General features: G+C 37.6%; 3 protein-coding genes across 3 annotated transcripts; 2 read left to right on the top strand and 1 right to left on the bottom strand.

Annotated features, from left to right (window-relative positions):
- The first annotated feature begins 10,326 nt into the window (after window positions 1-10,326).
- Window positions 10,327-17,855, top strand: gpr68 (G protein-coupled receptor 68). Its single transcript, XM_087779804.1, has 6 exons — window positions 10,327-10,728; window positions 12,675-12,824; window positions 15,907-16,040; window positions 16,244-16,466; window positions 16,545-16,725; window positions 17,361-17,855. The coding sequence occupies exons 1-6, from the start codon at window positions 10,642-10,644 to the stop codon at window positions 17,723-17,725; spliced, it is 1,140 nt and encodes a 379-aa protein (XP_087635930.1). The 5' UTR covers window positions 10,327-10,641; the 3' UTR covers window positions 17,726-17,855.
- Window positions 17,856-36,919: 19,064 nt separating this feature from the next.
- itpka (inositol-trisphosphate 3-kinase A) lies at window positions 36,920-45,648 on the top strand. Its single transcript, XM_087780149.1, has 7 exons — window positions 36,920-37,286; window positions 38,928-39,024; window positions 39,110-39,323; window positions 40,401-40,605; window positions 41,377-41,478; window positions 41,584-41,655; window positions 43,877-45,648. Exons 1-7 carry the CDS (start codon window positions 37,086-37,088, stop codon window positions 44,102-44,104), a joined length of 1,119 nt encoding a protein of 372 aa, XP_087636275.1. The 5' UTR covers window positions 36,920-37,085; the 3' UTR covers window positions 44,105-45,648.
- A 747-nt stretch (window positions 45,649-46,395) lies between these two features.
- Window positions 46,396-67,773, bottom strand: ltk (leukocyte receptor tyrosine kinase). Its single transcript, XM_087779406.1, has 29 exons — window positions 67,770-67,773; window positions 67,055-67,144; window positions 66,321-66,470; window positions 65,632-65,857; window positions 64,431-64,573; window positions 63,739-63,876; window positions 62,333-62,482; window positions 61,961-62,058; window positions 61,714-61,874; window positions 61,438-61,532; window positions 60,690-60,761; window positions 59,714-59,888; window positions 59,337-59,487; window positions 59,132-59,260; window positions 58,496-58,652; window positions 57,254-57,439; window positions 56,604-56,702; window positions 55,118-55,279; window positions 54,646-54,756; window positions 52,385-52,571; window positions 52,229-52,319; window positions 51,455-51,519; window positions 50,612-50,741; window positions 50,438-50,535; window positions 50,266-50,358; window positions 49,134-49,235; window positions 48,350-48,484; window positions 47,949-48,039; window positions 46,396-47,877 (listed from the first exon to the last, which is right to left on the bottom strand). Exons 1-29 carry the CDS (start codon window positions 67,771-67,773, stop codon window positions 46,888-46,890), a joined length of 4,479 nt encoding a protein of 1,492 aa, XP_087635532.1. The 3' UTR covers window positions 46,396-46,887.
- Between the last annotated feature and the right edge of the window lie 4,316 nt (window positions 67,774-72,089).

The raw sequence follows: 72,089 nt of genomic DNA, 5'->3' as shown, positions 1-72,089 counted from the left end.
CCGCAATGGCCCCTCTCTTCAAAGTTACAGGTGTGGCACTTACGTTGAAAACGCGAATGAGGACGCTGATGGACTGCTGCTGCTTCACGACGACCCGGGCCACCTGAACATGGTGCTTCTCAATGAAACCCTGGGTGGGACTTAACATCATGTCTCTACCAATAGCATGGCCCAAACGGGAAGCACCGGGGACAACGTACTCCCGTCCTGGTTCCAACACAGTCGTGCGTGCCACCCTGACAAGATGAGACTTGGTTTGTTGACTAAAACCATAGTGGGGAACTGTCTTACCGAAGAGGGTTATCACCTGGCGGCCATAGTCGAGGAGAGCCTGTGCTTGCTGCAAGAAAGGGTGACCCAGGATGACTTCAGTACTTTGAACTGTATCAACCACGATAGAGTTCACCTGGGTAACCGTGCTTCCTGTCTGCACAGGGATGATGACTTCCCCCAGGACGGGTAGCCCAGCAGGTCCGATACCCTGTAAAACATGGAGTGGGGGCCTAAAGTCTAAGGAAATGGAGTTATAATGATGAAGAGTGGTTGTTGGCGAGGGGAGGGGCAGTTCTTTTGAATCTGTCCCACTCCAGAGCAATTGTGACATACTTCTTCTTCCCTGCTTGTCTTTTTGTACCTGCTTCTATTAGCCTGCCATGGTATGGAAGTTTTTGGTGCCCTCTGCAGTGTTTCAGCGAGCATCCTTGGTGCCCTCTCGGGCTCCTCATTCCCGCAGCATCGCAGTTCTGGTCGCTGGTGCCACAGAGCCACGGCCCCCCCTGGCAGCTCTCCTGGTGGCTTCATACTTGTGTGCTATATCATTAGCTCTCACCAGGGAGCGGGGTCGGTCTTCTAAAAGCCTCTGCACTACCTCAGCATCTGCCATGGCGTTCGTGAAGATCTCAACACGGATGCAGTCTTGCTCTGCATCAGTCCGGTCAGCATAAACAATGAAGACCTTCTCGTATATGTCGTCCCTGAGTGCGTGTACTGTAAAATCTCATGAAATAGTTCACACACTAGTTTCACACCAGGGTCAGGCCTAGGTTGTGCACTCTAAAGCACACACAGGGAGTTTCTGTTCTCCATCATCTAGGATGAACAACTATGTTTTTGATGTTTGTTTATTTGAACCATGTAAAGCCAAACACAATGGGGGAAAAATAATGGTTTACAAAAAAAAGTTTTCAAATCTTCATCAGTGCAATGACTTACGATTGCTCTTCATTTCAGCACCATAAGCTTTTAACGACGACTAAAGCGCTTAATATTTTTGACTGGAGCTAAACTTCTTCTTCTTCTGGACAAATGAAAACCTCTTGTGGAGAAAAAAAAATGCTTAAAACTTCGAACATATAAGTTTTTCTTGGATCACCTTCTTTTAGAAACAGTAGTTACAAGGACAGGTGATATTTTGAAAGAAAATCTGTTTTTGACATGAATGGTTTAAAGTAAAGTTAAAACTATATTCCTTTTGCATGGCTTCTGTAAAGTTACCTTAGGTTAACAAATTGATAGTTGTCTTTATTTCTTCAAAATAAAACTGAATCACCGGTAACGTTCACATTTTCTGAGTTTAAACTCATTAATATCTTAAACATTGACATTCGTTTGGCACTTGACACTTATCTTGAAACTATTCTATAAAACCAAACAATAAACCATTTATAAACTATGTGAAAACCTACGATTCCAAAAACGGTTACAATCATAGCCATGATAAACATTTTAAATGTTTCCATCATCGTGTTGAGAAAACCATTAAAAGTTACATAGTTATTGTCGTGTACATCATTTGAATACTGAAACGGGAAGAAAAATAAAATCTCTTTGTAAAAGTTGAGAATGGATTACTTTTCTTAACCCGTTGTTGTTTCTCTTTAGTCGTTTTGTCATTACAATGAAAAAAAAAAACAAGGTTAACTTACCTTTTACTTTAAAGTCTGCAATATTCAAGATTTTTGGTTATAGTTTGTAGAACAAAAAGTATAAGAGCACTTTTGTAGTAAAACAATAGAAAAGTAAAAACAACACAGCACATTGAATTGTTCTAAGGAAATGTTTACAATTGCAAATTCTTAGAAGAACAACTATAAAAACATTAACTTTATCAATTCTTCAACCAATACAGTATCATTATTCCAACACATAAAACATGTATTTCAATTTAAAACTCATCAATGATTATCAAACAATTAATTCTCCTTTAACATGGAATTAACTTCCATAAACTTGGTTAAAAAAAAAGTTGGTTTCCTAAGTTCTTATCTCATGATACAATGTGGGTTGTGTTTTAATATTTTAACATAAGATTTAGAAGAAGTAAAAATTCACAGTATAGAGCGATGGCTGTTGCTGCAAAGTGTTCTTTTGACCTTCCCACCCCCTCTGCTGAGACATGTGTTACACTATGACTCAATTCTGCCCAACAATGAGACTAATGGAACTTGTTTTACTTTAATGTGTTGGAATTAATTTACATTTTTATCTTTACAGTTTAAACGTTTAACCTTAACTGTGTCATTATTACATATCAGGTGTCTAGTTATTGTAGCCTAGAACAAAAACATTTTCCTGCATCAGTTACTTATGCTCACTCAATTCATGTCAGGTACGGACCACTGCACAATTCTAAAATTCTAAACTATGTTCATGATGGCTTTTTTAGTACTTTCAGTCTAAACCTTTGTTTAACTTTTGGTAGCACCTTATACTGACACTACACACACTTTCATTTTACTTTTTCTATTCTTAAGTTTCTTGTCTCATCACTGATGTTGAGGCATCGTAAGTTAGCTTCCAATTCTTGTTACAACTGTTGGATTTCACATTCATACGCTTCTTCTGAGGATGTGGGTGTAACACCACAGATGATATATTTTAAAATATTGGCTTATTTCTCGGTTTTAGTAGTCTCTAACTTCTAGATATCTAAAATAATCCTCTCTCTCTCAAGGAATAGTTTTGTTTTAATACTTGGAACTTTTTTTCCAGTTGAACATAAATATTTGACTAATATTTTGTGTATAGTTATATGTCAAGATTAGTGTTTTTGTTTTGTTTGTACGCTGAATGAGAATCAAATGTCTTTAAGAGATGTGTAAATGATGTTTACTAAAGTTACTAAAGTTTCACTTAAGTTTCAGCTCTGAGATAAGAAAATTAACGACTAAGCCCCCTCAGTCTTACCAGTGTGACAGAAATGATCAGGGGACTATACATTTTCTGTTTTTGTATTTGTAGAAGCTCTGAGGTCTAAAAGGAGTTTTTTCAGCATGAGGGTAACATTCCACTTACAGGAGGCGACAAAGTGGTTGATTTCATGAGAAAGAAAAAACGTTTAACATTAGCTTTGTCATTATTACATATCAGATCTGTAGTTATTGTAGCCTAGGACAAAAACACTTTCCTGTATCAGTCACTTATGCTCGCTCCCTTCATGTCAGGTACTGACCACTGCACAATTCTAAAATTATAAACTATGTACATAGTTGTTTTGTTACTGGATCAGTAGTTTCACTCTAAACCTTTGTTTAACTTTTGTTAGCACCTTATACTGACAATACCGTGGAACAGGTTCAACCATCCCTCTTCTGAACCCTCCACCCCTTTGTGGCTCATCATTGATGTTATGGTACAAAGGAAAACATAAGGTTTTCACTTAAGTTTGATTTCCTTTTATATGATTTTTAATATGTCTGTTTTTATTCAATAAAACTAATATTTTGAGTAGTTGTGTATAGTGAGATGTCAGGATTAGTGTTTTTGTACTGTACTGTACTGTTTGTACCCTGAATGAGAATCAAATGTATTTAAGAGGTGTGAGTAAGATAGTTGGAAAACCTTGTTACAATATTGTAAGAAGTGGATTCAAATGTTAGATACGAGAGAAAACTATTGAATACGTTAGAAAGTTATATTTCCAAAAGACCTCAACTTGTATTTGGTACTCTGTAAGCACAAATCACTTTGGTAAAAATCTAACTCAGTCCTTCAAGGATGCTCTAAACACAAACGGAACCTGTTGGAAGATGTCTGTGGGAGGAGGATACATTGTTACAGATTCTTTACAACAACTCTCTAAAGTTTCAAGTTACACATTTCAGTACCAGGGGCGGGGCATAGGAGGAGGAGGGGTCATCATAAATTGACTGGTACCAGGGGTCAAAAGGTCATCAAATGTACCAGGGGGGTCATAAATCATTTTTATGATGACTAAAGTATGTGTAGTACTTCTCTCTGGGGTGACCTATGAAATAGTAAACAAAGCCAGGATTGAAGTACTCCTCCCTGCTGGATGAGCTCATCTGTGCATTCTATCCCAGCATAAAAATGCTGTGACACTGGATATGTTTCTATGTCCAAGTTGACATTTGATTCAAACACACACTTTTCTAATGTCATTGTCATTCACAGTGGTTACGTTTTCTTGGTAACTGGTCATTTGACTTCAGTTATGTTTTGTTCTGCTGGAAACTTATTGGCAGATTTTTTTTTTTTCAATTCAATTCAATTAAATTCAATTTTATTTAAAGTGTCTTATCATAACAAAGTTATCTCAAGACACTATACAGTTGAAATAAGACTACAGTTGATTAAGGAAAAATAGATCCCAGCAATTCAACAAAGAGCAAGTCATTTGTGTCATTTTGTATAAAGCAGTGCACATTTTTTCATGCATTTTCCCTGTAATACCAGATTTAAGTGTGTTAAGCAAAAACAATTGTATCTTTTTACAAATTACTGGAGAAATAGACTTGGAATTTGTAATATATGAAAAGCTCTTTTTTTTACTGGCAAATTCTATTAAAATACTTTTTTAGACTGTCAAAGGTGTAAAGTGGTAATATGAACTTTCACAAATGACATTATGCAACACAGTAAATTATTGAGGTGTACTTGTCAGACTTCAATAATGATTTGATAACCCTGAATATAAACTACCAAAGTCCAAAGTGAAAATAAATCACAGGAACAGCCGACTTTTATAGGTTTAATACTGTAGTGTGACAAAGTGTTCTCACTGTGTGTGAAAGTGTGTTGTTGTCATCGACTTGCCAATCTGTCCATGACTTCCTGTTTAATTTAATTTAACAAGTTTCTGTTGGGCGTGTTTATCTGCTCGATCCACACTCTCGTGAAACTGTACAAGCACATGTATTTTTAGAGCTTTTTGTCTCTTGCTGCCTGGTGGGTTTGCCTAGCAGGATGTGAAAGTGAATGTAGGTTTGTTTTTTAAATAACTGACATTTCCTTCAGAGACTGAACAACTGTTGACTTTATTTCTGTGGCTGAGGTGGTGTAATTTAGGCTGCTAGTCTCGGTAGAAACAGTCAGGAGTTCATTTAAAAAAAAAGAAGCTAAAAACAAGAAATAAAGCTTGTTGGAAAAAATGTTGCCTTTTTGTTTTGTTCAAATTTTTTGATACATGAATGAAGTATGCACGTAGTGAGTCTAGTTGTGTCTTGTGAGATAACCTCAAAGCTAGTTTTTATCTCATATTATTATTGTTCTTTTTACGTCACATTATTTTTATTTTTTCTTTAATTGACAGGCCAGCACTATATTGTGCAGATGTGCAAATATTGTTGTCCACCTGGTTCCTGAAACAAACGTTTAATGTTGGCAAGATGGTCGAAGAGCATGGGTCACAAACCTTTTTGAAACTATTTGTTACTTTCAAGCACTAGTAGAACATCGGGCAACAAACTTCCTGAATTAAAAATACTACACAGACAACATATAAGTTATAATATTATTCATGATTACTGTTGGGATAAAACATGTTTAATGAGTCTTTGTGTTCCCTGCAAAATGCTGGCTATCTGCCCAGGGTATCCCCAGCGTCTTTCTCAACATAGCCAGGAGAAGCTACCCTGTTCAGTCGTCGAAAATGAATCAATATTAATATTTATGTCTATGAGTTACAACATTTGAAGGTCAGGGACAACATCTGGCACAAATTCTAATATTTTCAAATTAAATAAAAAATCCTTTCTTTTAGACAGAGCTCCATTGTGACCATTATTATTGTGTTGGTGAGTGTCTTCCACATATATATTAAAGATGTCCTCTTTGAGAACTGTTTAGTTTGTTCATCTCAGGCTGTTGAATTAAGTCAGTTGGATTTGTTTGTCAGGTCATAAGGAATGCTTAGAATGGTGGGTAGTAGTAATGGTCTGAAGCTTCATGAAGCAGTGTCATTTTTTCAGAGCCCACTAGATGGCGGTCTCTGCTCTATTTTTATTTCCTATTATTTACAACTCTGCTAATGAACCATCACATCACTTTTGAGCTAATGGCGCCACCTACTGACCTCTAAACAATATGACACTGCTTCATGAAGCTTCATCAGCCCGTCACTAATGAGTAGTTCTGAAAGTAAATGTGTGTGTACATTAGTGATGTGAAGAGAGACTGTGTCTTTGTGTGTTTGGTCTGGTGTGCATCAGAAGGAAGACGAGAGAAAGAGAGAGACGGGGAGAGAGAGTCACTACCACTTTCTTCTTCACACACGAGAGGGTCGGTAAGAAAAAATTCTCCTTGTTTCTGCTTGTATTTTGACAAAATGATTGTGGCTGAAGCTAGATTGTGCATGTTGCTATGCTCCACTCTATTACTTTAGTTGTTTTTGTCATCGGTACTATTCTGCAATAATATATTCCTGATGTATCAACAATTCAAGGTGGAGAATGACAACCTCAATATGCTCAGTTGAAACATCAATTATTGATATAAAGCGTCAGACTTGATGTTATTTAATACTCAGCTGGGGATGCTGCATATCTTGTTTACTATTTGTTTCCATGGCAGCAGATCACCAAAAATATAAATGTCTAAGATATTTATTTGCTCCGATTTAAGCTTCCAATATGTAAATAAATGTGACGAAAGTCGGGCCATAGAATGTAATTATTATCAACTCTCCATCACCTCTGTTACAAAGACCCTCCACAACCTGAAGTGAATATTTGTGAAATGATGAGATGAGAAGAAAAACGAGATGAAAAAAAAGTAAACATTTGCTCACCTTACTTGTCTGTATCTGCTCCATAGTTGTTGTTTTTTTACATTATATGATGCTCATTTTAATCTGCTGGATCAAATATTCTCTGTGGAGTCCTGAATTTCTATCTACAACCTGGAGGTAATCCTCTGTACTTGAGTTCTATTATTCTAACGGTGGTCTTCATGCTGTTGTCACTAATACCACCTTCTGAACCCAGAACTTTCAGCGACAGAATATTTGATACATTGTGACAAAAGGCTTAAAAGTCTCATATTTATTTATATTGTCAATGCCTTCAGCTAGTCCTAGATGGTATCACAAGGCTTTCGATTTCTGGAATCTTTACTGTCAGGAAGTCAGCACTAGTCAACCCTGCTGCAATAATGGCTGCACCAGCCAGTGATGGAGTTCATTATTAGACCTTCTCTGTGGTCGGAGTTTTAATGCCTGAAAATGTATATCCCTCGCTAATAAACTTTAACCATCTCTGACCACCATTGGTAATATTTGGCTTCGAATTGATGGTGCAACAGCAGCAGTTAATGTAACTTACAGTCACCGGATCATTAATTGTCTTAATAGTTTTTCATAGTGATGAAATCGGAGCAGCAGGTCCTGAATTAGAAATGAGTTTATTTGGAAACTTGAGTGTTGCTAATGTGTGGCTGGCACAGGATGATTGGCTGAACTGTGACTGAGTGAGTCAGTCCACATTTTCATTTATTGGTAGAATGTTAGTAATAATAATAATAATAATAATAATAATGTCTATTTGTATAGCGCCTTTCTAGACCAGGGTCACAAAGCGCTTAAACAATCAAAACAATACTCAATAAAATATATACGTTAAAGGTCAAGATAATACTGAGAACAACACAGGCGTTCCAGAAAATCAAGGAAAAGCCTGAACAAATAAAAGGGTCTTATTAAGATGTTTCTTGAAGGAGTCAGCAGATCCATCAAACACAGAGAGAGAGGAAGATCGTTCCAAAGCTTAGGAGCAACAGCCTGGAAGGATTTCTCTCCTCTGGTCCTGAACCGTGTTTGAGGAACCATCAGTAGATTCTGATCCACAGACCTCAGAGCCCGGGCTGGGGTGTAAGGCTGGATCAGATCACTAATGTAAAGAGGAGCCTGACCATGAATAGATCTGAAAGTAAGAACCAGAATTTTAAAGCTGGAAGCGAGTGATGAGTTTTAAGGATCGGAGAAATGTAAGTTCTTCTACTTGAGCGGGTCAGAATTCTTAAAAGGGTTAAAAGCTCCAGCTCATGTTGTGACAACATTTTCCTAAATTTGATTTACTGAAGGTTCCATGATGGCTTGGACAAAAAGGGATGTTGGCAGGATTATTAAGTGTGTTTGCGTCACTTTCATGAACAACATGAATGAGTGCTCAATTTAATGGTAGTCAGATACAATTCTACTTGATATCAGGAAAGGATTGAGAGGTGGGAGAGTTTCCAAGAAAACCTCATCATTGTGTGCATGTTCTTTCTATTTCCAACATCAAACATATTCTTCCAGGAAGGAATTTGTGCAGTTCATGACTTAAGATGACTGTTGACGAGTGTGCGTCATTACAGCTGGGATTGTTAAATAATTTAAAGGTCACTGGTATTACAAGACTCGCATCTTTCCTCAGAGCTCAAACACTCCCCCGCCTTTCACTCTGCCATCAATCTCACCTGTTGTTCAGTAAATTGCTTAGCCGCTGGTTTGTTTAATCTGATTAATCTGAAGAGTCTGATAGATTCGCTCAAAGGAATGCACCAGGAAACACCCACATCTTTCTTCATGGTAATTTATCATTCTCAAAGAGCCTTCTATTTATTCAGCTGACTTTAAAGTGCAAAACACATTAACATTCTAATAATAATCCAAAATTAAAATTTACAAAAGTGGCTGAACACATTTCCCAGAACCAGAGGACAGAACAGAGATTTGTTGGGAAATGGAAGCTGGTGAATGTCTGCTCAGCTGCCAAAACTTGTTCAGACAACCAGTGATTTAACTGTCATTCAAGGATTTTTTATTGCTTTTTCTCTTATTGGTATGCAGACTGGGGAGGTAACCGTAGTAAATATGCGCACATACAAATACATACATAACATCTGATATTAACCAATGTGGAGGTAGGCTTCAGGGGGAACAAGCACTGATTGGAATATGCGATTTTGTTTGTTTTGTCCACTTCCATTTTTGAGCTAATTAGAAAAATAAAATCCTCAAATTTCCACAGGTGTGTTCAGTAAGTATAGATGTCATCAACGAATCTGGAAAATTTTAAACGAAATGAGAGAATTCAGTGATCGAGTTTGCTTTTGACCTCATAAAAGGTCAGCTGGAGATTAGTGGTAGGACCACACAGCTGGCTCACAGCCACAATATGTTGACCTGTGTGCCCATCATACGACATGAGTGACACATCATCAGAGACACGGATGGACGATCTTTATGCAGCTATGAAAGAACCACAGCCTTGACTTTATGCTGCAGAAGGCCACTAAACACCGGTTTTGTTATCCAGCGGTAACAAGATGCTGTTTCTAGAGCAGGCAGGCAAGAGACCTCTGTGCTAACGTGCTCAACATGTTATTATGAGCAATTTCAGACTGAAAGTACAAAAAACAAAGTGCACTCCTGGTCATTATCCGCAGGGACAGAGAAGGTGGGACAGTTATACAGATGTTGACGGTAAATGGCTGAGGTCGTCACTTCTTGAGTAAAACCAGCTTGGGGTGAGGAGATCTGTTACCACGCACGCTTTACTAATGTGCTACTGCTGCCCAAACAGTTAAATTATTAAGCAGTATTTGGCCTGAAGGCACCATCGACTGGGGTCTGACCGGGTCTGGCTCCGACTGCACATCAGTATTCCAGCAGCAGCCAACAATCCGATCACGGCCTGAAGACTTTTATTTCCCTGCAGAAATTCGCAGGAAAGAAATAGTTCCAGAAGGCCTCGCTACCATCAGTAAAAACAACACTGCAGTATCCATGCTTGAATAAATCTTAAGGCAAATGAAGATGTTTCTTAAGTGAAGACAGTACACATGCATCACGTTGGCATACAAAGGGTTAAACCAATTAGTGAAATGTAAACTTTGAATTTAGGCGTGCTGTTGAGGGTGTGCTGTAAGGAGAAAATATTGTTTTCTTTGACTTATTATAATGTATAAAATTAAGGTGCAGACTATTGGTATGGGTGACTTCACATATGGCAGTAGTTTTTGTCAAGGAGACGTCAAGGGATTTTCTTTTCAGCACAAAAACAAACTCTCCATCAACAGTTTTATTGCCATTTTCAAACATGCATATAATGGGCAGTTTTATTCACTAGCCGACTAAAGTGAAACACAATCTCTCCACGATGAAATGGATTTGTGTGACCGCAAGAGTTGACATGTTACCAGGTGGCTTATCTGCTCTTGGTAACAATTTGACTTGAATTTAATTCATCATCCACGACCAGAGAGGCGAGGACAGGTGTTGGATCTGTCTTCACATTGACCATCAACTTTCCTGTGTTACAGAGACGAGATTCATCATTTGAGCCACTGTCTGAATGTCGACTATGAACTTGAGTTACAGCGCTGCCCATTTGTCTGTGCGAGAGATGTTTAATCTCCATCATGACTGAGGAGGACGTGACCAACTGCACGATCAGCCACGAGATACACCAGTACCTCTTCTCCTCTGTGTACATTGTCGTGCTTCTGGTGAGTGTTCTAAAGGAGATACGAAAGCTTCTCATTTGATGTCCGAACTGTTGGTAAGTAAGTAATAGTTATTTGTAAAGCACCTTTCAAGACCAGGGTCACAAAGCACTTGAACAATCAAAAGCAATCCATATTTAAGAATACGTACAAATTTACAAACTCTAAAAGGCCAAGACATAAGACAAACACAGATGTCCCAGAAAATTATGAAAAAGCCTGCACAAAAAAGAATGTCTTAAGCTGTTCCTTGAAGGAGTCAGTAGATTACATCAAATGCAGTGAGAGAGGAAGATCGTTCCAAAGCTTAGGAGCAACAGCCTGGAAGGATTTCTCTCATCCAACATCTTTCCTCTCTAGCGTCCATCTCCACCGAAAGGACACAGGACACTCTTTTGAGGACATTAACTTACAGCTGGAGGAAAGGTCATTTAAAAGATGAGTTAAAACCATCATCTTCACTAGAGTCCACAGTCCAGTTGACTCGCTTTGGAACAACAAGTGAAGAACTGGGGAAACGGGGTCCGGAGACAACCAATGAGAGGAATCTGGGTTTGTTGATACCACCATGTAAAGATTAAGATGCTGTATTCAGCAAAAAAAATAGTATCAAGTTTTAAGAGAGAGGATGCCTGCCTTCCGGACTGAAGCCAGAAGGGCTTGAAAACTTTCAATATAGGAATTACTAAATGAAATTATATTCTTAAGCAAATAATTATTATTAGCAAACACCCAGATTATTTACAGTGGTGCAGGCAGCAGGAGAAATTCCATTATGAAAGGCTAAATCATTAGTTGGGTTTCGTCTGAGTTCAGTAAAAGGATGTTTTGGTTCATCCAGGACTTTATATCTGGACTGTAGTTGTGTTACTTTCATCTGGCTTCATTGACAAATACAATTGAGTTCCATCAGCATAAATTGTAATTATAGAGTATTTCTTTAATTTAATTGCCTATTGGAATAAGTCGGTGAAGGTTCTATTCGTCCAGGTGGAAGCCTGTAGCTTGTGAAAAGCATCAGGCCGAGAACAGAACCTTGACTTTAGTGTTTGTCAATAAAAGGTGGCTGAGATTGACATAATGCTTTCTGTCTGATAGGTAAGATTTAAACCAATTTAAAGTAGTTTCACTTATACCTATTTGGTTGTCTAGTCTCTGTAGAAGAATTTGGTGGTCAACAGTGTCAAATGCAGCACTGAGGTTCAGAAGAAGAAGTACTGAAAAGAAGTACACAGCCTTGATCAGAGGTCTTTTACCAGAGCTGTCTCTGTGCTGTGCTGTTCCCTAAAACCCATTTCATAGACACATTTCATAAAACATTTAAAATTGATTGTTATAATGCCGATAATCACACAGCTGGCTAGCAATGACTTTCCCCATATTTGAAATGAAGACAACATTATAGATGGGCCTAGTGATACTTACAGTAGTATATACCTGGTGGAAAGAAGTTCTTGACTTTCAGTAGAAAATCCATCTTTTTATTATTGTTATGGATGTTATTGTTATCATTATATATGTATTTATTTTTTTCCCCACAAAAATCTCTATTTTCTGAACTTCTATTTGTAAACTTTATTTTTGTACAGCAAAGTAAGTAAATAAACTGAAGCTCTTTATTTATGGCTTTACTTTGAAAGATAAAAGAACAACATCTGCAGCCAACAATTCAATTTGTGAACAACTTTCATTAGCAAAATGGCAGTCTGGCTTCAGTTTTCTGATACCACAGTAGGGGGGGAAACATTTATAACCTTTTTGCAATAGCTGCTGTCTTGCCACTGATGGATGCATACACAACCTCTAATGGCCTTTTAATATGTCCAGTAAAACAACAAGTTTCTCTCTCGTGAACAAAATAAAAGGAGAGATTTTCAGTTTGCGTTTGATATCTGTGACAGGGAAGAGTAGCTTGTCTTTACAGGCTGATGGTCTGTTCTTGGTTTCAGGTGGGCGTCCCATCCAACCTGTACTCTCTGTACCACGCAGCCTTACAGCTGAAGCAGAAGAACGAGCTGGGTGTTTATCTCCTCAACCTCACCCTGTCAGATCTGCTGTACCTGGCGTCTCTACCTCTCTGGCTGCAGTACATCTTTCAGGTGAATATTGTTTCGGACCCATGTTTACTAAATGGACGCCTGTATGGACACACAAAGTCAGTTTTTGCAGCTACACAATGTTTTGTCTCATTAATAGTCATCTAGATTTCTTTACAAACAAAAAGTCTGGTTGTCACTGTCAAGTCGTATTCGTATTTCAGAAGTCAACGCATGTGTTCAGGTATCATCTGATCAGACTGAAGATGCAAATATGAAACGGTTGTTTCTTTCAAATATTCTTTCTTCATTTATAACTAGTACTAATTGAAATCGATTTTTTTTTTTAAATATTAGAATTAATAGTCATAAGAATAGTTTATTCCACCCTTTTCATACTATTCAATTTCACTAAAACTTTCCACTTCCTACAGTACAGTGTCTGTAAACTCTTCAGAAATCTCTTTTATTAGATAATTAGTTTCCCAATCAACTAAAACATTTCAAAACATTTGGTCTAAACCTTTGGTCTTTACTCTAGACTTAATTTGAACAATCCTAGACGTTAAAACAGCTGACAAAGTCTCAGAGCTAACAGACAAGCCACAGAAAACAATCTCAATCAGATTTTATATTGTACTACACGGATGAACTTCAACACACAATTCAACTCACAATTTAAACAAGTAGCATTACTTTTTTACAGCCAGGACAAATACTCCTAGAAAAATAGTCAAAGCATATAGAGTTAAGCAAAATATTTTCCCAGAAATATATCAACTTTAACAACAACTGTATCCCAAAAACAAGTACTACGTGAGTTAGCAATTATTTAACTAAGACAGTATCATAATTCCAATATAAAAGTTCTTCAGCCTATTTATAAATTCATTAACAATTATCAATTGTTAATTTAAACTCAATAAAGTCTATAGATTTTCTGAAAACAATAGTTTTTTTTAGTTTTTTGATTTTTAGAAATCTCCAAAGTTATTTTTCTAATGTTACAAAGTGGGTTGTGTTTTGAGCATTTAACACAAGATTTACAAAAATGTTGAGGTTATGAAGGATACCTGTTGCTACATAATGTCCCTTTGACCTTACTATCCCCCCTGTTTAGACATGTGTTACAACATGGCTTAACTCTGCCCAACAATGAGACTATAAAAGTGACTATGGTTTTGTTACTGGATCAGTAATTTCACTTCAAATCTTGATTTAACTTCTATAGCACCATTTGCTGATACTAAACACACGATGTGCTTTATTTGTATTTCTAAGTTAAATATCTTCTTTTATTGCTGATTTTAAGTGACAAAAATAAACATAAGGATACTCTTCTTTTCCAGCATCTGCATTACTGTTTGTGGTTTACAAGCTCAATTTTATTATGCAGTGATATTTAAATTGAAATCTTTTAGCAAATAAATCAGTTATCATTCTCTAGACAGAACATTAGTGTCTGCTCTCGTACCAGACACTGGATGCAGTGAGTGGATTTGCAATAAAAATTGTGTCCAGGGACTCCTCATACACATACATACATACCAAAATGCAACATGTTCGTGGGCTTCTTTATTTATTTTAGTATTTTCAATTATCCGTTTACTGAGCTTTTCACCCTTTTTCTTGTTTGATTTTTTTCTTCAAATCTTGCAGTAAATTCATATTCTTTTTTTTCTCTTCTTAACAAACTTAACTGTTCCTTGCTTACACAGTTTCAGGAATTTACAATTTCCCTCTAGAAGTGCCCCTTTTACAAATTTTTAATTACATTTTTATTTTTTCTTAAAGCTTTTATCTTAGACGTCACCTTACTGCTAGTATTTATTTGCAAGGATTTTTGAAACACTATATTCGTATTCTGTGTAATCAAATACGTTAGATTACCTTATGTAGTCAAGCACGTTAGCATACCACAAATAGCAAATTACTTTATGCTACTTTATTCTTATTCTCATAACCAATTACGTTAGGTTACCGTACATAGTCAAGCAGGTTAGACTATCTCGAGTAGTAAGGCACGTTATTCTACCATATTCCTATTCTCATAATCTTTTACTTTAGATTACTGTACGTAGCCAAGCATGTTTAGGGTACCTCGAGTAGTAAGGCATGTTATACTAGTAGACCAAAAATGTGTTAAATGTAACAGGAAGAAACACTGATTTTCCGCGGTCTTCATACTTGATTAAATTGGTCTTGAGTGTTTTAATTCAAATAAAAATCAAGCAGTGATTGAAACAAGAGCAAAGGTCAGCATTTGGTTTCCTGCGGTTCAACCAATGTAATTACACTCAACACACTAATTTAATATTTTCCCATCAATAGTGTCAATTCAGCCCCCTTGTGGTTCATCATCGATGTTAAAGGAACAGTTACCAGTCCGCTAGAATCTGAAGATTTCTTAAGAGGGAACAGTCTCTCAGAGCTTCTCCGTGGAGGATCAACCGTAGTTCCATGTTCAGTTCTTGCCTCTTTCCTGGCGTATCACAAATCTTAATCTTGCAACTCCAACAAGACAGAATAGGAATGAACTCTCCTTCACACACGTTCAGCCAGATAGTGAAGTACCGAAGCATCTTCTCATCTTCTACTAATTCTGGCATAAACAAGACATAATGAGCAGAGGGATTATTGCGAGACGATTTCACATGTTTTATAAAACTGAAAAATAAATAAATCGACTTTCGTGGCTTACTAACTGTGTTTCCACACAGCAAAAAAATAAGATTTGATCAGTGGAATGGGAACAGATATAATTAGCATATCTTCATCTTTACTTAAAATGAATACTTAAAATTAAAAATCTTGAAAATTGATGTCAGAACAGTGTAACTACAACGTTAGTGTTGCCACGTACCACATGTACATTTGTTTACAATCAAGATAAAGACCCTTGCTCTGTTTTGTTTCTCAGTTTCACGACATCAAAATGTCAGTCAATCAGTTCTTCATATGAAAGCTATGACCCACTGTTGTAAAATAGTTTGATTACAAACACTCAGACTCTCTAGGAGAGTTTAATACGGCACTAGGGGAACAGATGCACTTTTTTTTATGATACTCTGGATTGGGTCTTAAAGGGAACCTTGAACTAACACACTTTCTGACCCCAATGCGATGTTATTGTCTGCGGTTCCAGGATGACGATTGGCAGCACAAGGAATGGTTGTGCCAGCTCTGTGGCTTCCTGCTCTACGAGAACATCTACATTAGCATCGGCTTCCTCTGCTGCATCAGTCTGGATCGCTACCTGGCCGTGGTCCATCCTTTAAGGTCCATGTTGGGTTACAATAGATTAATGTCTGTGGAAAAACTTGTTTTATTTCAAGATTAAGACATTTTTTCATTTATTTTAGCAGTTATTTTACACTGTTTGTTGGGGGATATTATGATAACAACGTGTCATATGATATTAGTTGTCTTCTGCACTGTGGGAAAATGTCACTAATACAACGATCCCTTGTAAATGTTTCCAGATATACTTCTCTGCGTACGATGAACACAGCCTGGTTTGTTAGTGCCATTGTCTGGCTAAAGGAGATTGCAGTGGGTGTGGTCTTCTTTCGCCATAAAGAGTTGAGCAGGGACCATAAGAACCAGTCTGTGTGTTTCGAGCACTACCCAATGCAGCCATGGGAGTTTCCTATCAACTACTATCGCTTCACCATTGGTTTCATGTTCCCACTGGCTATCCAGCTGGTAAGTGTCTGTTAGGGTCTGAGTAAAATAAAAAGTGTTTTTATTCCCAATGAGCTTGTGAATGTGTTTTCCATATAGATTAGCTACTTGTGTGTTCTTCGCGCCGTGGGTCGGAGTGCAGGGACCCAACCGGACCAGAAGACCCGAATCAGGCAGCTTGTCAGCAGCACCATCCTCATCTTTCTGGTCTGTTTCTCACCGTACCACATCTTCCTCTTAGTGCGGACGGTCCTGGAGAGGGACTGCAACTTCATTACAGGTGTGACCTCTTCCCTTAATGTACAGTTATTTCATCTCTCAATTAGGAATATAAATGGATAGAAGATAGAAGCTCATATATCAATCAACAATCAGTGACGTATATTCTCATGTATCACAAGGGAAAAGAATTGCTCACATCTGCTCTGTCTATTAAAAACATAACCACTAATTCAGCTTTTACCCAGTGTCACCTTTATATGAGGGGCCGTTTGATACAAAATTCAGTTTTTCTCTCACACGTACTATCAAGACCTCTCACACTTACTACCAAGACCTCTCACACTATCAAGTCCTCATGCACTTATGTACAAGATGTCTTACACTCACTATCAAATACTCATACAATCAAGTACTCACACACGTACTATTAAGTGCTAATAAAGAGTTTGAAAGTAGATGTGAGCAAGTTTGATAGAAGGTGTGAGAGGGTTTAATAGTAAGTGCGAGAGTTCTTGATAGTACGTGTGAGAGGTCTTGGTAGTACGTGTGAGAGGTCTTGATAGTACGTGTGAGAGGTCTTGATAGTACGTGTGAGAGAAAAACTGAATTTTGTCTCAAACGGCCCCTCAAACCTTTAGGTGGTGAAGTGAATCACACCTGTATGGCATTCATGTGGATGATCATGTGTCTCAGGAATCTTCAACTACTACCACCTTTCCCTCCTGCTGACCACTCTGAACTGTGTGGCCGATCCTGCTCTCTACTGCTTTGTCAGTGAAAGTGCTCGGCGAGGACTCAACAAGGCGATCTTCCGACCGCTGAGAAGACTGCTTTGCTGCTGCTTCCACAGCGGTAATGCTAGCCCGGGTAAACTAGAAACGGATTCTCATGAGGTAGCCACCGAAGAGAACAGTCACCCCTCCGTGACCCTGCTCACCCACACAAGCAACCAAAGGACAAGTGCTGTCCCGAGTAAAACTGTGCTCGTCACTCATGATGGTCGAACAACCGTTGTTCCTTTGATTATGACTGCTCGTGGAAATCTTGAGCCAAAATAATGAAAAGATACCATCAGAGTAAGTTTGTCTTTTGCTTGTTCACAGTCTGATGAGGTCCCGTTGAATATATCCTCCTGAATGCTTGGTTTCTCATGTAATCATCAAGAAAAGAAATGTCAAGTGTTTGAGTTGAAAAACCTGTGTTTGTGAGTATAGACACTTATTTAATTATATATATATATATATATATATATATATATATATATATATATATACAAAACCGTAGGAAACCCACTCAAACACAGGCAGAATATACATACTCCTTACAGAAAGGCTGCAATTTGCTCGACCTCAAGACAAAGTTTGGACAATAGTTAGTGATAGTTTGTGACCAAACTGCTTTACAACAGTCGGTCATAGTTTTCCTATGAATTACTGATTGTCCTCGACAATACTCAAATCAAAGCGCCAGTGCATCTATTTCTTTACATGATCGGCCATGATGTTCCGAAAGTTTAAGTAGCTCTGTATTCTTTTGGTATTGTCTCAACACTGCTATACCAACATCTTAATTTTCAATTCAAATGGTTTTAAATTTAAAAGGCCATTAAATAAAACGGATTGAATTTGGAACATTTATTTTTTAAATATTAGAAATTGAATATTAAATTACGTTTTAAAAAAATGATTAATTGAATTCAATGATTAAATAAAAACACATTCAACCTTTCCAAATAGAAATTATAAATTCAATTATTCAAAAGGAATTATTTAATGCTGAAAATATAATACTTAAAGATTTCAAAATGTTAAAGTGTACCATAATTTCTAGCATGATGTGATTTAAATATATATCTATATATATATATATATAGATATATATTTATTTATAATTATATGAACACAGTTGTGTTCAAAATAATAGCAGTCCCACAGCATTAACAAGATAAAACTGCTGTTTTTGTTAGAATTTCAACTTCTACATTCTTAGTAAGTTTCTAAGTTTTATGAAGGTAAAGAAAATAAACAGACCCAACAGGCATGACATGCATTATGCTGATCCTGTGAAACTCAATCATTAACTGAAAGAGGGGTGTTCCAAAAAATAGCAGTGCTGAGTTTTTGATGTAAAAAATAATGGTGTTTAACAGGTGGCACTTATTTAAAGATCAAAACAACTGACGCTGCATATGCTGACTGTGTATTCATGCTTGAAAAATGGGTCATTCAAGACACTGTTCAGTAGAAAAGCGTTCTTTGATTAAGACATTAATAAAACATAGAGTAAACCTATACAGAAGTGAAGAAAATGATAGGATGTTCAGATAAAATAATATGGTTAAAGTATCGTGATATGGGGATGTTTTTTGTACGATGGTGTTGGTCCTATGTATCACATACCAGGGATTCTGGATCACCAGAATGCTGGAAGAAGTCATGTTGCCATATGCTGAAAAGGAAATGGGTGTTTCAACCAGACCATCACAACAAACACACCATCAAGAAACATTATGATTACAGACAAACAGAGTTCAAGTAATGGAGTGGCCAGCACAATCCCCAGACCTTAATCCAATAGAAAACTTCTGGCCTGACATAAAAAAAATGCTGAATTGTGGCACGTAGAGGAATTGTCCTTGGTGTTAACATCTGTTGACTGGTGTCAGAATTTGGTCGATTCCATGTACCACAGATATGAAGCAGTTATCATAAACCGTGAGAATGCAACTTCATTTTAGTTTATAAATCCCGGGAAAGTTGAGTATTTTAAACTTCTCTTAGTTTATACAGTACATTTTTGATATTGTAAAGAAAGATACAAACACTGCTATTTTTTTCAACATTGCTATTGCTGCTATTTCTTGACTTTTTTAAAAGTATAATCAAGTTCAACAACTTTATATATATATATATATATATATATATATATATATATATATATATATACAGTATATACACCTGAATACAGTACAAGAGCTAATTAAAGTTTGTGATGGTAAATATGGTTTTGGAGCAGAGACTCTCGCTACGTCTCGTAACGAATGGGTTTAAAAAGTCCTTGAAAGTCTCAAAATTGTTGAAAAACTTTACTGACTCAATTAGGCAGAATGTAAAAGAAAATGAATGAATCTTCTGTCAGACCGACTCCAAAAGAGGATTTTTATGAATCAGTTGACCGAGAGTCTAGAGCACGAGAAAGACAATATTATTTGTGTTTCTTCACTGAAGTTGTCTTGTGTGTGTTGATGTTGGCTGCTTCCGCAACCAGGAAATTACTTTCATTTGGTTCATTCTGGGGTCAAGGTTAACGTCTCAGAGAGAAACGTACTCCAGGGGAACCCGTCTTCCTCTTGCTTGTCAAAACAGAATTTGCACGATACTGTTATTAGGCCAAAACCTGTGGTTAATGGTTCAAGGCTTGGTGTGAGCATGGGAGTGATCTTGTTGTAACCAGAGTTGAGGTCATGAATGAGGCTAAGTGGGGGGTCATCTTCTTTCCTGCTCACTGAGCAAACCAATAAAATCTATTTAAAAATATATACAGTTGAATAATTGCTTCATATTATAATTTACAGTAGTTTCACACACATTTCCTGATCTACAGTTGTCTCTAAATGGGCTATAGTTGAACACTCTGTGACCACAGGACCTTAGTTTGATATTTGACATTCCCTCCGGTGTAAATACATTTTCTGTCCCCCCACTTCTTACACGATGACGTCACACGCTGCATATTCAAACGTGTTTTTAAAATATTATTTGAGTCAAAGAAACGTCATTAGAATGTTTGCATGATACTTTTCACCAAACAAAAAACATTTATATTGACAAATATAACCATACCTTAATCAAAAAATTCCTACAACTGCTGCAAACCGGGACTTTTGCGACGTTTAGCGAGTGCTCATGGGAAATGTGGTCTCCCGTCGAGCTAAACACTACCACTTTAGTCCACTGGCGTCGCTCGACTTAAAATCCCATATAACTGCTTTAAGTTTTATCAACGCTCGTAGTTCATTCATTTTCATTTAAGTTCATTTTTGTATACACATTACTACCATCTAGTGGCCTTTTAGTATAACTACATAGATATTCTAAATAAATTAAATTGTTGTAGATTTAATAATACAGAGTATTCCAAATAGAGTACAATTACTGTATGCAGACATAAAAACAGACATATTCAGTGTGTACAAGAACACAATCACATTTATTTATATTAATATACCATTAGAATAAATAAAACAACTTCTATAAATAGTGTATTGGTTATAATGTTTTGCAACATTGGATCCTCGAATTTTCCATGGGCTGGAAGACGAGTGGTGAGAGGCTTTAGTGCCCAGTGTCGATGCTTAACAGAACAGTGGATAAAATGCTTTTAATTAGACAATGCACAAAAACAAACAAAGTATTGATGCAACTAACACATATACTTTTTAATAGGTGCAAAAGGCATGGCAAAATCCTGGATGTGGATCATCAGAATAAATTCCCCGCAACTCTCCTTGTTCGTTTTCCTTTCCCCACGTATCCTGTACAAACAAATACACATAAATGATGTAATTTTCACAAGAGTCTTCATATATCTAAAATGATTTTGTCTGATACAGACAAGATGCATACCAGGCATTGACATTTTATATTCAAGCCCTCACCCTTGGCAAATTCCAATGGCGTACATTCGGTAAAAATACTTCTGTAAGCAGGAGAGAATCCTGATTGTAATCCTTGGGAAAAAAAGAATGCAAATACTCAGAATGTTTAAGTGGAACATCAAATGCGGGGCACAGATGTACTGTAAGGTTGAAAATACTCATTTTACTTGTCCAACCAATCAAAATGGCCTCTTTTTCGGAAAGATTCAGATGACATTAACTTTTTTCCTCAGGTTGAGGTCCTTTTGCGCTTCTCTCTTTTCTAGGAACTCATGCTTAGCTGAAAAAAGACAATTTGCCGATTATATTGTGAAGTTGGAAACAGATAACTCCACTGCTCACTCAAGTTATCTCAGGTTCCCAAAAAAGGGACAAAGCAAGAGCAGTCAATTCACGAGGGAACAATCTCCTAAACGTCATACTGTAATATGAAATTTGCAATTTACATACATCTACTCATTTAAATAGTAACTGAGTAGTAATGAATAAAAACAATCTTATTTATAAATTGAAGTCAATCATACATTATTTTTTTTTAACTATAAGCTTTCATGTGTATAGCTGCATAACTCTGTGTAAAAGGCCTGATCTCCCCTTTTTCCGGTCCCAGTGCAACCTATAGAAAAAAACCTATAAAAAGCTTACTACTTACTATCAAGCCAGTAAAAAAGTGCCTGTATTCTGAAGAAATCTGCAGAAACGGTGTCTCTGAAAGTGGTGCACACCAGGCTAAATGTTAGGTGTGCACCATCTCCCACCAGTAGGATAACCTCAAGAAGGATTTCTGAGAGGATCTCCTTTGGAAACTGCAAAATAATGATTAGATGCAATCCAGTGATTGAAAATTATTTCAAAATTCACATGAAACAAATACATATGTTTTTGACACGAGTGAAGTGAAGCATCAACTATTTTTTTTCTCTTTGTAATACCGGTTTTTCAGAAGGGTGGGTAAGACAGCAGGGCTCTTGAGGGTCTGGAGCACAAATCAAGCCCCCCCAAGCCCGCCACCTGGTGGAGGACCATGCCGCCTGGCCTGGTTGTATTTTAACACACTTTTCTTATTTTCTTATCCACAAATCACGCCCGCCACCTGGTGGCCGACCATTCCACTTGGCCTGGTTCTATTTTAGGGCACTTTTCAGATTTTTCTACCGACAAATCAAGCCCCCCAAGCCCGCGACCTGGTGAAGGACCATGCCGCCTGGCATTGTTCTTTTTTAGGGCACTTTTGTGACTTTTCTACCCACAAATCAAGCCCACAAAGAACGCCACCTGGTGGCCGACCAGGCCGCCTGGCCTGGTTCTCTCTAATACACTTTATCAAAGGTCAAGACAACACCGAGACCAACACAGGAGTTTGCTTGAAGTTCTATTGCATTTGAGTATATTCTTCTTATTACAGAAGTTCTTATTTGTCAACAACTCTGTGATGGCTTGTTTTCCAGAACACTAATTTCAGCTTCTATGGCCAGGAACTATCCATGGTCTAGCCATAGTTGCTAAATTATTAGAAGGAATAGTTTTATTATTATTAATATTATCCAAGTACCTTGTATCATAGCTACATGTATGACGATTTGAACGGACCAAACCGTATTTTACCGTAAACAATAATTGTATTTTAAGATTGAGAAGTCCGAACTCCGTCAGAAAACCGAAACAATCGATCACTTTTTAGATCGCAATACAGTATACACAAACGGGAAATGACAGATGTGACGTATCACTAAAAAAAACATAACTTTTTCAAAAGAAACTAAAAGTTAAAGTAAACGTTTTAGTGATCAACAATCGTTTTGTGCAACTTTTTTAATTTACAAAACACAACTTTAAAAGCAATTGGAAGAAAACTATTTTCTGAACAAGTAGCTTTATAATAACATTTTAAGTACTTAATGACGTGCAGTGCGGTTCATGAATGAAGTCAACTGGTGGAAAATAGCATATTATACAATTACACTATACAACAGCGTTTTGCTTTAAATTAAAACATCTTCAGTTTGTAAATACTGTAATGAAATCTGCACAGTCTATGTCTTGTTGCTGGGTTAGAGAGGCCAGTGCGCACGTTTAAGGACGCCTGTGCGCATGCTCTTGTGAATACTGTAATTGTCCTGTACTGTCATTCCTGTAGTGACAGGCTCGATCCTGTACTGTGTAGCATGATTTGTAAACAACTGCATTAGCTGCGATGAGGCCTGCCTAGTCCTAGATTTTTACGTGATTGTTTTTAACATCTTGTTGCGATGTATAGAATATTTAGATATTAGTCTCAATAATAGAAATTTTTGTTTAGACATCATTTGTATTATCACATTATTGACACCAGAGAGTTTATTCTAAAGAATGTACTCTCCTAATATGACTACCATTTGTTAGACTAGAAGAGAGATATTACATTGTATTCGGTTAAAAACAACAACATTTATCACACCAAAGTCTCTTATTGAGACTTATAACTTAATATTTAATTCTCTAAACCACTATAAGATTTTAAAAAAACAATCACATAAAAATGACAAGAAGTTGTTAGGATATTGCCGTGAAGTGCAGCGATGCGCTAAACTTGCTGATGACTTAATCAGGGTAAAATGCCATACATTAATTAAAAGATTTGAATTAATTTCTGATACCACAAGATCATTATTTTGTGTCCACAACACTCAGTATTTCCTGGCCACAAATTAAGATTTATTTTTTTAACATCATGTCATGTCTTTCGGATGATGCATTTGTTTACAAATCATGCTACACATTTGCAGATCAATAAACGTGGCTGGACTGTTGCAAAAGTCAAGTGCACAAAAAGAGCTGTTTTTTCTGGGAGTTTTTTTTTTTTTACTATTTTTTTTATTTAAGGCCGACATGTAGTTTTTAAACATTTTATTGTATTTTTTTTATCTCTTTTTTATATGATTGAATTTAAAACCGTTTCTGGTCTTACCTTTATCTGGCGATAAAGTCCATAAGCCTGTCCTTTGCCACACAAACCTCCGTTACTTTGTTGTAAAAGTCCACCTTATTTCCTTTAGTTTTAAAAGTTTACGGCTCAATGGAGATGTGACGTAGATTAGGGAGGCTCATTTTGTGTGTGCCTCAAGCTTTGCCTTTTCACTGCGGTTGTATTTCCAAACAGCGAAACTAAATAAGACCCTTACAAACATTAAACTTTAATAGTTAAAGAAATTAGCAAGACTATGGAAAACCAAGGAAAATAAACGTATCCGCTGCACGTCAATTGCATGTATCAAGGTAGTAGTGCATTGGTTTTAAGGGGAAAAAAATACCAAACAATATGAACAGCACAGTGAAGGTTATCATCTCTTTTTAGTTTTGAGAAAATCTTTTATGGTCCTTTTGTTCAGGGGCTATCGAGTAATTTAATGGCACGACTCTAATAATTACTTTGGTCTGTCAGAATGGAGGGATCAGTCAAGTAAATTCAAAATATTATTGAAAAGATATGTAAGAGTGTGTCTAAAATGTTTGTTTTAAGTTCTTTCTCAAGTGCGGCATCAGTTATTTTCGAGGAAATTGATCAAGAAACACTGGAAATTAACCTTCACACTCACTAGAGATGTTGGTCATTATGCTATTCACTTATTTGGAAATCTATCTAGCTTCAAGGCTAACTAGCATATCCTGACTATTTATACTATTTATATATAGTTTATTTCGTTCCTCCTTCGTCTTCTCAATCAGATATTGTGGGCATTTATACTTAAAATTGTTTGACAAGTCAGACTTGAACGTGGCAGATTTACATCGAAGTGAAGGCTTTGAAGCTACATAATGAATAAAAATGCTGATATTTTAGGCCTTTATTCGCCTTCTCAAAGAACAAAGCCCTGCAATCATCATTGTCACTGATCATTTTGTTCTCTAAGGTGTTGAATTCCAATCGTATCAACCTAAAACCATTGTCCCTCAGACTATTGCAAAGCCCAGCTTCTGACAGTAAAAAGGTTAGCATGAATTCACCAGGGCCGCATTCATATTTTGACATTCCAATGGTTGCGATAAAAAGGACGAGTACCCCAGGTTTAAGCAACTCGGCAATGTTTCCCAAAGGAGGCAGATCCAGAATTGCACTTTCCAGACAGAAGCATGACACAATGCAGTCAGCTCCGCTTGGTGGAATCACATCTGGACCTATTGGCTGAGGAGTGTGGACGTCAACATGGACAACATCCTTGACAACTTGTTGCTTTCTCTTCCCAAGCACTTGGCCTGATGGTGGAGAACATCAAAGTATTTATTTTTTTTGGTTGTAATTGATTACAATTAACATTAAATATATTCACATTCTTACTCTCATTTATTTTTATTTGTTCAGGCTTTTCCTTGATTTTCTGGAACTCCTGTTGTGTTATCAGTTTTATCTTGACCTTTAAAGTATATACTTTATTGATTTTTGTTTTGATTGTTTAAGTGCTTTGTGACCCTGGTTTGGAAAAGCGCTATACAAATAAAACTTACTTACTTACTTACTCTTTTCCCTCCAGCTTGCAGGCATACTTAAAAAATGGGGACCAGTCCATGCTGCTCTTCCCGCTGTTCTGGAGCCAACTCTTCAGCTCATTTCAGTTGAACTCCTGGTAGTCACTCTGGATCTACTTGTTGAATTTCTCACAGCCTGACATTATACCTATTCCACTGTGGGACCTAGACCAGTGTGAAGCAGAAGTTCACCTGTATGGAAGATCAAATAAAAAAAGGCTTGGATATAGAGTTGCATGGGATTTCTAGTTCACAGAGACACTAGTGGTAAAGCAACTTAAGTGTCAACAAACTCAAAGAACAATGTAATAGGATCATTCAGGAAATCATGTACCACATCATGGAGATAACATACTGACTTTATTTCTCTATGCACCTCATCTTAAAATTGATTATGAGTCTAGCATACACGACACTGGAAAAACAGGGTTGGCGTCATTCGTAAAAAATGTATTGAATGGTGAATGAAAATTTCAAAGACTGTCTACACTCAGGCATCTGCACCTTACAGTCAGTGACCAAATGATCCAACGTTGTAAGATAGTGAGCCTTAATTTGGAAGTAGTGGTCCCCTGTTTTCATGAGCTAGTGATCATTTATCAGTTCAAACTAAACTTAATTGTTTACCTTTAAATTGAATTACTTTAATTAAAACAACAAACCATAACTAAATACTAATTAAAAAAGATATGTCGATCAAAAACTAGAATCCCAAAGGTGTTTCTTTGTTCAGCCCGTGGAGCGGTGTAATACAGCTGCAGGTAAGTCGCTGGATAAAACCCATTGTAAGAGATTTCCTTCATTGCTTTGTGTGCATCGTCGGCCATCTTCACAGCTCTTCTATTCTCTCTAAACTTCTTTGTGTGTCGTGGAGTAGTGGAGTGTTTCCTTCCCTTTGTATTCCCACTTGCTTGTTGTGTATGTGAATCACTGTTTACCCTTCTTCCCAGTAAATCTACCAGTAAATGGTCTAGTATCCACTGCATTATGGGGAAGTTTGTGTTTTACCACCTGGTTTCATTATGCAAAGTTTACTATTGTCTTGGCACTGATGAGTGGTTAGTTTCACTAGTAGTAGAACTATGAATTACAATGCATCATATGCACATTTCATGAGCATCATTTCTTGGCAGTGGTGGATAAGGGGAAGGATGATCTCATGCTATCGGTTTAGCATTCCAGGAATTGGATGATCGTGGTATGGTGGTCACTCTGCAAATTTGGTTGTTTAATCTGCAATTTGCAAACACATTTTAACAAAACGCATTGTGGGGTTCATGGCTATGTGTCATGTTTATAATATAGAAACACCTCTATCTATTGGTGAGATAGAGTAACACCATGAACAGGAGTTTGACAGAAAAAAAAAAACAAAGCCACTTTTATATTAATATGAATATATATAAATATGGTAAGTAAGTAAGTAATATATATTTATATAGCGCTTTTCGAGACCAGGGTCACAAAGCGCTTTAACAATCAAAACAATACTCAAAACAGTACATACTTCAAAGATCAAGACAACACCGAGAACAACACAGTAGTTCGAGAAATTCAAGGAAAAGCCTGCACAAATAGAAACGTCTTAAGATGTTTCTTAAAGGAGTCAGTAGACTCCATCAAGCGCAAAGAGAGAGGAAGATTGTTCCAAAGCTTAGGAGCAACAGCCTGAAAAGATTTCTCTCCTCTGGTCCTGAGCCGTGTGCGTGGAACCATAAGTAGATTCTGATCCACAGACCTCAGAGACCGAGCTGGGGTGTAAGGCTGGATCAGATCAGTGATGTAAGGAGGAGCCTGACCATGAATAGCTCTGAAAGTAAGAACCAGAATTTTAAAGTTGATCCTGAAAGAAACTGGAAGCCAGTGAAGAGTTTTAAGGACCGGAGAAATGTGAGTTCTTCTACTAGAGCGGGTCAGAATTCTCGCTGCAGAGTTCTGAATCAACTGCAGGCGAGACAGCTCCTTCTTGTTAAGACATGAAAACAAACTGTTACAATAGTCCAGACGAGAAGAAACAAGCGCATGGATTACAAGCTCCAGATCATGTTGTGACAGCATTTTCCTAAGTTTAGAGATTTTTCTCAGTTGAAGGAAACAGTTTCTGGTCAGTTTTCTACAGTGTTGAACAAGAGACATGTCTTTATCAAATACAACACCCAGGTTTCTCAGGCTCAGTTTGACAGACTGACCTAAGTCACCCAAGTACTGACTCAACCCTGGAATCGTATCATCAGGAGCAATCACCAGAGTTTCAGTTTTGTCCACATTAAGCTGTAAAGTGTTTTCACTCAGCCATTGTTTGATTTCTAGCAAACAATTGACTAAGCTGTTCAGCCTTTGGGGCTCAGTTGGGTCAAAAGAGCAGTAGAGCTGGATGTCATCAGCAAAAATGTGATAAGAAACATCTGGAAATCTCTGAATGATTTTACCAAGGGGAATCAAGTACAGCAAAAACAATAAAGGACCCAGAACAGAACCTTGAGGGACTCCACACAACAGATCTGCCGATTCAGACCTCATTTGATTGGCAGATACACTAAAACTGCGCCCAGAAAGGTAAGATGAGAACCATTCTAACACGGACCCAGACAGTCCCACTTCATCCCTTAGTCTTCTCAGCAGGATCTGGTGATCAACTGTGTCAAAGGCTGACGACAGATCCAAGAGAACCAGAACAGTGAATTTACCAGAGTCAGCCGACATCATGATGTCACTGGACACTTTCAGTAAAGCTGTCTCCGTAGAGTGATGTTTACGGAAGCCAGACTGAAACTTCTCATGGATGTCGCTCTGATCCAAGAACAAAGACAGCTGCTCAGACACCACCTTCTCCAAGATCTTGGACAAGAAAGGGAGCTTAGAAATAGGCCTGAAATTACTGAGGTCAGTTGGGTCTAAGCCTGGTTTTTTGAGCAGAGGCTCCACAATGGCATGTTTAAATGCATTGGGAAAAACCCCTGTGGAAAGGGAGAGGTTCACCATATTGGTAACCCAGGGGCCAATTACATCAAATACTTTGATAAAAAGCCTACAAGGAAGGACGTCATCTGAGCAAGAGGAGGGTTTCATCTTGTTCACTAGTGCTGAAATATCACCCAAAGATACAGCAGTGAAGGATGACCAAGAGGAGGAGATGGGCTCAGAGACAGTAGGGGTTCCCAACAAAGGGGGAGAGATTTTCTCTTTGATCAATTTAATTTTGTCAATGAAAAATCTCAACAATGCATTGCTGTCAGCTTCACAGAAGACCGGCGTGATTTGAGGAGCAGGAGACACGAGAGAATTAATCGTGTCAAACAAAACTTTGGGGTTTTTCCTATTTGCTGCTACCAGTTTTCTGATGTAATCAGATCTAGCAGTTTCTACCATCTCATTGTAAGAAGTCAACAGATCCCTGAGGTGAAGTCTGTGCACCTCAAGTTTAGTAGACTTCCAGAGACGCTCAGTCTTTCGACAAAGTCTCTTCAGACTCAGGAGATCTTCATTTGTCCAAGGGCACCGTTTTTTCTGAATTTTCAAGTTCGATTTAACAGGTGCCACTTGATCCAGTATTTCAACACAATGATCAGTAAAACAGTGAATCAAACTGTCCACATCTGGACAGTCATCAAAGGAAAGACGGTCAAACATAGCAGAAAAACTGTCTGCAGTATCGGCTGAGATGACACGCCTCTGAGACCTAACTTTCAAAGGCTTAGGTTCAGGGATGAAGTCCAGGTTGAACAAGACAAGAGAATGATCACTCAGATGGACATCATGTACAGATACATTAGAAATGTTCAGGCCAAGAGTAAAAACTAAGTCTAAAATGTGGCCTTTTTGATGAGTGGGTTCAGAAACATGTTGCTCAAAATTAAAGGCTTCAGTTAAAGTTAAAAGTTCTTTAGCAGAACAAGATGTGACGTCATCAACATGAAGATTAAAGTCTCCAAGAATAAGAACAGATTCCATCTGAATAATGGAAGATAAGAAGTCACTAAAGTCTTTCAAGAACATTGCCGCAGGACCAGGCGGACGGTAGATTGACACACAATAGAAAGGTCTTGTAGAACCAACCAAGATCATCTGAGACTCAAAAGAAGTGAATTCCTGTGTCTGAATCACTTTGCAAGAACAACTCTCCCTAAAAACAGTAGCAAGACCTCCCCCACGACCAGAGAGGCGAGGCTTCCCCAGGACAGCGCTCCCTACTGGACAGAGTTCGTTCAGATGAATAAACTCTTCCTCTCTCTGCCAAGTCTCAGAAAGACATAATAAATCCAAATTAACTCTTGTGAAAAGATCATTAAGAATAAAGGATTTATTAGTAATGGAGCGAACATTAAGAAGTCCCACATTCAGCACCGATGACGTCACTGACGCCGCCGCGTCACTGACAGGCGCGCAGAGCGGGATCTTTTGAAGCGAACAGCGGTCACGTGGGTACCAGCTGTCACTGAAGTTCAACTCGGTTGTAAAAGTCGAATTAAAGAGAGGAAATGAAAAAATCTTACCACCTTTCGTTGAGGTCTGGACAGACGGCAGCGCTGATGTGTCGTCACACACAGTGAGAGGGATGTCGATCAAACATCGATGACGTTCGATGACGTCAGTTGTTCCGAGCGATCGCAACTGCACGTCTCATCCTGACCTGTACTCCAGCCCGACTCGATCCCTTGTGGAAATCGCCCGGTACTCGAGAGATCAAACGATATTCCACAGAGTCCGAGTCGATGAGAAGCGGAGCCGGAAACACGTTCACCGGACGTTGGTAACAGTCGTGAGTGAAGTCCTCCATCGACTCTCTGATGTTGAAAAGAGCATCACGATCATAGATCCGAGATGCTTGAGACATATCTTAAGTGATATGAGCATAATATCCGGACAAGTAGTCGTTAAAACGACTGTTTTTGGCAATTATTGCAGGAGCTTACGTTTCAAGCAGCCGATCAAAGGCTCACCGGAAGTCATCACTATGGCATATTTACCGGTCATTTTCCAAGTATTTTATTAAGTATTTTATTGAATAATAATATTTTCTAATCTGATGATGCAAACATGATCACATAAGAGTAAAATGACATAAATATAAAAAAGATCATCAATAAAACAATGGCTCACAAACAACAGATGCAAAAAGTGGTGTTCAAATGCAAAAAAGATATATTTATTTACATCTACTATATTATATCTACTAAGGAGAAAGCTAAAGGTATTAAACATTCAATATTTCTCTATGGCACTAGCACAAAGGCAACATTGTCAAATCAGTATATCAATACTGACTGTTTTAAGTAAGTAATGATTATTTTTAAAGCGCCTTTCCTTCATTTTGAATAATGGTCCCATAGTATTCATCCCAACATGACCAATGCAGTTGTAACATCAGAGTTGCCGATAATTGATACCAATGAATGCTTAAAAAACAGCTCATGTACAATATTAATATTGTATGAAGCCTGAGGCATTCTTGAACAGTGAGTCCTGCTAACCCTGTCTTCACTCTATATATTCCAGTGTTTTACTGCAATTAGTGCTGGTAATGCTTTACAAATATATATTTTTGAATCAAACTGACCAAATGCATGTTATGTTTTTTAGGAGGCCATCTTTCCTCAGTGCAGGTAATGTGTTGTGAAAATGACTATTGGATATTTAGAACTTGCAAAAAGGTCTCTTTTTACCCTAGTTTGAGGCATATTCAGGCAAAGCAGACACCATATGTTAATGAATCATGAATGAATGCTTTATTTCGAACATGTTACATAAGAATGTAAACTTAAAAAAAAAACAAAAAAACAATGACATTAGTCAAACAATAATTATAGTCAAAAAAATAATAATATTTACCCAACATGTCCAAAACGTTAGTAGGACGAAGCATAAGCTTGTCTAAACCTAACCCTTCACTACTCAATTATTAACCATCAACACCCAAATTACATCAACAAAATACAAACATAAACAAACAAACAAACATTCAGCAAAACACAGTGGAGATATTTCAGAGATAAGTAGAGATAAATGAAATAACCACACTTGCAAAAGTAGCAGCTAACTCCTACTATTGGTTTGAAAAAATTTGTGTCCATCGTTCTTCTGTCAAGATGGTCGCTGAGTGTAACAGAATAACCAGACTTGATCTTCCAGAACTCAACTTGGGCAACATTTTTTCTACTTGGACCTCAGAGATGACATTTTGATATGTTAGTCTAGACTCCATTTTGTCTGTGGTGGTTTGATGTTGCAATGAACTTCCCCTGCCCCGTAGCACCATGGGAAACATAGAGAAATCTGGACGTTGACGCTCCATAACTCAACCAGTATTGTTTTAAATGATCTGAAACTTTTGGAGGTTCTTTAGATTTCATCCATCCACAACTTTTTATAAGGGCGTTTCTCTAGGTGCTTACTGAAGCTACTTCCGGTTTGGGAGGGACTATCATTATGGTTCCACCAGCATATGATTTGAGAGGTGTCAAAGGTCAAACAGACCTTGTTTCATTGTAATGAGGGTCACAGAGGTCAAATAGGAGCAAAAGAGCAACAGTCATGAAAGTATGGATTTTGGCACGTGTTCATTCCCTGTGGCCCCTGGGGGTCTAAAAATGATCATGATATTTCACACTAGACTCAATGTCAGTTTTTGTTCAAATCTTTGACCTTTCTGTGGTTAACGTGGCCAGTAGGAAATTAAAGGGTTAATTCTATAACTACAAGAGGCTGGCATTTGAGGCCGTGTGAAGCTTGAAGGCTAATATTTGATTTACGCTACTTCCGGTTTGGGAGGGGCTATCATTATGTTCCAACAGCATGTTATTTTAGCAGTGTCAAAGGTCACACTGACCAGGTTTCATTGGTCTGAGAGTTACAGAAGACCAGCAGTCCTGAAGAACTTGCCTTGAGTATAAGTGAGGCGTGTGTTTGGCCTCTTGAACTGGTCTGATAACTGTTCCAGTTCCAATCCCTCCTCATCTATCTTGCTTGCTGATCTATGGGAGGTCTTTCTGGCTGCAGACCAAATAATGATGTTTAGATTATGATCACTTTTAAATATAAATGAAGATTTACATTTCATGTTTAATTTTGCTGTGGATGTAGTTCACAAAACCTGTGACGTCATCATCCTTTGCTATTCCTTTACTGTAATAGACTGTAATTGAAAAACATGAAAGTTATGCTTAACAGGCTGCACGGTAATTGATTTCAGCAGTAATAACTGATTACACTAGCAAGTGTAGTGATGCATTCAGAGACAAGCTTTCCATGTTTCATTCATAGATTGTTTTATGGTGTTTCCCATCTGGTTTACCTCTTTATCTTGGAATTTAAAATACTTTTCATTATTATTATTACTTTTTTTTTTTTTTTTAATTTAACGAAGACAACAACAGATCAAATCCCTCCCATCTGTAGGGTAAAAAAAAAGCTCAAATACAGATAAATGTGCTTTCTTTAATGTGACTGCCTTTTATTGAAGTTGTTCTATCAGAATGTCTTAAAATCAAAGTTCCTTTTATTTTTAAAAAGTATCTCAAGTGTTGTGTCGAGCGCAGCTGTTATGTGGCAATGAAAATGCATTAAGTTAAATAAATTGAACGTTTAACAAAGAACTGGATCATGACTTTGTCAATGTTTGTTTTTACACCCTAAACTCTACACTGTGACAAGACTGTTACCTTGTTTAGCAAGATTCCTCATTGCTAGTACCTACCAGTGAGCCGGAGTTTGCAGCTTCCGCATTTTTTCAGAGTTTTCATTCTTAAGCATCATGTTCAAAGATGTAGACCACAGGTAGAAAGTTCTCATATATATGCATATGCATGTGCAGAAGATTTATATCGATTCACAACGCAAACACGTCTAGTCCATTACACGTAAAAGAGCGGCACCTGCAGTCACCTTTGACCTTAAAATACTCCTCTACTGTAAGTAAATAAGTAAGAAAGTCCCCTACTGGAAAAAGACATATAATGACATATCATTTAGATATATCTTTGTGTGTCATATGTTGCATATTCATGTTTTATTTCCCTCAGTGCAGTATCTTCTGTTGACCAACAGATGACATGTTTCTTCTTGGAAGACTTGTTCTACTGTAACTATTAATTTCTGTCCATTCTAATCTTGTTTGAAAGAAAGAGTATTTTTTCCTATTCATATGTTTCCATCGGCATTGAAATACTTGAAATTAATTTTAAAAATAATACTAGCGATGGCTACTTTTAGTACATCACATTTAAATATCAGAAGAAGAAATGTTATTTAATTAATGTAAAAAAAAAAACAGGATTTATATTGTGTTGCAACATATAAAATAAAATGAATAAAATAAAATACAATAAATTAGTTTAAAACAAGGGACTTAAATAAGAAGCTCCGCTTGTTGATGAGGGAGAAGTCACACTGTAGAGGGGTACAGTTACTCAGCAAAGGACTTCTTTAAAGATAACTTAGTCCTACTTATAAACAAGTCCCTACAGACTATACTTAATAACCAGTAGTTAAACATATTCCCATGCATTTACCAAGTGCACATAACTCACAGGAGGGCAGTAGTAGGGTAACTCTAAAAAAACATACTATTCATGGCTGTTAGATACTGGGCGAGATACTGGACCTGAAGTAGAGCGGAGCACATGTCTTGATCTTATGAAAGCAATTGACTGTGAATTTTTATGCAAAGTAACAATTACTTAAGTTTACTTTAGTGAAAACATAACATAACCCGTTAATAAACTGATTATTCAAAACATCTGCTAAATCTAGTTGATTGAATACAGTAAAATCTCCCTGCATTATTGAAATATATTAAGGAATTATTCAATTTACTTTTCCCTGCTTGGTAGAAGGACCAAAGTTTCTCAGAAACAACAAGATTTTGGTTTCCCCTTTCAGCCACTTGATTCTACCATCAAAAATTAAAATCTTTCCAGTGGTCAATGGTAATACCATGTTGAAAACTTGCATATTTATTTGAATAATTCGACTATTATCGTTTATTTGATTTATTTCATGTTCATTTGCATGGTGTGGTTTTGTACAGTTGTTTGTTTTGTATTTCTATGTTCTCAGTTATTGCCATCCACTATTTAGTTTCTTTATTATTGAAGGGCTAGTTTATCCAAAATTTAAACTCTACTAATTTTCTACTTGCCCTCATAAAAAGGGATTTTTCTGCAAACAGAGACATACTCATGAGTACAATGAGGTCGAAGATTAACTTAAGAAACACTGAAGATAACTCATTAGTTGCCTTTTAAGTTTGGGGGTAATTTGTATCTTGACATATAGAGATTCTGTGTTGCTTGGTTGCTCCATTTTTGTTTTTTTAGAAATATATTTATTGATACTTATTCAGCAATGTATACATTTCCACAGTGACAATACTATATCTCATTTTAACAAAGAAACAACAGCAATGAAATGAAATACAACAATAGACTGGAAAAAAAGATTAAGTGGTAATAACAATGAATGAACAACAACAGCTATGATAATAATTGAAAAAAAAGAGTAGAAAAATAAAATTGAAGAAAATAAATCAAATAAAAAAACAAACAAATAACATGAAATCCAAAGGGTTAATATATTAAGTAAAAAATGTTATACCCTTGTAAGTGTATAGACAATGTATTAGTAGTAGTATGTTCATTTAGATCCAATATAAATACCTGTGAACTCCACTCCCTCCTCAACCCTTCCCCATGCCTAGGTGTCCGAAGAAAGCAGTATATATTGACAAGGTTTTAACCTTAAACCAAGAACTGCGTTCATAATTGAAAAATATCTAGACCACAAAAGCTGACTATTTGGGCACAAGAAAAACATATGTGAGAGGTTACAAGGAGAGCACTAACATCTGTCACACGTCACACATACATCAACATTAGGGTAGATAATAGACAGAGATGTTTTCTGTCGCCAGTTCCAAATCACACTAAAACCTTTTTCATAATGCCACATAATAACAGAGTTTCTGAATATGTGAAATATGTAAACTTGAAAATTCAGTAATGACAGACCACCATCGAATTAACTAGTTTGAAGGATCGTTTTTTGTACCCTTGGCGGATTTCCGCACCATAAAAAAAATACATATTTTGTCAATTGTATTAACTAACTTTATAGCTTGGTAAATGGAGAGGTATATAAAAGACGGATCCAGGAGATGAATGTGTCTCCAAATTTGAATTTTCCAAAACAGAAAAAAGGTACTACCGCTCTACTCTATCAAAGGCCTTTGGCGTCTAAAGATATGGCTACTCCTGGTTGAACTTCAGTTGGCTTAGAGTAAAGTATATTAAATAGAGTGCAGGCGGTGAAGTATAATGAATTCCAGGTGTGCGAGTGGCACTGCAAAGTCTTTAGTACACCAACTGCATCATCCCAGGTAAGTAATATTTGTGTTTTATTTCGTACTTTTCACAAAATGAACATAATGCTAGCCAATTTGAGCTAGCGTTATGTTCATTTTTCAAAGTATTTCAATTAAGAGCCATATGGTTGGTGCCAGTCGAAGCGTGTTCAAAGAGTGGCGTCTAAATCTTCACTTTACAAACGGAGAGCGATTTAGGATTTAGAGTTAAGATTTAGAGTTAGCTATATATTTAACATTTAGATATATAGTTAACATTTAGATATATATTTAACTTTTAGATTTTAATGAAATATTTATATATATATATATATTTATCATTAAGATATATATTTAACATGTGGGTATGTTCAGTTAAGTTTAGTTCCGTTTAGTTTATTTAACATTTAGATTTAGATTTTATATTTCATAAATGTGAGAAATATTGGCTCAATCTGGGAAAAAAAAATGGTGCGAAAATTTTTACTTTAATTTTACATTCGCGCCCCATAAAAACTTGAACAAAATATTTCATTATTTGGTTTCAAATATTATTAAAATACCGTTTTGGTCAAACTAAACTGTACGTTGACCATGTATTGCAGGAATTATATTTCAAATGCTTAACATGTATGTAGTTATTTGAATTAAAAACAACGGAAACAGAAACACGTGTTATCTGGGCGGCTTACACGATCTGTGCGTGTGCACGTGGACGCGCGCGTAGACGAGGGTTCCCTTCTGCATCTGACAGTGGCTTCCTGTCAACAGACTCGCGACAGGAGGAAGCACACTGACACCTAAACTCGTCAAAGTGTCTCAACAAGACCTGCTCGGGTCAAAGGCGACAGTTCCCGCAGAAACAGCTTCGATCGGTTATGAGAATATTTTGGAAGCCGCAGGAATCTCCCCGCGGACTGTGATGGATCGAGCAGCGCCACAGGTGACCGTCCCTCCGGAGGGGGGCTGCTCCTCCAGGGAGACCCGGCAGGAGGATGACGCCCCGGACGGAACCCGACGGAGGACACAGTCCAGCTCCTCCGTGTCTTCCGAGGGGTCGAGCGACGGTGAGAGAGAGAGTAAGGGCATCGTCACTCTGGAGCAAGTGGTGGACACTGGAGAGGTCAGTGGACTGTCATGGAACATGTTATTGTCGACTGTTCCCATGTGTTATAGTCATATAACTGTGGAATACTGACTGCTGAGCTGGCTTCCATCAAGTGTTTGTTTTGGCAAACTAAGTCCTGGTGTTTAGTTTGATAACATATATAAGTCTATCTTGAAGTAAAGGATAAAATAAATAATCATTTTATGAGTCATTCTACAAAACTGATACTTTTGTGTCCTTTCAATGAACAAATGGATTTAAAAGTATGCGTATAAAACTATACCATATGTTTGTTGTTTCGGTTCGGTTCGGTCTATTTTCTTTAAGTGACATCACAGAATTTTAGTCGCACAAAATATTACAGGAGCCAAGGCTTTCCAGGCAATTCCCACACTGTAATGTTGTTATTTTGCTCTCTCTGTGGTAGATAAATATGGTCTTTTATGCTTAGCCTGATCCGTCTGGATTGTAGTTCTGTTTAAAATGTAATTTAAAGTGAAGGAAATCTTATTTTTAATTGTATTGTTGTGAACTTACATCCCAAGCACACAATATATATGTGTAAAATTGGAAGGGAAGAGTTATCTAAATCCAGTTGTTAATTACGTTAAATAACCAACTTTTACATAGAGTGAAAGATTTAAAAAGGCTTCTCCTACACAATTTTTTTTTGGTCACTCACATTGTAAGTGTAACTAGTTTCATAATATGATAAAAACTTACTTAAGATGTTATCAGGATTATGGGGTCATAATAGTTGCAAACATAACACGTCTAAAATAAGTATATCCGCACAAACACACATGATGGAGCTCAACTTTAAATCCATCAACCTTTCTTAGGTGTTTAATTAAAGCATTGATAGGGAAGGCTGTGAGAGTCCCACCCATTTGATTTAGTCAACATGCTTTTCAAACTTTGTACTGGGAGTTTAGAGTTGTTGAAGGTACACGTATGACTTTGTGGTAGTCATGATCGAAAGTAGTGCGACTGCCCCTCTGAGCGTATAGTTTAATAGTTTAATACTTCTTTCTTCTTGACCTGGCAAGACTTAAAGATCCTGACCTTGAGACTGTTCTTAAGAACTACAACTCTATACAATTCCACGAACTTGAGTCAATATGGAAGATGAGACCCAGATTCTGGTGATTGACATTGTTGGTCTTTCTCACAATTGTTTGCAAATAATTATCTTGAATTAAATATCCTGAAGGTAACCTGCCTCGTCATTTGTGTCATTCACCTTTTTTACTGAGTGTGCGGGAGTGTTTTCCCGTCCGCATGAGATATTATCAGTAAACAAGAAGCACTAAGTAAAGAGTCATCTGACATTTAGAAGTCTTGGAGAGGTTATGCTTGTGTTTGTGTGGAGGTTTCGTTTCCTGTTTTTATCTTTGATCACGACTGCTGATATTAATGGTCAACTAAAAGTTTCACAAAGGAAAGTTTACGTTATTAATCAACTGGCTCAACATTGTCAGATGAGTGTACACATAAAAAGTGGCCTCATTGTGTGTGTTTGGAAAGTTTCCATTTTGTTCAGGTCTAGAGAGTGGTTTTCCTGTGGTGAGGAAAGCATTGATGATTCATTAAGTTTCCTTTACATCTTAACAGTTGCAGTTTGCTGTTCTAAATCCCCTCTTTTGTATTCACCAGAACAAACCATGGTGGAAGTTGAAGACCATTGTCCAGTGTCCCATCACTGCTACACAAAGAAAAAAACTCCAATGGGTTCAGCTCGCTGGCCATAAAGGTTACACAACGTTTTATAAATCTTTGTAAATACAAAATAAATGTGATGATGCAGCGACGCCTTCTGATATTTGGTCTCATCTTAGGGAATTTTAAGGCTGCAGAAGAAGGCACTATACTCAAGAAGTTCTCGGAAAATGAGATGCAGTGTTTTGAAAAGCTGAGAAACGATTCACTGTTACCGTTTGTTCCTGGTTACCATGGTGTTATTGAAAGAGAAGGGGAGTCTTTTCTTCGACTTACGGATCTGCTCACGAAATTTGAACAACCCAATGTCATGGACTGCAAGATGGGTTTAAGGTAAGAAACTGTGGTTTGTGTGGGCGTGGGTGGGTGTTTGCTAACCTAGGTATGAACGGATTTATTGGGGGTGCAACAAAATAAAATAACACAATAAAAGCACTTTATTTATTGTGATGATGTTAAAAGACATCAACCATTAGAGAGCATACAGCCATGGTTGAGTTAATAACGCAAACAAGTAAGAGAACAGCCAATACAGTGACGTTCACACAAGGAGAATTTGAAACTGAGTTTTGCTGGCATAGAACTTGAATAAATGGCCCGAGAAAATCCCTCAGAAGGAGATACAGCCACAGTAACCAAACGTTTTTGTTTTAAGCTTAGTATTCCTAGCATTGCTGTTTGTCTAGTTTATTTTATCTAACACGCAGATACTTGTTAAAATGACTAAATAATATTAAATATCTTTTACCCTTCGAGACATAAACAAACTGTCTATGTTCTTGGTAAAAATGAAATATTATTCTAACTATTGTAAAGTTTGGTATTTTTTCTCCTTCAGTCATTTACGTTATTTACTTGCCTAAATGTCAAATCCGATTATCTTCAACAACAGGCAAAGTCAGGGTGTCCCTGGAGACTCCGCGTTGTCATAAACAAGAAACCGCAGTGTTACAAAACCACTGTCTTGCAAAACACTTTCACAGTGTTGAACGTCGATGTGGAGTCTCCTCTTAGTTTTGGCTTCTGGTAGGAGGAAGTTATGTTCACAAAGTGAAACTAAAATTGTCGTTTGTTTTCTTGCTGCACTAACATTGTTTAAAGTTACAATGTTTTTTTCTAAAAGTAAACGTTTAAGAATTGTAAGATTATCATCATGGCCTAACTAACACCACCTTGAGTTAGAAACAAGCAACAATTTGCCTTAAACAGCATTTTTACACTAGAATATTGTATCTGGTTCTCAAGTTGAAAAGCAGGAACATCTTATGTTTGCGTGTTATGAATATGAATACAAGACTAACCCAGAAAGTAAACATAATTTGCTATTTAGATAGATGCACAAAGGCCATTTGTCAGTAAACACTAAGCTCCTGCTCTTGAAAGATGTTTTCATCCTAGTGTTGTTTGAAGGACCTACTTGGAGGAGGAGCTGGTTCGAGCACGCGAACGTCCAAAACTGAGGGAGGACCTCTTCAAGAAGATGATGGCGGTGGACAGCGATGGGCCAACACAACAAGAGCATGTCCAAAATGGCGTCACCAAGCTTCGCTACATGCAGTGGAGGGACACCATTAGCTCCACCAACACGCTGGGTTTCAGGATAGAAGGCACCAAGGTGGCAGATGAACACATGACAAATTTAAAAGTTCAAATCGCTGTAAAGAAACAATTTCTTTGTAATAACCAGTATAGTAAGTTAGTAAGTTTTATTTGCAAAGCTCCTTTCACAGACCACGGTCACAAAGCACTTTAACAACAAAACAATACACATTTAAAAATCCATACACATATATATGTAATTAATGACATTCATTTATACATTTGTTTAAAGAAATGTCATTTTAGTTATTATCCAGATCCTAGAACTCTTCCATATTATTGGTAAAAGTGTAGATTCATATTTACCATTACATTGAACCATATCATTTGTAATTCTCACATTTTGAAATTTTAGAGCTCATTAAATGAACTGGTAGTGTTTCCAAAATTACCTTTACCTCAGGTTTATAGAATTAATGTTTGCTTTATGGTGAGACTATCCGCTGCCTTAATTCTCAACTTGCAGGTGGACAAAAAACTTGTTAAACCGGTCTAATGGCATCTTTTGTCTAACGTTATTTACTTTCACTATTCATGAACATTGCTTAAGGGTAATACTTTTTCATATTAAGCGCAGTCTGTTTGTTCACTAGCTGATGCGGACAGGTTGAAATATCAACAAATGTAGTAGTTACATAGCAGCTTTTCAGAGGGAGGTGGGTGAGTTTTACATTTTTATAAAGTTAAAATAAACACTTGTTGAAACGGTATGGTTCCTTAAGGGATGAGAGGGTAAACACAGGATATAGTGTTTGAGCTGTGTTGTAACATGATGTGTTCTGCTCAGAATTGTGACGGCAAGTGTCGAACTGACTTCAAGAAAACACACTGCAAGCAGGATGTCATCCTGGTGTTCCAAGGCTTTGTTGGAGGAAATGTCAATATCATAGTAAGTGGCAGTGACTCATGAGCAATCCAGGCAACGAAAACTTAAACAACTTTGTGGAAAAAAAACGATCTACTATCTATTCTTCATGATCTGTGTTTACAACAGAAAAGTTATGTGAGAAGACTGACAGAGATCCGACATGCCCTCAAAAGATCAGAGTTCTTCATGCAACATGAGGTAAGATATGTTTGTATTTGACATGCCATCTACTTGACTGAGTTCAAATTAGAAAATAAGCTTAAGCTCTACTGTAGTCACAGCTGATACCAAAAGGTGTGTCTAGTCGCATCTCAGAACTTTCCGCTAAAATACTCTAAATCTTGCATGCAGTTTATCCGTACCTGTTAAAGAAAAGTGGATTCCAATTTTTTAATAAAACAATAATTGCAGACTTTGAATTACATTTCACTCATACAATGCATGAGACAATACCGGGCAACCAGGAAATGTAGCCGTCTTGAAAAAGTGATCTTGGACAATGACGAGCCTTCAAATAAAGGGCAGCTAAGAGACAGGGATCGGACTGTCCATGTCATTCATTGGGAGGCCAGATGGTGGGCAACCTTGCAAGGAGAGATAGACGCATACATACAGTGGTATGAAAAAGTTTGGGCACCCCTGTACATTTTCATGATTTTCCTTTATAAATCATTGGTTGTTAGGATAAAAAAATCCAGTGAAATATATCTTGTAGTAGACAACAACAGTGATATTTGAGAAGTGAAATAAAGTGTATATGATTTACAGACAGTCTGCAAGAATTATTTAAACAAAATTAGGCATGTGCATAAATTTAGGCACCGTTATATCTTATTGATTTTAATAGCTTTAGCACTAATTATTTGAATTCAAAATTGGTTTGGTAACCTCCGTGACCCTTGACCTCCATACACAGGTGAGTCCAATCATGAGAAATATTATTTAAGGAGGCCAATTGTAAGTGTTTCTCCTCTTTGCATCTCCTCTATGAAGAGTGGCAAGACGGGAGCCTCAAAACAACTCTCAAATGACCTGAAAACAATGATTGTTCGACATCATGGTTTAGGGGAAGGATATAGAAAGTTATCTCAGAGATTTGAGCTCTCAGTTTCAACTGTGAGGAACATTGTGAGGAAATGGAAGACCACAGGCACAGTTCTAGTTAAGGCCCGGAGTTGCAGACCAAGGAAAATCTCAGATAAACAGAGGCGCAGGATGCTGAGAACAGTCACAGTCAACCCACAGACCAGCTCCAAAGACCTGCAACATCAACTTGCTACAGATGGTGTCACTGTGCATCGTTCAACTATTCAGCGCACTTTACACAAGGAGATGCTTTATGGAAGAGTAATGCGGAAAAAGCCTTTTCTCTGCACACGCTACAAACGGGGTCGCTTGAGGTATGCTAAAGCACATTTGGACAAGCCAGCTTCATTTTGGAATAAGGTGTTGTGGACTGATGAAACTAAAATAGAGTTATTTGGGCATAACCAGGGGCGTTATGCATGACGGAAAAAGAACACAGCATTCCAAGAAAAGAACTTGCTGCCTACAGTAACATTTGGTGGTGGTTCCATCATGCTGTGGGGCTGTGTGGCCAGTGCAGGGACGGGGAATCTTGTTAAAGTTGAGGGGCGCATGGATTCCTCTCAATATTAGCAGATTCTGGAGAACAATGTCCAGGAATCAGTAACAAAGTTGAAGTTGCGCCGGGGCTGGGTCTTTCAACAAGACAATGATCCTAAACACTGCTCAAAATCTACTAAGGCGTTCATGCAGAGGAACAAGTATAACGTTCTGGAATGGCCATCTCAGTCCCTGGACCTGAATATTATTGAACATTTATGGTGTGATTTAAAGCGGGCGGTCCATGCTCAGAAAGCATCAAACCTGACTGAACTGGAGAGGATCTGTAAAGAAGAATGGTCCAAAATACCATCCACCAGAATCCAGACCCTAATTGGAAGCTATTGGAAGCGTTTAGAGGCTGTTATTTCTGAAGAAGGAGGATGCACGAAATATTGAGTAATTTTTCTTTTGTGTTGCCTAAATTTATGCACATGCCTAATTTTGTTTAATTAATTCTTTCACACTTTCTGTAAATCATATAAACTTTATTTCACTTCTCAAATATCACTATGTTTGTCTCCTATAAGATATATTTAACTGGAATTTTTATCCAAACAACCAATGATTTATAAAGGAATATCATGAAAATGTACAGGGGTGCCCAAACTTTTTCATACCACTGTACTTAACTGTATATCAGATGAAGAATGTCGGGAGGGATAAGTGCTACAGGGCATAACACAAACCCTTTCAGTATAACCAAGGTTTACTTGCTTTTGAGAGAATTGAGGAAAGAATAACTAAAGTTGTTTTCCTGTTAGAAAATAATAGTCTTGATGCTTCCTCTCAGGTCATTGGCAGCTCACTGCTCTTCGTCCATGACCATACAGGGAAGGCTCAGGTCTGGATAATCGACTTTGGGAAGACCACAGCCATGCCAGTTGGTCAGAGTTTAAAGCACAGTGTTCCTTGGAAAGAGGGCAGTCGTGAAGATGGCTACCTGCTGGGTTTGGACAACCTGGTTAACACGCTTGAGTCAATCATCTGTGACGGAAGGGACGAAGTATTAGGTCAATAAGAACCCATCCGAAACATTATAGGTCACATTTCTTGGGCCGTAGTGTCAAAGATTCTTCGAATCATGAATGTTTAATGATGAGTCATACCTAGCAAAAGGAGTCAACCACACCTCCTCACTGAGGTATGAGTTTTATTGTCCATTACTTTGTGTTCAGGAATCACTCCTTAGCTAAGACTTCTTGCTAGGATTATTTGAGTCTGAGTGAGGAGCTTTCTGTGAGAGCTCTCTGAATCTTTAGGAGGCGGTCCCTGATCTGTTTCTGTTGAAATGTGGTGAAGTGAGAAAATGACAGCAGTTGTAGACAACCACAACATTCAGAGATCCTCTTATACGTTTACAAAAATATATATTCATACCAAACTGAACAGAACAGGAAACGAGAAACACTAATTCAGCAAAAGAAAACTAGTTTGCTAACAGAAGCAATATAAATCAGACACCCTGTCACCAGTTAAGAAGGCAGCAGTGGAGTTTTTATAATCAAAGGGTTTATAACTGATCATAATGGAGGTCAAAAAAGTTGTTTAAGACTGATTCTGTCAGTCTTCCACAGGGCTGCTACACTGGAGCTAACCACCACTGGCGTGAAGGAATAATAGTTTGTGTATCACTGTATTGCTGTATAATTGTTAGCAATTCATTTGACTGAAGAATTATTGCCACTGGACTCCTTCTCAACTCCTATGCTCTACTAGAAGATAACTGATGTATCCAACCTGTTTCTAGGCTTCCATTGGTCACTCTAAAAAAGATGTGAGGTTTTAATGGAAGTAGTTAAAGCAAACTTTTTTTTTCAAACAGGGAAATCTAGAGGCTCGGAAATGAAGGATTGTGTTTCATCAATCCATCTATGGTGAATACCCATCCGTTTCCATACCTCAAAACTATGTGCCAAGACCAAGCACTCACACGTCCACGTTAAGGCTTGTTGGTATGACAGTGTGTCTTATTAACACCATCAAATTCTCCACCCATCACTGAAATGAACCCTAACCCTTCATACAAAACCACCTGTACCCTACTGCTGGTGTGTATCCATCTTTTGGGTCTTTGAGTTGTTATTATTACTTAATTTATCTCAGGCATACTTTAGCAAAACAGTACTTATTCCAATTATTTCACAATTCTTCAATGACAGTTAAAACCTGAAAGAAACCGTGGTCTCTTCCTAGAAAAAGAACTATACAGTATGTGTGTATGTATAAATAACCAAAGAAATTGTCAAAGTGTTAGCTAAATCTTGTATCATAGGTCCTTCATGTTTCTCCAGGTACTAGGGTTAGTCTAGACTCTAGAAGGAGTAAGTTGAAAGGGGTTGATAATTATATAGGGATTTAATCAGAATTATGATGGGAAAGTATTTAAGGGAACCTAGATAAATGAACAGGCTGGTTATTGTTTTCATTTAAACATTGCTTATATATATATTAGTATTACCCTTGAAGGCAACCAGAAAGAAACAGTTATTTTGTTGTACAATTATTTGGTATGTGGGTGTGAACGTGTGTACACTCAATAAATATTGACATTGAAACAGGAAAGCCGTTTTGTTTCTTCAGAAGATAAAAACACCAGGATGTTGGTACAGGATGATTTATTTTGATACATATATGTGAAAGTCTTAAAGTATATTGCATAGTATTTTCAGCTACCTAAGAACATGGAACCATATGCAGCAGTTTCTACATACCATCAAATAAACTCTCAAAAATACACAGCAGTACACAAGAAATAGACTAGTAAAAGCTAACTTAAAAACTAGCTCAAACATTGGAACAACTCAAGTGAAATTGAGTAATCAAAACGGTAAGCCTTTCCAGAGCGCAATTGTGCCCCCTGCTGGCTTAATGGCAGTGATAAACTACAAATGCATATCATACATGAGACAAAAAAGTAGTCATGTGTTAGTCACATTTTAAAATTACTTTCACAGCTGCATGGTCATTATAATATCCAGCAGTCCTACTAAGAAATCAATTAGGAAAAACGCAGCAAAGAGAAGAAATATTCACGTTGAAGTCATAAAGTAGTAACTGAAAAGAACATCCCAGAATAGCTGACTTTGATTTAAACGCATACATTCAGCTGGTACCCCTGATTCTAAAAAGGGGTTACAGGCACTCAGCTTATACTTGACTGTGATGCAATGGAGATGGTGATATACATAAATTCAAAAGCATGCATACACAAATAAACAAATTATGAGTACACACCAGCCATACTAACTAAATCAAATATAATACGGTAAGTTGTAGTTACACTTTCATCCCTGTTGTGGCACACAACGTTTTACATCATAATTTATTTGATTTAAAATAGGAAACAAGGACACCTAATAGTACAATACATGTCCAGCCACCAGCTTTTGTGGACTACGCAAAGTCCTTCTCACAGTACAAAGTGTACTTTTTACAAAAAAGGGGTGTAACAGTTGACAGACATAGGTGCATATCTGCCAAAATTATAACAACATCTTATTACTCTCTAGAACACACACAGAGATGGCAATATTTAACGGGTCAAACCCAAAAATGGGGAGAAGAAGATAAAGATCGATGACAGTAACGTCAATTTATCAAACAAGTGGAGACGCAGCTGGTAAAGCTGCATGTAGTGCAAATCTATGTGTTGTAAAAACTTTTCTATTCTTATGGCTTAGTGTATTATTTCTCCCTCGACTCCAACCTGCTGTGATGTCCAAATAATTTTCAACAATTTCAGATTTTTAAAGTTAAACTGGTGAGATTGTGAGAATCACAAAAGTGTATTTCAACTGGTAACTAAATTGGTGTGACACTGAGATCTTCGGACAGAGAGAAACCGGAGTCTCTGTCTCGAGTGGGTTTCTCATCTTTGATGTGTCTCCTTACATCTTCATGTCCGTAGCTGACGTGACGCTTTAGCAGCAGCTTTGGTACACAGGACGAGGATTGAAGTCCCAAGGTCAGCCTGAGGTTACTTCCTGAAGTGGGGCCGGAGCTGCCACTGGTGGTCTCTGAAGATTTAGGGTTGACCAGCGGTAGACTCTCCGCCTCATAACTCTGCTCGTCGTAGGCGTAGTTGACGTTCCCGCAAGGGAAACTCTGCAGCTTCACAAGGTCGACTCCTGACTTTGACCTCTCCCCGCTGTTTCCCACCGCCAGGCTCTCACTGAAGGACATGCTGGTTGAAACAGGAGGGGATGAAAAGAAGGTGCCTGAAGGATTCAGTTGGGAGCACTTGGCACTCTCCTTCTCTTGAATCTCAGGAGTGGCACCGCAGGACAGTGCAGTGTTAAGAGAAGCAGCACTTGAGGGTGGCATTGATTGAGTCTGGGCAACAGACTTCTTACCCCCGAAGACCCATGAGCCATATGTGGGGTTCCACAGATTCTTGGTTTTGTTCTTCAACCTCTGGCTTCCAGAGGAGGAGCTGTTCCTGGAGCATGGTTTGTGGTGTGGAGGGTCAGGATGAAGCATGTGGTCCCCTGTACATGTGCCCACATTCACAGTTACAGGCTCAACCCAGGAGGGCTCCAGCACCTCGCAGCATGTTACTACTTCATGGTGGACCGGGGGAATCTTCTGAGGTAGGGGGCAGGGTTTGGTTGGCTGTGGGAGAAGTGCCAAGGATCCCAGACTAAGAGGGCAAAGGCCCAATTGGGGAGAGCAATTTTGAGAGATGGCCGTGAGACTGGAGGGCGTGTGATTGGTGGGACGGAGAACTGCACCACCATCATCCGTGGAGGGGTGATATTCCACTGGGAGGGGTGTGTTAATAACATCAGGGTCCTGATGGAGGAAGATAAATTGTTAAATCATCCAAGAAATACCTGTGAACCCTTTGAACAAGTGGGCGTCACCTGAGTGCAGTAGTTGATTCTCTCCAGGATAGTCGAGAAATTTGGGCGGTGCTCAGGACAGTGTTGCCAACACTGAGTCATTATCCGATAGCTGTACAGAAAGCAAAAATAATTTAAACAACACAGTTAAATGCATTTAACAAGTTAAAATGTTTAAAGCTTCTGCAGGCCATATCAAATTACTATCCATTGCAGGTCTGGCCCAGGCCTGGAGTTTTAACAAAAAAAATGAGTGAAATAGTGTCATTATTTTCAGAGCACACTAGATGGCGGTCTTTTGAACAACTGTTCTAATGACATCAAATCATTCTTAAACTGATGGCGCCACCTACTGACCTCTAAACAACATGACACTGCTGCATGAAGCTTCATCAGACCATCACTCATGTTTCAGAACTTACACTGGGCCTGGGCAGCCTTTCGGTGGGTCCATTCTTCCACCACTGGTCACAAACTCCAGCACCTCCTGGTTGGTCCTACATGGATATGGCATGTAACCCAGAGAGAAGATTTCCCACAGCAGTACTCCAAATGACCTGCAAGAGGAGACGCAGCCAACCTAATCAGATGCTGATGCTTTACCCAAATAATCCACATGTAAGACAATAACAGTCATATCACATTTACAAGTCATTAAAATCTGGTTGCCAAGCATGACACTGTGTGCGCTCCAAAACATCTGGCTACAATCAACTGTCAAGAATGCAGTATTTGTGTGGAATTTATCCTTAATTTCTAAAATCATCTAAAAGACCCACATCTTTTCATGATGATGTTAGGTTCCAACAAACAGATGAGTCAACTGGAAACATGATGCTTAATTATATCCAGGCTGAACAATGGTTCAATCCTAGATGGCTTAATCAAAAGCACAAGTAGATCCCAATCCATCACATTATGAACACATCTATAGGAAGACCATCTGTGGACCACCACCCCAGCAATATAAGAAAAAAACAAAATTAATATCAACATAGCAAGTCATATGGACAATATGATCTATATCACAGATTTTTTTTGATAAAAATCACATAATAATGTTCTTCTCCGTGCCTCTAATACATTGATCAAGTAGAGATACACACATAGCTGCAGATATGTTACTGCAAATCATCACCTTTCCCAGACAAGTGGCAATTTGGAATATCAATGAATCTTTGTATATAATAATAAATGTCTTCTTACCATGTGTCAGTCTTACAAGTGAAGATTCCCTCCATGAACGCCTCTGGTGGCATCCACTTGACCGGCAACATGGCACGGCCGCCCTTCCTGTAGTAACTGGCCCTGCATAACAAATGTAATATCCACAGCCTCAGACCAGATGACTGAGTTCTTAGATACATTTTTGTTCATCGGGTCATAAAGTTTTAACTAATATAATAATAATAATAATAATATTTATTTATATAGTACCTTTTGGGCTGACAAAAGTCATGAATTGCTTTACATAAGAGCAATGATGAGTCTTTGCTGCTGAGTTAAGGACCAGGTGGGGGCGAGAGAGAGATTTTTGAGAGGTGTGATAATTGAAAGTAAATAATTTCTGATTTTAGTTTGTTAAGTTGAAAAATGTTCAGAGTCATCCAACTGGTCACATCGTCCAAACAAGCTGTGTTTTACCAGTAACAAAATAATATGACACATAATAAAGAGAATCTGACCATGAGAAAGCATATGAATAGAAAATAAAACCATAACCTACACTGTCAACTGTAGTGCATCACAGGGAACTCACGATATCATGAAGCTTATCACCTATATGCAGCGAGAATTCTAACTGGCTCAAGTAGAAGAACTCACATTTCTCTGATCCTTAAAACTCTTTACTGGCTTCCAGTTTCTTTCAGGATCAACTTTAAAATTCTGGTTCTTACTTTCAGAGCTATTCATGGTCAGGCTCCTCCTTACATCACTGATCAGATCCAGCCTTACACCCCAGCTCAGGCTCTGAGGTCTGTGGATCAGAATCTACTGATGGTTCCTCGCACACGGTTCAGGACCAGAGGAGAGAAATCCTCCCAGGCTGTTGCTCCTAAGCTTTGGAACGATCTTCCTCTCTCTTTGCGCTTGATGGATCTACTGACTCCTTCAAGAAACATCTTAAGACGTTTTTATGTGTTCAGGCTTTTCCTTGATTTTCTGGAACTCCTGTTGTGTTATCAGTTTTATCTTGACCTTTAAAGTATATACTTTATTGAATATTGTTTTGATTGTTTAAGCGCTTTGTGACCCTGGTCTGGAAAAGCGCTATACAAATAAAAATTACTTACTTACTTACTATTGCAACCACAAACTGTCTTTCTCATTTACACACCTGTAGATGTCTCTTGCCATGCCAAAGTCCCCAATCTTAGCAACCCTGTCAGCTCCTGCGCAGGTGAGTAAGCAGTTCCTCGCGGCAATGTCTCTGAAAATATGTTCAATATTTCATCAGGTAAGATTCCCTAGAAGAAATCGATCATATCTGCAAGTGAGAGAATGTTAACCTGTGTATGAAGTGGTTCTCCTCTAGATATCGACAGCCGCAAGCGATGTCTCTGGCCATTCGCAGCAACTCTCGCATGGTGAGAGAAGACGCCTGAGCCTGAAAACAGCACAACTTGAGTTAGAGGTGAAATGAAGGAGCAGGCTGGTAAACAGGAGTGAGAGTGTGTCTTCACCACTTGTGGTCGATTCTGCCTCAAGAAGCTCTTCATGTCTCCTCCAGTCATTAGTTCCAGCAGGATGAATCGTGGCAGGATGTTCAGACTGACACCGATACACCGAACAATGTTTTCATGGCTAAACTTGCTGTTAGGACAAAAACACAACTAACAAGCGGCACCTTTTAAAATATTCAGTTTAACTGGCAACAAATAAAGCTAAACTCAAAGCAAGATTAATCTTCAAAATGTCAAATAATTGTTACTCAAAGAAAGAAAATATTACATATGAGTGTGTGTGTGACAATATTTGGGCATACATCTATAAAGATATAATTTTGCAAGATTTTGTTTTTCAAACTGTCAACCTTCTATATTCAGCATCATCAATCCGATCCAAGTTAAGAATTGTATCCACTGAGCATTGCTGTCACACCACAATTTCAAATGATTAGTCAAAATTGTTTTTTTTATTCAAAACTCAAGTCAAGACGATAAATAAAAAAAGTAATGACTTACTATTATAATAAAACATAATGAGATGATAACAAGAAAAGTCAGGATTTCTATTCATATTGTTTGGTTTTCTTAATTGTGTGTGAAACATCAGCTTGTTTTACAAATTACAGTTTGTCATGAACAGGAGTCAAGAGTGCCCAGAAACCTGCATGTGGTCCACATTAACATTCTGGCTTGTATTTCAGTTGTGCAACATCTGGTTGCAACACTTAGGAAGCACATTTTCGACCATAAAATGATATTTGTTTTGTTAGGCAGAGCCTATTGGTTGACGAACCAGAGGAAGAGGTAAATTGTAGCACTTTCTTAAAAGAGGGCGGAGCATGAGCAGCCGCTGCGTACCTCATTATCAACGCCTCCATCAGGAAATCCATTTCATCCTGTTCTGAGCAGATTTCTGGAAGAGTCTGTGGAGCACAGTTTAAGGATCGTGTGACGCTTCCGCCAAAAAACATACTCATGTGTGCAGAAATCGGTTTAGGAATTATGGTTGCAACAACACGAAGTTGCCAACTCATACAAACAAACAGACTAGTTCAGGTTTGAAATAATCAGGCACCTTGTAGTTATCTGTTTATATCCTATCTCAGAACCACATATGAAGGTCTTTGGATTTGGTCCCATTTGTTCCTTGTGAAAAGGAATGCAACTTTTTTCAAACGTTTCAAAAGTCACACCTTTGCAGAGAATCTTTTTTAAATACTAAAAATATATAGATAAAGGTGTGTACAGTATTTATATACTTTCCGCTTAGAAATAGCAATGCTTTGCTTGAATACATTTAACATTTGATATTTAACCATTGTATTGAATTCTAGGTTTGTGTTCATTCCTTAAAATCTTAAATATATCTTATAAGAAACTGAAAGATTATCTCTTTTGTTGAATCTTATAACTACATGTTGCGTACATCATTTGATCTTTTCATAACTTTAATATTCATAATTGTATATCTTTGTTCAAATTAAAGAGATGGCTGTATAAAGACATTCTCAGAATATGTGACATTAATTTAAGTTTCATGTGGTACACCAATGAATCAAATAAATGAATAGAAATGCCTGATGAACCTCAACAACAATCAATCCATTCATCTTTGTACAAGTGGAGACAGACCTTTATCGCCACTTGCATTGGACAGTTGTCTCCAGCCATCCCCAGAACACGTCCTTCATAGACTTCGCCGAATGCGCCATGGCCGAGAGCTCTGGAAAAATGAAAACATTTAGCCACTGGAAAAATAATACACCTGGTTCTGCTGACATTCTCTACCTGAGGAGTGTAATGTTTTTGCGAGGCACTTCTTTTAGTTCACTCAGCGTTGTGGCCTTCCCCGCAAAACAGTAGTTCGGGTTGTAGTCAGTCATGATGGTGGAGGAGCGGATCTTACTCAGCTTATATTCTGGGCTCTGCAGGCGACCCCTGACAGCATGCAGATCATTTTTCTTCCGGTACCACACTGAAGAGATTCAAGAAAGGAATACAAAAACGCCTTCATGAATTCAACCCTTGCAAACATCTCTTGCGCGCCTGCTAACTGTCGGAGCAGTAACACAATGAGAGGTCATTAGATTTTAAACTGTTGTCAACGATGAACTACCCTCTCCTTGGTTACTGCTCCGTGACTGTCGGTGCCATTGAGATAGCACTCACTCGGTAGTCTGCCAGGGAGGGGGTGTTGCGTGCAGGTAAGAGGTGCCGTTGAGCCATCGCCCGGTGCAGATGCGAGGGTCTCAGGGAGTTTGGTTGAAAGAAGGGGTTGATGGGGAAGAAGAGGATGAAAAGGGGGGAGGATTGAGGCGGAGATGAGGAGGAGAAGATGGGGTACTCGGGGGAACAGACTACCTCCCTGCATGAGGGAGATCTCAGGTGAAGAGGCACCAGTAAAATCTGGGTGTTTCTATCTGTATGTGTATCCTTTGATGTCTAACAAAACAAAAATGCTCCACATTCCATAACACAAAAATGAACACCTTTGTAGGACAAAAACATTTATTTACACTTAAATCACAACAGTTAATGACAATATGGTGCAACTGTACCTTCTTGGTTCATTAATTACAAAAAAAATTGTACTGGATCTACTGTACCATCTTGCTACACTGAAAAAACATCTCAATTAAATGAACCCAAATTTTAAAACCCAATGAAGTCATGCCATTCATGCATATCCACTGAATGTACACACTGCTTTAAATCTTTACTTATTCTTGAGTGACATCCAATAGGATCTTTCTCAAGTTTGGAAAACTGAGATATATACAAGCATATATGAACAATATGAGCCTGAAAGTCTGACCTTCCTGTGATCGACTAATTATAATTTACATTAAGTAACCATTCATGGAAGTGGAACAGGATTTTAAAAGTCAAAGAAAGCCGACCGATAGAGGAAGTGACCGTGAAATTGATCTGTCTTTTGCAGGACACAATCACACACAAATACAAATATATATAATTTTATGTGTAACCTTTATGTGTTAATGTATTATGAAAGTAAGGGAGTTTTAATTTGATTTATACTTTTTTTTGTAAATGACAATAAAAGGGCACTCATTTTCTCTATTTTAGGTGAAAATACTGATATCTCATCATATGGTGTGTAAAAATCATTATTATGTGTTACCTTGTTTTTGTGGTACTTTTTCCATTTTTTTACCTGTAACATTCTTGCTGTCTGTGTTGGATAAAGCCTACTGCTGCATTACAGTGAATTGCTGAAGCGTCTTACTTGTCTGGCAAACTTGATATTACAAGTAGCATGTCTCTTCACCCAGGGGGGAACAGTTTATCTACGACTGACAGTGGGAAAGAGAACAAAGCAGCATCCTGGAATACATTGACTTGATGTTCTGCAATTAATTGAGACTAAAGAGGTCAGTCGGAGGACAAATATTTAGTTTGAATTCTTCGAGAAACTGGGAAGATGAATATCTTCTGGATCTCACAAAAAACATTCACAATAGTTTGCCAATTCAATGATACTTTACTTTGAAGTTTGAAAAGACTTAATGGCTCTTTGGTACTGTTTAAAACATTTTTATATTGATGCTTCATAGCCATACTCTAAACAGATGCATAATTGATATTGCAACATCATTTACTCATCTTGCCTTTACTAACACCAAAAAATGTGATTGAAAAAGCTATGTAAGTCTGACTCTAAGCCTGTGTCTGGTTAACTGTTTAATTAAAGAATAGAGCAAACATATTAAAACATGTATCACATAAATCAAAAAGCTTAGATAAGCATCATCCTTTGATTTGCTAAATATTTCCATGTTCTTAACTCTTAACATCTGTCGTGACAAAAGCTGTGAAAGTATATTTGTCTTTTCAGGAGGTGTGTTTACATTAGTTACAAGTTCTGCTGTCATGCCTCCATTAAGAAGTGCTTCCTGACTCTCCATGCAGAACCGTATCACTGCCATGACCCAAGTTCCTCCTGGCGCCCAAAGACATTGCACAGACATTTCACAAACGGTGGAAGGTGGCAGGCACCGATTGCACACAAAACTGGAAAAGTCTCTTACTGAGAATGACGCCGGCGCAGATCAATGCCATGCAACTTGCTACAGTGGAGGTCACCACCGCCAGGATCAGCGTCGTTGACATCTGGTCCTGCAGAGATGGGATTCGGAGGGCTGAGAGGTAAACAAAAAATAATATTGTTAATTTAGGAAATCAGTCTGCAACTTTCAAGCCTGCAAGTATGATGTTATTTTAATTTAACTACAATTTCTGCTCAAATCTACTGAAAGATGAGCTGTGTTTGTTTTATTGCAAACTTCCCCGTTGAAATTCTTCTGAAGAATGTCACCTTGGACTACTCTGCTGTAAAATGGGGTGTAGGACAATGGTATTAAAAGTTATCTTTTGACAGTTTTGTGGATTGGAAGAAAACAAAGAACTGAACTCAATGCTAAAATGTAATGATATTATAATAACTTATCCAATTATTTACTGAACCGACTCAATTTTGATGAAGGGAAAGTGTGTGAGTACCTGTAGGACTGACACAAGTGATGTTGTCACTAGCCAGGATGTCATCATCGTGGCAGAGGCAGAGAACGAGATGAGTTTTGTCATTGCGTTTGCAGCTTTGTGTTTGACAGTGGCTGCAGTTCAGTTGCACCTTAATTTCACACTCGCCATGACTCTCCATGGCTGAAAAACAAACAAAGAGAAAAACATAGAGCATCCAAAGAAAGAATAAAAGAAGGTTACAAAGAAGTGTGGTTTCTTTTAATAATAAGATGTGTAAATATAAAAAACAACATATTTATTTATTGGTAGGCATCAGTAATGAAGAAAAGTGTTTGATGAATATAATAATATTAAACAATAATAAAAAGAACATGAATATATGTTTTTCTCTTTGTTTTTTTTAATTCAACAATAAGTCAGATAGAACCATCAAACGACTTAATACAGCTTCGAATCACATTTTAGTTAATACAAATCTTTAGATCTTAGGCAAAACTTCAGTCATCCTTCAGGAGGTAATAGAAAACAACACAATCAACAACAATAGTATCTTTCAATGGAAGCAAGTAGGGTTGGCCCAAAAGTTAACTCGGTCCACGAGGCTAAGAATTAGTGCTTCCTGCTATATAATCCAAATCAGATGGCTGAAGGTCTCGTGGGGAGGAGAAAACTACCCTCTGATCAATGCAAATTCCTGTTTATGGTCTTACAAAGGCTTTCACTAGCATTACAAATTCACTCATATTTTCAAGTTGATGTCACTGACAAGAAAAAAAAAAACTTTTATGGAGGATTTAACCGGTTGCACTTGTTTCTGCTCAGACTCAGAACCTTCTTAACAAAAGTAATTAATAAATGTTACATGGCAGGGCTACATGTGATCTACATATGTTGGTAAAAAAAAAAATGACATCTAGACGTTGGAAAATCAATTTGGTATGTACAATGAGGTCATTTTAGTCTGGTCTCTGTTCTTCTTCCATCTGTCCACCTTCTCCCTTTAAAATCTAGTTCAAAACATATAGGAGACAAACAATATGGAATAGGACCTGAAAGCATAGCGGAAGAAAGACACTAGCAGACACAAAGTTAGCAGAGATAGACATTGAAATTGATCCAGTTACTTAGTTCAGTGGCTTTTAAAGTAGGTTCCACCAGGGAGAGCCTGAGGGCTCAAAAATAGACGTTTATTTTTTTAACCATTTGCCATGAAAATACAGCAAGCAAACTGTTTCGGTCCCTGGATACTCCAATTGTACCTCATGACAGCACCTCAACTTGGCTGTTTGCGTCTGTGGCCAAGTACCTTGTAGCTAGCTAAACATGAAGACTGCAGACCAACAGCCCTGCTGTGGAAGATTCCGATGCTAAAAATCCTAATTCATCCTAAATCCTAAAATCTAGAATTCAAAGAAATGCCGTCAGCATTCAAAACGGAATAGATTGTCTGGACAGAGGATAGGTACAATGAATGTCAGAAATTGAGGTTTCTAAGGGGTCTTACCTGCCAGAGGGTGCAGGAATATTTCTCCGATTGGATTAACAAAAGATATACCATCCTGACCATCTGATGTGATGTCATCGGTGAGTGCCGCATCACCTCCTGCAAAAAATTGAAATGTTTATGACGCATAGTAGCATTATTGGTGCTACATTTAATACACAATATCATTTTAATGGTTGTTTTTTAACTGTTTGTTGGACTGTTTTCTCTAATTCAGCAGATAATGCATAATGAGATGTAACTTTATATTAAAGCATATGTGTGACATCGGGATGTTTAATAGCGTAATTCCAACATTTTATTATTTTAAGGTAAAATCCCCTTTAATTGGATTACACTTTTTCTAATTCAGATTATTCCAACGTAAATGTTCCTGATTTCAAAATTGTTTTAATATTTTACCTTTTAATTTCAATACATTGTAAATAGTTCAATGTTTTAAAACTTAACCAATCAAGTACAGAACAGCTTACTCTGACTTTCAAACCTCGTGCAGAATATAAAAAAAACACTTGACTCCTTGGATAATCGCCTGAGTTCTAATTCAACTATTTCATTTTAATTGTCAAATATACTTTTAGATTTTCAAAGACACTGTTCTCTTCTGAAAACGACATCTTTAAATTTATGATGTGTGCCTCACTTCTTACCTCTGTAACCGCCTCCTCCTCCACCAGCTGAGCAGGCACCTCCTCCACCTCCGTAACCACCAGACGTGGACCAGCCAAGTTTGGACCTAGCCAACGGACATGCTGATCCCCCCTCCGCACCCTCCACAAGAGACTTTCCGGCCCTCAGGTAAAGACTTTCAGCATCCCTCCAGCCTCCTCCTCCACCTTAGAGGAAAACAAGATGAATAGGATGCCTCGTTTCATCAATATCTATTCACCCCCTAGGATTAGCTGTGGCAAAAAAAATCATTTTTCTGAAAAGAAGTTAGACAGGTTTTTTTTTAGATAAGGACACAGTTCATGTAGAGTTGGCAAGTGGACCATCAGACCTTTAAGAAGTTGATCTACACAAGCTATTATCGTCATGTTTGCTAGTTGGGAGTCTTTAAAGTTTTGGGATCTACACTCATTTGACTACAAATTCTGTGGCTGACTGAAGAGGTCTGTCATGTTGGGTCCAGATCATATCAGGACACAAACCAAACACAACTATCACTACCGGAAAGATGGAGAAGACAACAGAATCAACGGGATGAGTTGGTTCTTTATTGAAGAGATCAGCAGCCTCAAAGTTACCGTATCATTCATTTATTGACCAACACACCGAAGTTACATGGTTTCTTGACAATTGTCCGTTATCTTTATATGTGTCACCAGTCCAGAAGTTTTCTACCACCAATACCCCGAACATGCATCAAAACAGTAACTGGCTTTTTCCTTGACCGTTGTGTCACTGTTTTCTATTGGCGTAAACACATCTTCTGAAACATTCCATTAACTAGATCTCTGTCCTTTGACCCTGTTTACATACTTTTCTTGGTACCAAAACCAGCTGAATCTTTAACACTGTACAGTTATATTTCATTTTTTCTAGATCAAAAAGTGCTGTTCAAAAGGTCAGGTCCTATCAAAGAACGAAATTATTGCCAGACAAATCTCTTGCTGAGGGCCATGAAAATGTATCAAATGTCTGTTGTTTGTCACGGTGTCTTACTCCAGGCCTTGCAGTAGAAAGTATCCTTCAACAACTTTTGCTTCTACGATCTGTAGAAGACTTGAAATATTCAACAGTTTACTCAACTCAACTCAACTCAACTTTATATATAAGCACTTTAAAAACAACAACAGTTTTTACAAAGTAACAAGTGCTGTCCAGGAAAGCACAGTTTAAAACACACAAAGATAAAGAAACATCAATAGCTGTTGTTAAAATAATCCTACCTGCAGCACCAGTTTGGCCATTGGAGCTGGAGGCCATGGTGCTGTTCTCATACTGCTCCACAGGGAAACTTTTCAGGTTCAACTCTGGGTCTTCCATGTAAGAATTTCCTCCACCACCTGCAGCTATCAGCAAGGGTACCAACTCATCACCTTCCATCTAACACAAAAAAAGGAAAAAGATTCATATCATTTTACATTGGATTACTTTCGAGAAACAAGTTTTTGCAAACTCATAATTTAATTAGGAACCACTCTTAGGAACAACCCTTTCACGGGAATTAGTCATAGAAACAAAGCACGTTCCTCGTCCAGTGATTTTAAATGACTTCATAACACATCCCTCTGTGGAAACAACCTGCTTCACTTCTTTACAATTTATTTTATTACATTTTATTAGTTGAATCCAGCCATATTCGAAAATGCCAAATGTGTGCAGTGGCAATAATTTGGAAAATGTGTTCATTATAATAAGTTCGTTTTTGGAGCGGTTAACCTTTGAATTCTGAAATAAGGACGAAACAAGTATGAGTTAATCATTCGCCTATTATTGTTTAGATTAAGCACAATATTATTTGATTCCGAACAAAGCTCTGACAAGTGCAGAACCAAATATAGAAATGAGAGAACTGTTGTCACCTTAAAAATGTAGGTAGCACCTCCTCCACCGCCTCCTCCCCCGGCCCACTCTGCACGAGCTTCTCCTCCAAAGCCATCTTCGATCATAGACGACTCTCCCAGACAGATCTTAGAGGTTTGGGGGTTACCCTGTAGCACATTTAAATGCACCATGCAAATAAAAATGTTGAACAGTCAACTCTGTCCCTCCTCACACCCTACTCACCCCTGGACATGCATCCTCTCCCTGGTGGCCCACCAAGATGTAAAGCATATCTCCTTTCTGCAGTGGAAATGTGGCAGAAATTATAACCCCGTGGTTGCGCTTGTTGTGGTTTTTGGCTCCTTTTCCTCCTGCAGCACCGTAGGCAGAAACCCTTGGTGATAATACACCAGAGAGAAAACCACAGTGATTGGCATGATCAATCAATCTTCATTCCGGATTAAAGACCAACAGTATTATGACCCCCAGCAAAATCATGTTGAGATCTGGAGTGATTGCTCATAAAAGGTAAATCATAGTCCCTTTGTAAGTTAGAAGCGAGTTAAATGCTTGAGTTAAAAAAAAGAATAAATATCTAATTTCAGTATCTAGTTACTTACAGGTACTGGTTTGTGGCTGGAACTCTCCACGTTTGCACCCCCTTCAGCGGACCTTCCTTCCCAACAGTAACACTGACGTTCTGGTTCCTGTAGGTACTGTCACACTGGGCTTGTGTGGGCCCCTTTGGACCACTGGCACCACAAGAATTAAACCACCATGTCATCAGAGACACCTCTGAAAGAAACAATGCTTATTTGAAGAAATTACAGAAACAAGATGATGGTTTCAACATTTATGTGCTTTTCAGATTGACTTTTCTTAATTTAAAGTTTGGTGTATATATCCTTATCTCTACATAAGCGTTATGAAACAAATGAAAAAAAAACATAGGAAGTAAAAAAATCTCCAATTGTTTTAATCAGGTTTTTAAAACAAAATGCATAAGGAATAAATTGAACAGATTGCTACTTTTTTTTAACCCATGGATTATTCATGTACCAATTTTGTAATGTCAAAAAAAAAAAAAACTTGTCTGATCCAAAAAGTCCATTAGGGGATTTCATTAAGTTGAACGCAAAGCATTTGATTTGATTTAGAAAATAGAAAACAGCGTCGAAAACTAAGGACGGACACGGAACTAGATGGATTTATGATAAGGCAGGACCTAAAACCTCAGTTTAACCAGCTACCATGTATCTGCTTATTACTATCCACTTTTATTCTTATACCCACTCAGTGATATTTAGTAAGGATGCCAAAATCAATCTACGGTTTGCTTCACCAGCAGTTTGTTTACCTTTAACAAGGTGGATTCAAGCTATTTCAAGACAAATATTTCAATCTCATGTTTCCGGTGAAGCTGTGAAAAGGGAGATGTTGATATGACGTTCCCAAGTGGTCCGTCATGATGTATGCTAGATATACTTGAGCTCACAAAAGTTTGTCTCAGGTAAGCATCAGGGATAACAGACTTTACAGAAGACATCGTGAAAGACTTTTTAAAAAAACTCAGTGAAGATCTGACATATTTCCTACCTGAAGCTGAAGGCTCTGGCAAAGGGCTAAGGAAATCTTCATAGTCCATCGTGGGCATAAGTGAGTTTAAATCTAGCCAAGAGAAAAAACAAGAGATGAAAGAACATGATTCACATCAATCACTATGTCTCTGTACCAAAAAAGATATATCTATATAGAAATGATCAACAAAAAAGGAATGTAGAATAATTTTGAGTCAAATAATGAAAATTGTTGATTTAGGCCTGGACATTAAAATGCAGCAACAGCATTGAGTTCTTTTGCTGTAAACCACCATGCACCAATTGTCTACGTATAAGAAAAATAAACACCAAGCTACAAAAGTAAGTTTGAAGTTAGATTGTCTGACAATGACTTTTTAAAGCATTAAATAATGGTTTCCCACATGTTTCCCACATGTCACAACTAATGACAAATACAAATGATGATCAAGCCAACCACAACTTCCCCACAGGACTCCTGATGCTGAAGCTTGTTGTGCAATAAAAGAAAACAAACACACAAAGAATTTCCTACAGCTCTGAAAGTCATGAATCAAAGGAATTTAATTCTTTATTTTGAGCAAATATCAAACATTTCAATTCATAATTTAACTATGTTATGAAATAAAAAGTGCTACTTGTGAATAAAAGTCAGCCTTCACAGGAAAGAGGAATACCTTTAGATTAAACATGCAGTATTTCACAGAAGAGAAGCCATGCTTTGAGCAATAGCTCCTCTTAAGCCAAATGCATTTTTTTCAATTTACCTGTTGCAAAGCAGGCAGCGACCACAGCAATATCATCAAGCGCAACAACGGCGCTGGAACCATAACTCCATCTTGCAGTTACTCTCAGATGAAACCTGTAGTACAGCAGATGGATTATGATACATTATTGGTGAAACTTCATCGGACACTCTTTGGTGATGATATTTTTGCTTAATATGAAATCACTGATGACAAAAAAAAACAACAAAAACAAAAAATCCTGAAGGCTTACACAGTCCTTGCAATACCAGTATCGTAATATCTGCTTATAAATACCCATGTGTAAGGACGGGCAGCTGCAGGATAACATCTTCCCAGTCATCTCCAGTTTGGTTAGTCCACTCCCATACCATAGGCCCTGTTGTCGTCCCATTCTCTTCAATGGCTACCAATAATGAGCCATTAAAGGTGCCATGGAGGTAGAAGGAGAATCGTATCTATGTATGACAATAGGACAATGTTTTTGACTTTGCTTAAAATGACCTCTTAGCTGTATAACATATGGACAAAAGAGTCAACTAACCTGGCACGCACTGGTTGACACAGTTGGAGGAAACAAATGACTACGAATGATGGCCTCCTGCTGAAATTTGTCACCAACTTGAAGAAAGAGGAAGTGACCTGATGAAACAAGATAAAGAAAAACATCAATATATTAAGATACATACCTCTAATGGTGACTGGCAGTATTACAAACAAAACGTCTGTAGCAAAAAATGATTTGTTCATACACATGCAAAAGCATATTGAGTTGCAGTTTCTGGAAAACATCAATCTCTACACAGTTTTATTCAAGGTAGAGTATAGTGTGGAACATAAAAAAGTTATCTCTATAAGAGACAAGAACAAATCAAATATTAGCTTTCCTTTTACAGTTAGAATACAAAGAGCAGACCTTGCGCACTCTGTAGAGACATTCCCTTAACGTTCCTGTCCATCAGGAGCTCTTCTCCGGCAACTCTTTTCCATCCAAAGTTCTGGTGGGACACAGACCATCCACACTCGTCTTCTTCAAACGAACAGTAGGAGCCATATGGAAGACCTCCTGGAGATTCAGATGTAAATACATTGAAAAATGTTATAACAACAAAATGGAAATGTCTGTGTCCTTCTTTAACACCACCTCCTTTTTTCCAGTTTTCTAAAGCAAAATAAAATCATACTTGCTGAAACATAACGATGGAGAATTATTTATATTATAAGTGAGCGAAGATAAACACACAGTGAGGTAGTAGCAGTCTTAACTTGTGCTTTTAATCCTTACATTTAACAGAAATCACACTTGAAAATGTTTTCATATTCATACCACTTAGGAAACACTGTTTCAGGACATATATGTGTATTCTCACATTGCACTGGTGGCATGTGAAAAAAAAGACAAGGTTAAATTAATCGGCAACTAATGTAAAAACAACTCTCCTGACTTATTCCCATGTGGAAGTCTTCCTCTTCTAAATGCAAATTATTACTTTTTAAAGTTCTCCCTCGTCTGAAATCTTGGCCAATGAGAGGTTAAGAGAGCATTATTGTGATTTAATAATATGCTTTACTCCTCTTCTAGGCATCTGTAATCATGCCCTTCTTTATTTCTACAATGAATCCAGGTTTTATGGCTTGTGGTGACACACCTCAATGATTGATCAATCACTAAGCTTATTCAGTGGGCGGGGCTTAAGTGTCTATTTCCATTAAAAAAGAGAGTTTTGTACAAGCAGACACATACTGGTGAGTACAATAGAGGTCAATGATATATTTAAGAGACACTTAAATCAACACGTCAGTTGCCCTTTAATGTCAGAAAGCATCAAAAAAGCATCTGTATTCTCTTCCACTTTATCATATGTGAACAGGGCAAATCCTTACTGTAAAGCACTTAAATATCACTGCTTTTCTGAAAAACTTCCAAAAGATCATTTCCAAAATGTTCTTATATTTATTATCATTCTTATGTATATAGCAGACTCAGGACGTTTCCATAAATACCAATAGATGACCAGATGAAATACATTAACATTAAATGTCTACATTCAGATTCATTTAAGCTCATCTGCATCTTCCTGAACAGCAGCATCACATATGTTGCATTGATTTACTGGAGAGCCATGTAAGAAATGAAAGCATCGCTAGCAATTCTCAACTCACGGACGAATTAACTCTGACTGAGCTGATTTAATTTCCAACTGAAAGCCCAGCCAATCCACTCTGTATTCATCTTGGGCCCATTGTACTGTTCAATGAAAATCATGTTTCTTCAAAGGAGGCCATTGGTCATCCACGTTCAGTATAAACAAGTCATCTCACCACAGATGAAGCCTTCATCCTCGCCGAAAGGACAGTCAGTGTGGAAATCACACACTTGGCTTCTATCGATGCAGTAGTCTTCACAGTTGAAAGATTCACCACAATCCACATCAGGGTTGATCTTTGGCTGTTCTTTATCTAAGCAAAGAAATTAAAACAAGAATGACTACACGCTAATAAATACTGAAAAAAAACCGTTCTGCTTGTGCATCATTATTCTGGTAAAAACAAGAACAAGAACAAGAACTGAATGATCATATTTTTTCTTGACCCTACCTATTTTTGTACTGTTCCTGAACTTAAATCAGTCACAGGAAACAAAATACCTTGATTAGAAAATTAACCCGAACATCAATTAATCATCTAATGTTGGAATTCCATATGCTGCTTTGTTTTTGTCTTCGATTTTAAGACTATTTAATCTTCACCTTGTCTGACCTTACATCCTGTCATTGGCTACACTTGGCCATTTAGTTAGAAAAGAGGTCTGCAGTGGCATCAACCAATTAATTGTTTGGAGTCTAAAAAAGCTTGCAAATGGGCAATAGGTGCTAGCTTCAGCACAACCATCTTTCAGGAGCTTTGACCATTGTTTCTTGTTGTTTTTTTGTATAGCAAAACAAACAAAATGGTCAAATGTAGATGGAAAAAACAAGGGTAATACAAAGACGGATCAAAATATTTACACTTACCTATCTCGCAGTTGATCAGTTCAATGGTGTCCAGAGCCACAGTTTCGCCGCTGCCTTTACCCACACAGAAGGGGTACAGAAGAGTCAACTGGAACGGCTCATCTACCTGACCAATCGCAGCTTTAAGAATTCCCCAATCACCTCTAAATCAACGAGAAAAGAAAATTTTAATGATTCATGGACTTGAAGTTTTTCAGGTTTTTTAATCAGCTGAACCGACTTTCTGGTGCACTCAACCGTTTAAGCCAATGCTAATAACAATTAGAATATTTAACATTTTGGTCAAAGTTACCAAGACAATTTTTTGGGTTCTTATAACATGATAAGGATCATTTACTTGTGCAAACATCTTGAAGGATTAGCTGAATTAATCACCGAAACATACTTTTACAGCAAAACCCTGAGCTTCTCTGTCTAAAAGAGAAATCTGTTACATAACCAGATATCAGGTTTCAACTGCTTGTACCTGGGATTTAGTGTTCTGTCCTCACTGAAATATCACTGCTTGTGTTTCAGCAGAGAATAAAGCTTAAACCTCTTGCTGGCATCTGTTCGTCATGAGATTGCAGTAAAAAGAAAACAAGCATCTCTCTCTCTGCCTTCTAGTCTATAGTCTCCTTGCAAATAAAATGTGAACAAGAAACAACACGCAAATTGACATCACCATACGTTTTGTAACAATAAAACATCAAACATGAACCTGTTTATTACAATACAATGCTCCACATATGTCCTTGGTTAAACGTATTATTGTCATGCTACTTAACTCCCATCCTAGTAAAACGGGTTTCATTCCTGGGATTAATTTATTTAGAGTTGGGCTTTGGCCTCTTTTCTGCCCTAAGTCACTCTTATGTTACTTTTATACTCTCTGACTTTTGCTTTATTCACTCATGTGTAGTCTCATTCTGTTTTCATTCCTTGGAAAGTCTTTTCTGCCAAACGTTTTCCTGTTCTTGTATTTCTCTGTATTGTTCTCCTCGGTTCTCCTCATTGATGGAGATGCCGTGTCAATTTATAAGCGATCCATTTTCTTCCTGCTCTTAGAGCAATACTGTTCAAATCTTCTTCCCTGTATGACCTTCCTCCTTTTTCTGACTTCAACAAAAGAATTTTTTCTCGAGCGTTTTTTTAATGACAGGCAATCTGGGAATCAAATGTATCATCCATTTAACATAATGCATGCTTTGTGTTCACTGACCTGTAGCCTTCTTGTCTCTGGTGATTGACAGCTACAGAGTGTATAGCTGAACCTGACGACACCGGCTTGAGCAGCAGGGTGAGGTTTCCAAGGGTTGGATCAGACTCATAGAGAGCCAAGTGCAATATACAGTCACGCTTGGTTCTCATAATAATTGGACTTGTTAGGTGTTGCTCACATCTCCTAGAAACCTCAGAACCAGATGGGCTCAGCAGAAGGAAGTGACCTGAGGCGATAAGGGACAGACTTGTAATAATCCTGCCTGAAAGATCAGGCGTGAACTGGGCAGTCACCAAGGACGTGATGATCCACGTAGAATTTCATTTTTTATTTTTTTAGAGTCCAGGTTGAGTCATTTTTTGAGATCACCATTGCAGCTGCAATCATTAATATTCTACCTCTATTTTTTATCTTTGTTTCTTTAAATATTTTCATCTATTAGTACAGGTGAGGGGCTCGCAGAAGAATTCAGTGTAGGGCCGCCACTGGGGCCAGCAAATAGAAAGTCATTCAAATTCAAAAGATTCAGTTTTAAAAATATTTTGGTAGGTAAAAGAATACGATATATTTTGAGGGGATACATTACATATTTAATTAATGTTATCTTAGTATTAAGGGCCTCTATTAAACCTTTAGAAATTCTAAAGAACTTTTTAACATGAGAAAGGTCAGTGTGTGCTGCTCCTTACCTTCTGAGCTTCCAACTGAGTGATCAGTGAGTGGCATCAACCCCACAGGTGTGTCTCCAGGTCGAGCGGGAGAAACGACCAACCAGTCACTTTCGTCACTATGATTTGATGATGTCCAAGGACACGGTGACTCAAAATCACAGTACATGCCTGAAATAAAAATAAATGGAAGCAAGCATTAACATTTCACGAACTCTGAAAGAGTTTATTTACAGAAAAAACAGAGCATTGTCCTTCTAAATAAACTGAACTAAACTGAACTGATTTTCAGTAGGCGGGGCATAAGCACATTTTCTAATGTAAATATTTCAATAACAAGAGAGTTTTTTACAGACATACTGATGAGTACAGTAGAGGTCCAAGATCTTTTTAAGAGACATTCAAATCAACACATTAGTTTCCCTTTAACTGAATAGCAATTATTTGTCTGACGCTTCTCATGTTCCATCATAAACCTAAATATGTGAAACATGTGTTTCTTTAGCACAAAGATGAACATCATCTCCATTCATTGTTTTATATTTTATATTGTTATATTTATTTGCTCCACAGTTAAACAAGACACATATAACGATCAATGTGATTTGTTTTAAAAAAAATTTAAAAATGGAAAAAGAATTGAAAAAAAACCCTCCAAAAATGTATACTGTACATGTTTAATTTCCCCTATTTCCCTATCCCCTTTAGTGATTGACTGACTGGATGAAATGTTTTCAACGGATCAGATATCTTACTTTGGTCCTCATCCTCTGAATCCAGAAAGGGGGAGAACTCTGGAATATGTTCCTCTTCTGAGAGTCTGTCCAAAAGCCCATGACAGCTAACTGAAAGAATGAGAGCGAAAACAAAAATGAGCTGTGCTGTAAAGCAGACTGTGTTATTCATGTTCTTTTCCTTGTACATCAACAAGTCATGAATACTTTTTTCGACTTAAATTGCTGGTTAAATTCATGTTAAATCATTTCAACTGAAGACTCCTGCATTTATTTTTTTTCAGGAATTGGCATGAAAACTGATAATCATTAGGATTTGCACTTGTTCTCAAAGTCTGATTGAGAAGATGCTTTCAATCAAGAGGTAAAGATTTAATACAGTTTACAAAGAGGAAAATATTCAATAAGGTGAAACAAGTTAAGCTATAGTTGGTCTCCACTGGCATGTTATCAGTTATCAGTCTTGAAGTCTGTAACAGTTTTACTAGAGACATGTCTATGTCAAATACAACACTCAGGCTCCTCCTTACATCAGTGATCTGATCCAGCCTTACGCCCCAGCTCGGGCTCTTAGGTCTGCAGATCAGGATCTACTGATGGTTCCTGAAAACGCTTCTGGAACACATCTGACCCAGGCTCTCTATACAAAAGTTAACTCCCACAAACTAACGCTAAAGATTGTGTCACTTGCACACTAAATAACTGCTATGAAACAGATGATTCTTCCACAACTGACCCATTGCCATTACAGACAGTCAATATTTTAGACCGAGACAATTTCCCAGAGTTACTTTTGTTTGACATTTACTGAGTGAATTAAAGTGATATTTCACCCAAAATTCAAAAGTTGTTTTTTATTTTACCTTATTTCTGAATTAGTTCTGTGATATTTTAATTTTCATATTAGCTTTGATCTGGGTTCTCCTTCACACCATGACACTGCCAATGGATTCAGATGTTTTTCCATGGTCCTCTCTGGACCCTGCTGTCCTGCTCTACACTCCCTTTCCCCTTCACCGTCTAACCCCCTGTCTCTCTTCTCCGTCAAACTGGTCACAGCAGAAGACTGTTCCCACAATGGTCTGGTTCAGCTTGAGTTTCCTGCCTTTTAAAATCCATAGTTGGGGATTTTGATTTAATGGGATTTGGTTATCTCCTCTTATATAATGTCTTGAGATAACCGTGGTGATTTCGCACTTGAAATAAAATTGAATGAAAGAATTGAATTCATTTAATAATAACTTTTACTTGCATTAAAAATAAATGAGTAAACATTTTTGTTTAATTTATTTGGGTTTAACTATCTCTGCGGACAGCCTTTCATAAATATTGGTGCTCTTTATATCCATTTGTGTTTATAAAACATTGTGTAAAAAATGTTTAGCAAGATGTATGAATAAATTGGTTTTATTATTTTATTTTTATCACAATTTCTGCCTAACATAGGAACCAGATTTGATGGTGTGTCATGAGCAAATACTAGCGTTATTATTCTAATTCACAATTGAACACACTTCATGCCAGAGTCAAGGATTGGGACATTAAACTGCCATACAACTCAATAACTTCTCCAGAAATAGGGTCAAAGCATACTGATCAAAAATCTCACCAACAAACAAGCGATCTCTTGTTTAGTACCCTGAAGTCCCTCGTCATGGACTTACAGATTACATGTGACGCGACATTCAAAACATGTATTCGCATGACCAGTGAAGAACTTAATGAAGTCCATAAGGTCATAGCAACTTAACCTCAGCTGCGCTGTCTGGACAGAGACATTTCTGTGCTCGGATGCCTGTGAGGCAAAGTCAAGAGGGTCAGGCAGGACAAATTGAATTAATAGAATGACAGTTTGTTGAAAGTGCTCGTGTTCTTAAAAAGCCAGCTAAGTTAGTCAGTGGCAATAATAGAATCTATGGATAGATTCCTGAATATGGAAAGCGGAACAAATAGGAGAGAGGGGAATTTGGCGAAAAGTAAATAACAAACTCCATAATAAACATTAATGGACCTTTGGAAAATCCCTACCGACTCAAACTGACCTGAACTAATTTATAATATTTATACATGCAGAGTATAGATATTGTTGCTATGGTTCAAGTTATCAAAGAAGGGGAGACACAGGAAGCATTAGCACATGTTAGAAAAGGAATAATAGATCTGTAGTTATGCTGCTTAATTCTCCACATGAGACCAAAAGCAAGACTATTTAAGCTCTTCATGCCACTCCAATTTAAAATCTTACTTTATGATATTTTTATGACTGAGAAGAAAATTACCAGAATGTATCTCAACACAGAAGCAGGCTTGATCGCAACCGAACAGAAGAACACTTGTGCAGAACAGTGAACAATGGTGCTTTGCGGGGAAAAAAAAAAGAGGGCACCTTACACCCCACGGCAGTTCACAACATTCTATTTTTTGTTTTTGGAAAGAAGAACCCCACAACCCTCTGGACTGAGCTACGGATGCCTTCTAAAAACAAAGCAAACATGTTTTTCGGTATCATAGGTACCCAGGTTCAAATCCCTGCCAAAAAGTAATGGGGGATACAAACGGAATAAAAAAATGTTTCGGTAGCTGACAAATGGGGGAATCCAATGGTCTCATGTACTAAGAGTGCGGGCTCACCTTTTTATGGCAATCGTATGTATCAAGAATGAAAAGAGCATAAAAACATGGTGTTTTCCCAACAAGTTTGAAGGTGTCGTACATACATAGTTGCTGCTCAGATCCATCTCAACACTTACTTGTCATGTTGAGAAATGTTTCTCAGACACCTTAGCGATTACCATTGACCAAAATTGACACACAGTTAAATAAGTAGATATTAAATATTTTTTTTATACAAACTTGTAAATATGTTTCATCAGAATCACTTTTAATTGCCAGTGATGTAAGAACAAAACAGCAATTTCCTTTATTTATTCTGATCCTTGTTCATTACGAACACATGGTTCTTATATAACGCATGTTTTTAATAGCTATCTTAAAAATCCAGATAAAAATATGCAGGGATTATAGGCATGTTTATATTATATAATGGAAAAAAAATGTGACGCTTCAAGTCTACTCTACGAGAGTCACAGCTGACCAATATCAGATGGAATCACCTGCACATCAGCTCGTTCTATCAAATTGAAGCTGAAAAGGTTCAAATTAAAGCCAGTAAAAGCCTTCATGTGGTCATGTGATTGAAGGCACCTCCTTGAAAAACACATTAAATGAAAGCACCATCACATGATGTCTATATTTAAACAGAAAACATTGTTTTTTTATAAATGTAATATGAATATGTGTGCGTGCCATAGGTGTGCCTCAAATTGTAATGAAGCAAAGAGATCAATTAATCTTCACGTTGTCATTAATGCACTTTAAGATACTGATTTTCAGCTTTATTTTTGTTACCTTTATCTTAAGATGTATCTCACTAGTTCCTGATCATAGTCACCATGGCCCCAGTGAAGACTATTCAACAATGAATAAAGGTGCTTCGCAAAAAAAAAAAAAAAGATTTACTCACACCACGCAGGCTGTTCACCACATTGTATTTTTTGTTTTTTTTTAAAGAACAAAACCACAACCCTCTGGAATGAGTTACTGATGCCTTTGAAAAACAAACCAAACATGTGTCTTGTTATCCTATGTACACAGGTTCAAATTCCTGCTAAAAAGTCAAGGGGGATACAAATAGTAAGTAAGTAAGTAATTTATATTTGTAAATAGAATACCAAAATGTCTGTGTGTGTCATTGTGTTAGCTTAATATATCATTTGTGTACTTGGATAAATGTGTTTGAGGTATCCCTTGTGTTGCCTCTGGGTCAAGGTGAACGATCTCCCAAGCTTCCAGAAATACATATGAAGTAGCGTAAATCAATTTCAGCCTCTAGTTTAACTTGACCCAGAGGCTAAACAGGGGTTAAGAGTATTTAAAATAACTAGGAATCTGTATAAGTTATTTTTAATCCCCTGAGGTTCCCAACCAGCTCAAAAGATACGTTTGAAGAAAAACCCACAATACAGGCCATTTCGGACACACTTTCTAGGCTCTATCAAATTTTTTACAATTTTTTCAGACTGACTGATCTTAATTCTTAAATGGCCACCCATTTCTATTCACTTAGCTGATTGATTCTCTCTATAAAATGAATTGTAAGTTTGTCCAATAGGGCTGTATAAAGATCTTCTACTCCCTCTGCGTTTGATGGATTTTGATGGATCTACTGACTCCTTCAAGAAGCATCTAAAGACCTATTTATTTGTGCAGGCTTTTTTTCTATTTTTTTGGGACTGCTATGTTTGTCACTGTGTTGTCTTTGCCTTTTCAAGCAGTATTTTAACTGTGTCTTGTTTCGATTGTTTAAGCACTTTGTAAACCTTGTCTGAGAAAGACACTTTACAAATTATACTTATTTAATTACAACTAATGGTTCCAACCCCATTAATAAGGCAGAGAAGTCCATTAAGTAACCCTGAAAAGACAAACCTGTGAAGCATTGAATGAAGCGGTGTGTCCAAACTTTTTGCCCGTTCTGTATCTGGAATCCAAGGGCCTCATGTACTAAAAGGGGTTTGAAAATCCATCTGGACACTAAAATGTCATGTTGAGAAGTTCATATGGGAGACATATTAACGATCAACATTGATCAAAAAATTTACACACACACATGTTTGCAGTTAAATTTGTAAATATCAAATTATTCACAAACTCAAAAACATTTTTCCTTCCTAGTCCTTGTTCATTACAACCACATGCTTGTGTTTTACCAGCTATTTTAAAATTCAGATAAATGTGTGCAGGGATTATAGGCTTTTTGTAATAATATTTTGAACCAAATGTGTCGCTTCCAAAGAATCCCCTGCACATCATCCCGTCAAGCCAAGTTTCAAAAAACATTAAGAAAAGGTGTTGCTATGATTACAAGTGAAGATGAAGGCTTGGGTATAAAATTCTGATATCAAAGCACTTTTACACTGAAATATGTTTTATGATACAAGGTTGAAAGTTTAAGACTGGTGATTGCTCACAAGAAGAAAAAAGTACTAGGAAAGTT

Source organism: Callionymus lyra, chromosome 18 (genome assembly GCF_982586985.1).
Source record: "Callionymus lyra chromosome 18, fCalLyr1.hap1.1, whole genome shotgun sequence".
Lineage (NCBI taxonomy): Eukaryota > Metazoa > Chordata > Actinopteri > Syngnathiformes > Callionymidae > Callionymus > Callionymus lyra.
The sequence above is the reverse complement of the archived record's forward strand: the minus strand, read 5'-3'. Positions and strand labels throughout refer to the sequence as shown.

Excerpts from the sequence above, each read along its gene's own strand:
- itpka (XM_087780149.1), top strand. The coding sequence starts at position 37,086 with ATGGATCGAGCAGCGCCACAGGTGACCGTCCCTCCGGAGGGGGGCTGC. Across the intron at positions 39,025-39,109 it reads TCAGCTCGCTGGCCATAAAG|GGAATTTTAAGGCTGCAGAA; the intron begins GTTACACAACGT and ends GTCTCATCTTAG. Across the intron at positions 41,656-43,876 it reads AGTTCTTCATGCAACATGAG|GTCATTGGCAGCTCACTGCT; the intron begins GTAAGATATGTT and ends GCTTCCTCTCAG.
- ltk (XM_087779406.1), bottom strand. Across the intron at positions 66,471-67,054 it reads TTCAGAGGATGAGGACCAAA|GCATGTACTGTGATTTTGAG; the intron begins GTAAGATATCTG and ends TTTTTATTTCAG. Across the intron at positions 54,757-55,117 it reads CACTTGTGTCAGTCCTACAG|CCCTCCGAATCCCATCTCTG; the intron begins GTACTCACACAC and ends TTTACCTCTCAG.
- gpr68 (XM_087779804.1), top strand. The coding sequence starts at position 10,642 with ATGACTGAGGAGGACGTGACCAACTGCACGATCAGCCACGAGATACAC. Across the intron at positions 12,825-15,906 it reads GGCTGCAGTACATCTTTCAG|GATGACGATTGGCAGCACAA; the intron begins GTGAATATTGTT and ends CTGCGGTTCCAG. Across the intron at positions 16,041-16,243 it reads GCCGTGGTCCATCCTTTAAG|ATATACTTCTCTGCGTACGA; the intron begins GTCCATGTTGGG and ends AAATGTTTCCAG.